Source organism: Mytilus edulis, chromosome 11, assembly GCF_963676685.1.
Source record: "Mytilus edulis chromosome 11, xbMytEdul2.2, whole genome shotgun sequence".
In the NCBI taxonomy this organism is placed as follows: domain Eukaryota; kingdom Metazoa; phylum Mollusca; class Bivalvia; order Mytilida; family Mytilidae; genus Mytilus; species Mytilus edulis.
This window is the reverse complement of record NC_092354.1, coordinates 62,734,884-62,806,972: the sequence shown is the minus strand read 5'-3', so window position 1 is coordinate 62,806,972 and position 72,089 is coordinate 62,734,884. Positions and strand designations below refer to the sequence as shown.

General features: G+C 34.7%; 1 protein-coding gene and 2 long non-coding RNA genes across 4 annotated transcripts; 2 read left to right on the top strand and 1 right to left on the bottom strand.

Moving 5' to 3' along the window:
* Nucleotides 1-13,992: 13,992 nt before the first annotated feature.
* On the bottom strand, nucleotides 13,993-22,126 carry LOC139495981 (uncharacterized). 2 transcript variants are annotated; one of them, XR_011657517.1, is made up of 3 exons: nucleotides 19,045-22,126; nucleotides 18,193-18,262; nucleotides 13,993-14,361 (listed from the first exon to the last, which is right to left on the bottom strand). It is a non-coding gene; the product is annotated as an uncharacterized lncRNA (long non-coding RNA). The 2 variants fall into 2 exon arrangements; XR_011657518.1 differs by lacking the exon at nucleotides 13,993-14,361 and adding an exon at nucleotides 17,722-17,740 and having other exon boundaries at nucleotides 19,045-19,202.
* A 1,756-nt stretch (nucleotides 22,127-23,882) lies between these two features.
* Nucleotides 23,883-30,179, top strand: LOC139495980 (uncharacterized). Its single transcript, XM_071284409.1, has 2 exons — nucleotides 23,883-24,957; nucleotides 27,668-30,179. The coding sequence occupies exons 1-2, from the start codon at nucleotides 24,115-24,117 to the stop codon at nucleotides 27,719-27,721; spliced, it is 897 nt and encodes a 298-aa protein (XP_071140510.1). The 5' UTR covers nucleotides 23,883-24,114; the 3' UTR covers nucleotides 27,722-30,179.
* Nucleotides 30,180-44,610: 14,431 nt separating this feature from the next.
* Nucleotides 44,611-53,319, top strand: LOC139495979 (uncharacterized). The gene is made up of 3 exons (XR_011657516.1): nucleotides 44,611-44,709; nucleotides 51,179-51,368; nucleotides 52,677-53,319. It is a non-coding gene; the product is annotated as an uncharacterized lncRNA (long non-coding RNA).
* The last annotated feature ends 18,770 nt before the right edge of the window (nucleotides 53,320-72,089 follow it).

The window sequence follows — 72,089 nt, the reverse complement described above, 5'->3', positions numbered from 1 at the left end:
TGTTTTAATAAAATATCTTATTTTGAAGATGTTTTAACTTCTGTTTAGATCAAACCAAAGACTTTAATTTTTTTGTTTAAATCTAATTTCCAAGTCCCCAAGTCTCCTTTTAGCATGCAATGCTTATGTAATAAGATGTTCAAGGGAGAAATAAAAAAAAAAGATTCATCATGTAGGTCTTTATAATAGTACTAAGAGGTGTCCATCTCATATACATAAATATTATGATAAAACTTAGTAATTGTTCACAACAATTCTTCATCAATTTATATATACCTGATGTCGAAACACTATATCCACGAAGTAAAATACCGACCAGTAAATCTATGCTTGACTATCAGCGAGTCTTGTCAATTATTTCACGAAAAATAAAGATAAAGATGATAAATTTGGATGTACACGTAGGGTTTAGTCAGGTTAATTTATGTCTGACGTGTTGTAGACAATCAACACTGAAACCATTAAAAGATAAGACTACACCGACGGTGTTTTTTTCAAAACAAAAAACAAATATCTCGGGAACAAAACAACATTATATGAACTTGATATAGCAAAACATTGAAACATTGCTAATACTAGCATATTTGTTTTATTGAATTGCCCACATAAAATCATGGGACGCTTACGTAAAGATAAATTAAGATTAATATTTAGATTAGTATACTGTATTTACCGTACAAAAAGTCTGCGGCATAATTCAGAAAACTGGTTAGCCCATTTGGTGACCAAGTTTATCTTTCAGCAGCTTTGCTGCCTAAATGTTCAAACATATTTTTGTAACCTCAACATGTAATGCTTAAAACTGTTCGAGACTTAAATCGTTCGTTTCTTTCTTTTTTTTTCTAACTTTCCTTTGTTAGCATGTAACCTTTATCTGCAAAACCCTATTCTCCTTTCTGCGAATCCATGTATTTTGAAAACGTCACATTATTCACACGTCATACACAAAACCATCACACTTTAGCGAAAGGACCATCGTACTTACAAGTACTAAATCAATGACACTGTGAGTGGAAGTTTCCTTTTCGGAGATATCGCCAGCTCAGTAGGCTTCACATATTAGTTGACAAAAAAAATCTTGAAAATATCTCATCCAAAAAATAACTGCATTTTTAAACTTTGAAATTTTCGAACGACAACGTTTTGCCTTCTGTAGAATTATTTTATAGCATTTCGATATTTTTTTCATCCATTAATTTCAACTGATAGTTGTTAATGTCTGTGTCATTTTGGTCTATTGTGGACAGTTGTCTCATTGGCAATCATACCACATCTTCTTTTTATATGATGGTGTATGTCGTCGAAAAGAGAGATTTATACATAAAATACGCAGATCATCCTCTAGTGTTATTTGGTATACTGATACATCAATGCATGCATACATTCATATTCATTTATGATTATCTGATGAATAGGTGAGAGGGGTCATGACGTTTTTGCTAAAATTCTCAGAGGGAAACCAGATGTTATCAAAAAATTAGATCGCAAAGCTGGAGATCAAGTCCATGCAATTAAAAATACTTTGAAAAGTCAAAAAGACAACACCACATCCGAATTATTGACCAAATATACGCCCTTGTATGTACGTGATACAGTCACCAGAACAACAACAGACATAAGTTCTATTCAGACACCTGCCTCTGTCACCAAGTATGATCTAAAACAAAAAAGGACAGAAATATCAAACAAATATGCATCGCAGGTAATAGATACGATGCAAACGTTAGATTGCCAGAAGCTGCAACTTCGATCAGAAATTTTGGACGAAGTAAGAAATGGAAAATATAGCATCGAAATAGCACCGTCTGACTTGATTGATTTTGGTGGGCAAAGGTCATATGATATGACACATCAACTTTTTATACAACACAAAGGGTCATTTTTGTTGATGTTTGATGGTAGATTTGGTTTATATAAACAGTTGGACGAACATCCAGAAGGAGTTACAGCTGCGTGTAAGTACAATTGAAATAATAGAATATGACGCGTATATTAAATCTTATTGGTAAAATATATTCATGTTTGAAAAGCTACAGCAAGAAATACAAATTCAATGGTTAAATATAATTTGATTTAGAACTAAACCTAACGTCTTACCTAAATATTTCGCAAACTCGTTTTTTCTATTATTTTCATTTCCAAGTACTATTAGCGCTTAATAAATGTCGTGCATTTAAAGCGCCGTTCAGTATCTACTTAAATACTTTCATCATAAACGCTAACAGACAGAGAGTCAAGCGTGTATATATACCCTTCCACTCTCGAATCTTTAGTACAAAAAGGAACCATTCAGTACAAAAAAATATCGAATATTTTACATTTAATCGTATGTGTATCCAAACATTACAAAATTGCATAAACTAATCTGAACACATTTTTATGTATAGTTTCTAGTTCACAGACAGTTTTTAAAGGTTAAAAGTTATGTTTATTTTCACTAAACTTAAACTAAGAAGAAAAAGAAACATTGTTCACACTTTCCTCATTATATAAAGATTGGATTTTTTTTTAAAACAACACATTTTTTCTGTATTCAATTACTATTGCAAGTGTATTTTTGTAAGCCGAAATATCTTGAGACAAAGGGAATTGCACCAGTGATGATCAAATTAACAAATAAAAAGTTCACACTTTCCTCATTATATAAAGATATGATTTTTGTTTTAAAACAACACATTTTTCTATATTCAATTACTATTTTACAAGTGTATTTTTGTAAGCAGAAACATCTTTAGACAAAGAGAATTGCACCAGTGATCGATGATCAAATTAACAAATAAAAAGTTCATCTTCATCCAACTTTTATAAACAAAAATGATTTCACGTTCAAAGTTATCAGTTAGTTTAAAAATTATAACATTAATTTATTTTATCGTGCGCCCGTCGTGTCGTCTATTATCATTTTTTCTAATATTTGTATAAGTTAATGCTTCGGGTTAGTTTGTCTGTATGACACTTAGTATTCATCAACATTCGAATGCTTGAGTGTAATATTTAGGAATACCTGTTTATAATATGATACAATCTGCCTTCCTTAATCCGTCTCACAAAAAAATTTATATTAGAATATTCCACAGCAAGCAATTTTGAGTAAGGAAAAAGTAAAATTACAAAAAGACTGAACTCCGAGAATAATTCAAAACGGAAATTCCCAAATTAAATGAAAAAATAAAAAGCTCAAACACATCAAACGAATGATTAACAACTGTTATATTCCTGACTTGGTGCATGCATTTTCTTATTTTGAAAATTTCAGATTACGTAATTTATAGTACATGTATGAATGTTATTGATCTGATAGTACTGATAATAACACACGCTCTTATTTTTAGTTCAAGAACTATTCCATACTGGAATGGTTTTGAAAATCGTCTGCACATATGTTCCTTTTAAGCATATTCAAGATAATCTACAGATGGGTGCAGCCCTAACCTGTATAGCAAATTAACTTGATAACCAATCATTTGGACTGGTCAAAGTTAACCTGTGACTGGATTTAGGACTGCTCTGACCCGTCCTAGGACCAAAATCTAGTTAATTTGAAAAGCGGACTTGGTCCTAGGACTGTTTTTATGTCTGCCAAAATGTTAACTTGGAAACAGGTCCGCTATTGATATAAGTTAACTTCGAACCAGTCCTGTCATAAGTTAACAGAAGTTAACTTAGAAACCAGTCCTGCCGTAAAGTTACATAAGTTAACTTCGAAACCAGTCCTGCCACAAAGTTAACATAAGTTAATTTTTGCTTCGACAAATCCGATCAAAACCAGACTTGTTCCCAAGTTAACTTTTGACGGGTCTGCTCAACACTGAGTTAACTTGTAGTCAGGACCGCTCTACATCGACTTTTTAAAAATATTTTTTAATATCTTTGTTTCGTAGTATAAACACCGAAAATAAAGTTAAATTAATACTTCCGCTATATAAACAGGATTAAATACAAATATTGGAAAATACGCATAAAACGTTGCTTGTTTATACACAAATTAAATTATTTATCTGTGATCTGCCAATCTATAATTTTAAAAAAACACGATCTTGTTTACAATGATAACGGGCACTGAATATATATTCCAATACCTATTATATGCAACCATATTTGCACTTAATATTATGTATATCTATGCAACGAAATATATATTAGATGTTTGTTATACGTCCTTGATCTATGTAATAACCACAATCAGCAATATTTTAATTTCAGGAGAGAAATTATTATACAAAATGAAAGCATCATTAAAACACGACTACAAAATTTTGTCTGCACAAATTAAAAGTCCCAGCATGTCCTTCTTTTGTACAATCTATATACCATATATACCCGCATAGTAATTCAGCCATTTTTTTTTTATGTCAGGATTCAATGTATAATAATACAATGGACAGCAATATTGTATACACTAACAACAAATTTTTGTTCGCATAAATTTAGGGTGCCAGCATGTCCTCCTTTTATTCAAAATATTGATACGTAACAAAATTTCAATAGTTTTGATACCTCATGTTGACTTGTACAAAAAAATGCATATGATTTGACCAAATTGACCAAAGCTGACCATATGTGCACTTTAATTTATAAATCAGTATACCATGTATACCCGCATAGTAAGTCAGCCATAATTTTTATGTCAGGATTCAATGTATAATACTATGGACAGCAATATTGCAATACATGTACTACAATAGCAACAAATTTTTGTTTTGCATAAATTAAGGGTGCCAGCATGTCCTCCTTATATTCAAAATATTGATACGTAACAAAATTTCAATAGTTTTGATACCTCATGCTGACTTGTACAATGAAATAATTTGACCGCATTGACCAAAACTGACCATATGTGCAGTTTAATTTGTAAATCTATATACCCGCATAGTAAATCAGCCATATTTTTTATGTCAGGATTCAATGTATAATACAATGCATGGACAGTAATATCACATGAATATTGCAATATAATAACAACAAATGTTTGTTCCCATTAATTTTGGATGCTAGTATGTCCTCCTTTTATTCAAATATTGATAAGTAACAAAATTTCAGTAGTTCTGATACCTTATGCTGACTTACATGACTTATACAACAAAATTATTTGACCGCATCGACCAAAAACCGACCTGCATATGTGCACTTTAATTTAATCAAAGTACTGTAAGCGCTGTAGGCAGTTAACCAAAAACCAAGGCAAACATAATTATGAAAACTGTGGCAATGTTGCTTCAATTATTTTTTTTAAAGATTTAAAAGAACAAACATCAAACAATCATATATTGTACATTTATTTATGTTCATTTAATGAAATTAATCATTAAGACAAATAATTCATATTTTATCAAGGTATATATCAAGTTTATTGATTTCATGGTCATGAGTATGCAGTGGTACAAGTTCGCAATGATTGCAGTTTTTCTAGTTGATAGTTAACGTTAGTATTAGTTGACTGTTAGTAGTTCAAGTTCACTTTAGAACGAGCTTGTAAAAGTATGAATGGACTTGCTTCCCTGGAAAGAAAACTGAAGTTTGTGTTCTACAGGGCAAAAGTTATAAGACACAAATCAGACAAATGTTTACTACTACGGGGATCAAAGGTGAGGTCTGACTGACCTGCCTATAGTAAATGTAAATGACCCCCCACCTTCACCCCAAGTCCATGATGTCTAAGTTTGGACAAAATTGACAGGTAATTATAAAACAGTTGGTCAAGCATTTTTGGGCTTGAAAGACATGTTTTCTTTAAAATGAGCCATATTAAAATGAAAATTTTTATAGGACCAGAAATAATTCAAAATATAATTAAGGTAAATTCTTTAAACCTACTCATTTTTTTCCATCAATAAAATTTTATAATAAACAAGAAATAATTGTAAAATAATGCTGTAACGAAGTCTCCCAAACGAAGCTCCCATAATTATTTATTTCCATGGTTGCCTGACATTGGGCAAAGTCTTGTTCACATTGGTTAGGTCTAGCAAAGTGATATGTATATGTGACGCTTTATGAGATTGACCTTATATTGACCTTGTATGTCATTCAATCTTTTTGAAATGACAAACAGGAATGAATATGGTTCAGGAGTTGGTATCTCAATCTTTTACAAGTTCTCAAAACACACACAAGAGGGGATGGGGTGACCCAAGGGACTACCCCTATATTTCATTTTTTTATATTGTCCGCTATATATATATGGTTTAGGGGTGGGGAACACGACCGTATCAAAGTTTTCAAACAGGATGGGGTGGGGTGACCCTAGTGACTTTCCCTATATTTCATTTGATTTGTTATATTGTCCAATACATGAATATATATGGTTGAGGGGTGGGGATCTAATCTGTTTCCAAGTTATCAAACAGGATGGGGTAGGGTGACCATTAGGACTACCCCTATATTTCATTTGATTAGTTCTTTTGTCCCATACATAAATATGTATGGTGTTGCATTTAAAGGTGGGGATCTCGACTGTATCAAAGTTCTCAAACAGGAGGGGTGGGTGACCACAGGGACTCCCCCTATATTTCCTTTGATTTGTTATATAGTCCCATACATGAGTACATATGGTTACGGGGTGATAATCTCGACTGTTTCCAAGTTCTCAAACAGGAGGGTGTACAGTGACCGTGGGACTCACCCTATAACTCATTTGATTTGTTATATTGTCCCATACATGAATATATATATGGTTTAGGGGTGGGGATCTCGACTGTTTTCAAATTCTCGAACAGGAAGGGGTAGAGTGGCCCCACGAACTCCACCTATATTTCATATGATTTGTTATATTGTCCCATACATGCATATATATGGTTTAGGGGTGGGGATCTTGACCTTTTCCAAGTTCTCAAACAGGAGGGGTGGGTGACCCCCAGGGACTCCCCCTATATTTCATTTAATTTATTATATTGTCCCATACATGAATATATATGGTTTAGGGGTGGGGATCTCGACTGTTTCAAAGTTCCCAAACAGGAGGGGTGGGGTGACCCCGGGGACTCCCCTGTATTTCATTTGAGTAGTTATATTGTCCCATACATGAATAAATATGGTTAAGGGGTGGGGATCTCGACTGTTTCCAAGTTCTAAAACAGGAGGGGGTTGGGTGACCCTAGGGACTTCCACTATATTTCATTTGATTAGTTATATAGTCCCATACATGCATGTATATGGTTGAGGGGTGGGGATCTCATCCGTTTTAAAGTTATCAAACAGGAGGGGGTAGAGTGGCACAAAGGACTTCACCTTTATATCATATGATTTGCTTACATTCAGGTATATCATATAATCTAGTTGCACTATTTGTGAAAATAAAGTAAGAAACTTCCAGCTATTTTAACTGACCCATCAAAATTGAGAAAATAATAACCATTGAAATTGCAGTAATATGTTTACACTTTAAAAGCATCTAACATGCATAACAACATTTATTACTGATAAAGAAAATTTATACTGTCACCAGGAACATACATATTGTTAAATATACAGTTCCCAGCTGTCACATTGTATTGGATTTTGACATTAAAATTTGTCAAAAAGTTGAGTTTCTGTACAAATTATTTTCTGTTTTTTCTTTCTTTTACATATATCTTTTGGTTTTCAATTCTAGTGTTTATATTTATTCACCATGCATATATGTATTTTGTCACCTGTCTAGATTATTTTTTAGTTGATCGCCAAAACCCGGAATTACCCTTATCCGCTTCCGGAATGGGATCCGATATTGTAATTCTCATCCATTTTGTTTTTAATGTTGTTCTTGTCAGTCAGATACGATTTTACTTGAATTTACAAATTATTTGTCGGAGATTTTCTGTATAAAGCTAGCGATTGAACAAAATGAACATAGCTGTCATGAATAATAATGATGAAAATAAGTTTTGAGATCGTTTATTTGGAGACTTTGGTAAACAGGTTTGCAAAGTTATTTTTTATTTTTTTTTCAAGTGGAAATTCTGTCGGGCATGTCAGGCGTATCCAAATCGAAAGTCCGACAACAAAAGTGGAAGCTCGCGGACCTCGAACAACCGGTAATTTAAACCCCTGCCTCTAAATTGAAAAGATAGCAAACATTTTGTCTTCTAATTTAAAATTGCCGCCAATTTTTCAGCATGAACAGTTGAACTTATTTTAATAAACTACTGACGTAGTTGACTACGTATTGACCACAAACAATATTCCTGCGACTTTTGACATTTGGGAAATCTAAACTACTTGTCTTGAGAGATTTTCGGCGATTAAATATTTCAAACATTTGTTCTTTGACATCTTAGCCAAAAGCTCAGGGGATAATAAACTACATCAGGATTACTAATGTGCTCTACTTACTATGGGCAACTTTAAAACTTTTGGGTGATTCGACGATCATTTAAGGTTTTTCTAGTCATATTTTTTGTAATCCAGAATTAAAAGTATGAAAAAACTATCCTATTAGTTATAAATAACATTAATATCCAGCTAGATCATAACAATGGCACGTATTTCAGTATTTATTGGGTAGAACACAAATCTAGGGTGCTTGCATAAGGCAGCTTAACTGCCTAAAAATCTATATATATCTGCATAGTAAATCAGCCATATTTTTTGTGTCTGGATTCTATGTATAAAATAAATGACCGCTGTTGGGATGGCGCCTTTTTGTCTTCTCCTGGCACTCCTGTGAACATGTTAGTAGGACGGCAAATGTAAGCAATAAGGAAAACAATAAATGCAAATTTTTTTTCCGCATACATTGAGAATGTCAGCGTTTCATCTCTGTATTCATAATATTGAACAGTCACTAGCGTGTGTAAAACAAAACTATTAGGTCGCATCATTCAAGTTCATGTACCAACACTAACATGTCTAAATTCATTTTTGCTTTTTAATAAAAAATGTATATGAGGTTCTCTTCTGGGAATAGTATACTGTTAATCTATTATGTCGGTTGATTGATTTTGTTTGTAGTTAAACGTCAAGTGACAACTATTTCATTCAAGTGCACAAATCTCTCGGCAAATCTGATGAATTTGACGAGATTGTTGGTAGTTTTACCACATCGTACATATCCGGATACTGTACAACTGTACAATTTTCGTTAGAATATTCTGCGGAAAAAGAATAGTAAATCCAATCCAAACAAGTAGAATAACAATGAAATATCCATGCATGTATAAATGCATAAAGTAAAATTAGGAAAAGACAGATAAAGAACGGGGAACGAAGTAACGTCGACAAAGATGTTGATATCCCACGTTATAAGAATGTTGTTCCGATGCGTTGGATAACCTTTCTATCCGCCTTCTAATTGAAAAAATTATGATAGCTTTATGTAATTAAATAATGTATATAAGAATATATAAAATTAAAAAAAGAAATAATTGTGTTGTTATGAATAATGTCTAGTAGAGTATAGCGAGTAAATAAATTTGCTATCAGAGGCCTTCTGGGAAGAACAATACGAATGTTGTTTATACATATTTTAATAAAGCTCAAGTCTGATATGAAAAGTCGCAAAAACGATAACATTTCATAAGCAGACATGTCTCCAGGTCTGGTCAATAGCAGACTTGTGCACAGGTCTAGTCAGAAGCAGACCTGTCCACAGATCTGGTCAGGAGCAGACCTGTCCACAGGTCTGGTCTGGGGCAGACCTGTCCTCAGGACAGGTCAAAAGCAGACTTGTCCACAGGTCTGGTCTGGAGCAGACCCGTCGATAGGTCTGCAGCAGTCATAAAAAAGCGGACCGTAGGTCTGGTCCAACGTAGACGAAGTTAATTTGCTGGTCTGCTTAAAAATTCTCTAGTTAACTTAAAAAGCAGTCAACAAGTTAACTCTTAGTTAACTTTTGTCAAGGTTAGGACCGCACCCATCTGTATGTTATGGCTTTTGGTAGTTGACATATAAAAGTTGTTAATTTTTTAAACCAAAAATAAACGAATTTGCATTTTTCAGCTATTCTTATACACTGGGTTGATTCCATTTTGACCTACACAGTAGACACGGATGATATTATGCCAATGATTTTGTTTGCAGCAACACACAGGGACATGTGCGGGGTAAATATACATATACAAGATGCATTTCTCTTACATACCGATAGCGCCAATTTCATTTAACACAAAAAAAAATTCATTTAAACAAACTGAAATACAATGGAAGCTAAAATTGACTTGTTATTGAATGTGATTATACTTTGTATAAACAAACTCTGATTCAAACCAAAAGACCTAAAACTGACATTATCAATATATTTTGTTTTCTTTTTGTACAATATTAAAATACTTGTTACGCTTTGATAATGTTTTTTTTTTCGTTTGTCGTTATGGAATATTTGTTTTACATTAACAACGAATATGTTTAATGTGTTGTAAACAATATCGTGTCCTCATGTTGTCGAATGATGATAGCACCGTATCAGTCATTGGACAAAATGAAAGTTGCATCAGTAAAAAATTTAATACGGATTTACAAGATATTTTTCGCAGGTGTAAAGACAATGAAATGGCTGTAAATGTATTTGAAACGAAAGCTATATGTATTGCTCCAAATAGAAGTTTTCAGTTACATCAACTGAAAACATTATTATTGCGATAAATGCATAACAAATTAGAGAACGTGCACATAAAAAAAGTTCAAGGTTATTTTTGTTAACGCATCTTTATCTTGGTCTTCTCATATTGATTATATAATAAAAAAAAAAGAAAAAAAAAATCTTAAATTACAAAGCTAGACAACTGCTCTATAACGTTAACGTTTTACCTAATTTGAGATTATTGTTGTTAAAAGTGTGGAAACTGCAATAACTTTCAAGTAGATAGTTCAGTAAAACTACAAAAAAGGGCAGCAAGAATAATTTCAAACGAACATGTTACATGTTACACCAAACCTTCAAGCGAACCGATTCACGAATGTAACATTGTGCAAATTACACAAAGAATATATTATCATAAATCATTACTAATGTATAAAGCAGAACATGGCTTAGCTCCAGCATATATGTTAAGTCTTATTTTATCACCTTCTGCAAACCTTATTGAAAATTGGTGTAATCCAAATAATAATGACTTCACCGGATGCGAATTATTACCAAAAAAAATTGTAACATGAATAACATGACTGCTTCAACATATGAAGGATAATCTGTTTACTATTCCATGTCCTAGAGTAAAACAATGCAGTATGATTACCAATAACAACTGGCCACAAGAGACAACATTCGCGCAGAAATTATGTAGTTCTTCGACTTGTGACTTTGAAAATCTATTTAATATGTCTGTCTCTCTTTCTTGTATCTTAAGAACTAATCTGCCTATAATCATACAAAGTCAAAAATATTTCAAGAGTTGTCCATATCGTAATCTTGGATATGTATGATGGCGCGTTTCGAAGCTGAGACATTTTTACATATAACAAGGTATTAAATAAAACTGGAAATCAACATCAAGTTTAGAAAACCTCCATTTCTTCTTACCTCTTAATTTCATGGTGTTAGTTCAATTATTTTTTAATTTGATGTAATTACCTTTTTTTTGTGTTTAGTTGATTTTTTCATATTCAAACTATTAATTATGATTTAAAGACATATTGTGCATTTTAACTTACCTTAAGAAATAAATTGCAAACACTTGACAGTATGACTAAATCTTTTCATGATATGTAAACATGAAAACTAAGGAACTAAGCTTAGTCCATGCATGCATGGACGAAGGTAACTAACGTTACTTAGTCCATGCTTGCATGGACTAACACAACAGACTTAGTCCATGCATGCATGGACGAAGGCAACTAACGTTAACTTAATTCATGCTTGCATGGACTAACACAACATACTTAGCCCATGCATGCATGGACTAACACAACAGACTTAGTCCATGCATGCATGGACGAAGGCAATTAACGCTAACTTAGTCCATGCTTGCATGGACTAACACAACAGACTTAGTCCATGCATGCATGGACGAAGGCAACTAAAGTTAACTTTTTTTAAAGTTAAAAAATTTATAAATGCAAAATATTACAAAAAATCTAATTTTTCAAAAATTAAAAAAAAAAATTAAATGTTTAAAAAAAAAATTCTTTGAAATTTAATAATAAATGGAAAAAAAATGAAAAATTTACAAAATTAACAAAAAAAGTTTTAATTCCATTTTTTTTTTCAAAATCAAATAAAAAGAAGAAAAAAATGGTTAATTATCACCACCAGATATAGGTACCCTTGGATATAGGTATAAATGCCACATGAGAATATTCACGTCTGCCAAAAGATTGGAATGTGTTCACATTTCATTTCAATGGTAAAAACTCTTCACTGAACAGATCAGTTGGAGGTGAAAATTTGTTTAACATAACCTGGACAGTAGCTGCAATTTGTTCCTAAAAGTTCCTAATCCTTTAGTAGTGGTAAGTGTTATTTCAGTTTATTAGTATTATGTCTGTAATCAACATGTTTTGTTGCACTATGATTTTTGCCTTTGTCTCAATAGCAGCTAACTTTTTGTATATATTGTACATGTACATGCAACTCGTCTAAACATCAACATCAACAATGTTAGATCTGTAAATTTGCTTTTGGAAATTTTTTGTTCTTCCCTCGCCAGGATTCAAACCCATACTACTGAGATATCGTGACAAAAAATCTGTACAATTTTTAAACACCAGAGAAGATCAGATGATTTAAAAGAAAAACACTTTTGTGTAATCCAGCATTATATAAGATGTTTTTTGTGTCTAATGTTATGGTGCAGTTTGAGCACTCAAAAATATGTTATTATGTCCACTGGTCGTGTTTGGTTGCTGTCTGCCATATTAAATGGATTTCCTTTTTTTGTTATTTGCTTAAATTTGTCTATTAGCTTTCTCTTTTGAAATTAAAAATAAACAGCTGCGCCATGAGCGCATGATATGCCTGACGTCTAGTGGGGAAGTTTTATGCAATAATCATAAATAGTTTCTGAGAAGTTTTAAGCAATTACCATTTATTGCTTTTGAGACACGGCGGGACATGTGAAACCCCCCCCCCCCCCCCCCCCCACCCTGTTTTTTTTTACAAATATCAATAAAATGAAATTTTGAATCATCACCAAAAAGTATACAGATCTTTAGATTAATATATCAAAGAAGTGTGTAAAGTTTTAAGCAATAATCATAAATTGTTTTTGAGATACGGCACGACATGTAAAAACCACCTCCCCCTTTTTTACAAAATACTCCATTACTCAAAAATGAAATTTTGAATCATCACCAAAAAGTATACAGATCTTTAGATTAATATAACAAAGAAGTGTGTAAAGTTTTAAGCAATAATCATAAATCGTTTTTGAGATACGGCGAGACATGTAAAAAACCCTCCCCCTTTTTTTATAAAATACTCAATAACTCAAAAATGAAATTTTGAATCATCACCAAAAAGTATACAGATATTAAGATTAATATAACTAAAAAGTGTGTAAAGTTTTAAGCAATTATCAAGAATCGTTTTTGAGATACGGTGCGACATGTGAAAAAAAACACACCCCTGTTTTAGTTACAAAGTGCCGTAACTCACAAAGTTTAAATCTTATTTTCACCAAAAAGTATACAGATCATTTGACCATCATAAAAAACAACTATATTAAGTTTCATGAAATTTAGATAAGTCGTTCTCAAGTTACGGTGCGACATGTTTACGCCGGACAGACAGACGGACGGACACCGGACATTTGTATACCATAATACGTCCCGTCAAAATTTTGACGGGCGTATAAAAACAGTTCACAAATTAAGTGTGCTTGGCTTATTTTAATTAACCTTCATCAGAAACATACAAACAAAAATGTGAAAGCAAAGGATGTAGATACCATTATCTTGGGACTTAATAAGCCCATGTATAACGATCTTTAAGTTAAGGATTTTGCTCATTGTTGAAGACTTCGGGTGACCTGTACTTGTTTACATCAGTTCCCTACTATGCAGGGTTAGTAGTTGTCTCAATTGCAATCATTCCATGTATCCTTGCTTTTGTATCATTTAAAGACTTCAATTCTTCAATCATTTAAGTTAACACATTTTAATTTCAAAACATTCAACAGATATTTCCAAATAACAAATTTTGTGAACAACAGATATAATTGGTGAGCTGGTAATTATTTTACAGTCAATATGTTTTAATATTTATCAAGAGACATCATAAGATAGATGAATGTAGATGAATCATGTTCATTAAATTCTTTCCTTGTCATGACTGTTACTAGGCTCAAAACCAGTGAAAATTGCAAGAAGCTTTTAGTTTCTAGTATTTTGATAAGATGTGTAATTTTTCGTCATTTCTTTTGATGTTCTGTCATATCCAGTCTGACTATTTCACCAAGATGTTTTCAAATTCTCCTAGTACTTCAAAGTGCTCTTTTTTTCAATAATAATCTGAAATACACAAAATCAACAGTAACTTCATAATGTAAAAACTTTAACATGTCAGATTAATATGATTAAGAAAATGATGCGCAGAGCGCAGCCTTATTGGACTAACCAGTTGGTGCATGTTTGGACACAATATTCAAGCTTGATAGACTGTCTGTATTTGGATTGTGATCAAAATTATGGATAAAAAAATCCCCCCCCCCATTTTTTTTAACCCCCTTTCAGTAATTACCCCAAAACTTAATCCCAGCCTTTTCCTTTCTGGTATGGTACCTTGCAGTACAATTTTAAAGAAATCCATACACTTAAACACAAGTTCTGGTCTGGAATTAGAACAATGTTTGTTTTTGACCCCTATTTCCTGAACGTTTGAGGCAATTACCCCTTAAAAAATTCCAGCCTTCCCTTTGTGATATGGAACCTTGAAGAACAATTTCAGAGAGATCAGTACACTGACACACAAGTTTATGTCCGGAAACTACAAAAATGCTTGGTTTTTGGCCCCTAATTTCTAAACTGTTGGTACCATTACCCTGAAAATCAATCTTTGGTATTGAACCTTGAAGTAAATTTTCATGAATATCCATTCGCTTAAACTATGTAATTATCCGGAAACCATGTGTCGACATACATCGCTAACGACGACATCATACCATAATACGACTCAATTTTTTGCTTCGAACTTATAAAAATCATGATGCTGTTTTTACTTTTTAATTGTTTAACATTTTACAATGCGGGGCTTTTATTAATAGCTTATTACAATATATATGGTAATCATTTTTGCTAAAGGTTGAAAGCAAACCACTGAACTGTCATTGTTCATACAAATAGTTTTCATGGGCAATCTTAGCACATCTCTTTATTTATTTTTACATGATGATCATTTTGAAAATCAGTCATGGTTATTTGTGGAAACCCTTCTTGGAATTTAGTGAAACTTGAATATAAGCTTAACCATTTTTATGATAAAAAATTTCAAAATATTTTCATTTCCTGTATCTAATTGATAAAGGATTTTAGTTTTTTTGCAGTTAACATTTTCCGGTAGCTACTTTCTAGGGTTAAATATAAAACCAAGAGTGCACATGCTGAAATGTCTTGCCTTCTTTACTAATCATTGATATTATGTTGATACATTTTGTAGTCCTTAATATAAAGCTTTATTACAATTGAAACATAAACTTAACATCAACCCAAAAAACTAAAAATTGACCACTAAACCATGAAAATGAGGTCAAGGTGAGATGAACCATGCAAGGCACACATATACAGCTAATAATTCTTCCATACAACAAATATAGTTGACCTATTGCTTAAAGTTTAAAAAAAAAACCGGACCAAAACTCGAAATCTTAACACTGAGCAATGAACCATGAAAATGAGGTCAAGGTCAAATTCAATCTGAGCAACTGACATATAGATCATAAAATATTTCCATACACCTAATATAGTTATTATAGTAGTAGACTTATTGCATATGGTATTAGATAAAAAGACAAAAACTCAAAAACTTAACTTTGACCACTGAACCATGAAAATGAGGTCAAGGTCAGATGACTCATACCAGCTAGAAATGTACACCTAACAATCATTCCATACACCAAATATAGTTGACCTTTTGCAAACAGTATATGAAAAACAGAAAAAAACCCACAAAAACTCAACTATTACCACTGAACCATGGAAATGAGGTCAAGGTCAGATGACACCTGCCAGTTGGACATGTACACCTTACAGTATTCCATACACTGAATATACTAGACCTATTGCTTATAGTATTTGAGATATGGACTTGACCACCAAAACTTAACCTTGTTCACTGATCCATGAAATGAGGTCGAGGTCAAGTGAAAACTATATGACAGCCAAGAGGACCTTGCAAGGTACGCACATACCAAATATAGTTATCCTATTACTTATAATAAGAGAGAATTTCACATTACAAACCAGAGGCTCCACAGGGCACAGCTTTATACGACCACAGAGGTCGAACCCTGAACAGTTGGGGCAAGTATGGACACAACATTTAAGCTTGATACAGCTCTGAATTTGGATTGTGATTAAATAGTTGACACAAGATAGGTTTCTGACACAGAATGAATGTGGTCTAAGAACTTAAACTTAACACTTAAAAATTTTAAATTGGACATTTACCTATTATGGTCCAATATCCAAAATCTAAATACATGGTTAGATTCAGCATATCATAGAACCCCAAGAATTCAATTTGTGATGAAATCAAATAATGTTCAATTTTAGACCCTTTAGACCTCAATTTGAAAACCGGGCCCAAATATTAAAAATCTAAATACATGGTTAGATTCAACATATTGAAGAACCCCATATATTCAATTTTTGTTGAAATCAAACAAAGTTTAATTTGGACCCCGATTTGGACCAACTTGAAAACTGGGTCCATAATCGAAAATCTAAGTACATGTTTAGATTCAGCATATCAAAGAAGTCCAAGAATTCAACTTTTGTTAAAATCAAACTTAGTTTAATTTTGGACCCTTTGGACCTTAATGTAGACCAATTTGAAAACAGGACCAAAAATTAAGAATCTAAATACCATTTGATTTGGCATATACAAGAACCCTTGAAATTCATTTTTTGATGAAATCAAACAAAGTTTAATTTTGGACCCTTTGACCCCTAATACCTAAACTGTTGGAACAAAAACTCCCAAAATCAATCCCAACCTTCCTTTTGTGGTCATAAACCTTATGTTTAAATTTCATAGATTTCTGTTCACTTATACTAAAGTTTTTGTGTGAAAACCTTGAAAAATGCTTATTTGGGCCCTTTTTGGCCCCTTATTCATTAACTGTTAGGACCAAAACCCCCAAAATCAATCCAAAACTTCCTTTTCTGGTCATAAACCTTGTGTTTAAATTTCATAGATTTCTATTTACTTATACTAAAGTTATAGTGCGAAAATCAAATGTCTCCGGACGACGACGACGCCAACCTCATACCAATATACGACCAAAATTTTCCATTTTTGCAGTCGTATAAAAATCTTAACTTTTTTTTCAAGTAGTCACTGAACCATGGAAATTATGTCAAGGACAATGGACATGTGACTGAGAGAAACTTGGTAACCTGAGGCATCTTGGTCTATATACAAAGTATGAAGCATCCAGGTCTTCATCCTTCTAAAATATAAAGCTTTTAAGAATTCAGCTAACCCTGCTGCTGGCCCCACTGTAGCCGCCACCAGAACACTATACCTATATCGAGCTTTCTGCAACAAAAGTTGCAGGCTTGCCAATAAGATGATGTGGTATAATAGTCTATTTTATCAACTTTTGACTCCGATTCTATATTTTTCCAACAGGTTACCTTCTCTGTGGTAAGACATCCTGGTACTCGGTCACTACGAACAACCGAAAAAAGTAAATTCATAAATATAAACAGTGCAATTTTGGGGGATAGTTTACTGTTTTCTGATGATTTAGTCATGTAAAGAAAGCATAATTAACAGTTAACTTCCCTCAAATTTGTTCCGATTAAAGTGGGTACTTGTAATATGAAATTGGTCTATTGCCAATGACACAATATCCACCTTCAATGTGATGGACATCAAATAACTGATACCATGAATACTGTGTCATACTTTCACAGATTTCTATGAAACTTTTGCAGATGCTTTTATAATTGCATTTTTGGTTGTGCTAATGTTGATGGTATGTTTATACATGTACTGCCCACTTTAAACAAATTTTATTGTTTCACATACAGTAATTACCATCTTACCCAATACATCTTTGATGCATACTCGTGGTACATGTATTACCAATATAACCATTACTTTAAATTTATGTTTACCTTCATTTGATATCCTTTATCTTCAGTCCAACTTTCTGACTCCTCAACAGAGGAAATTCACCTTCTTTATCTACAATAAAATCCTAATTAAAACTAGACCATACAAAAAACTCTGTGGCTAATTTATTAAATAATTAGGAGTTGACTGACAATTTCAACCATGAATGATACTTATTTTTTGATCTCGTCTTGTTGATCATTTTTGTAACTTAAACTAAAATTACTCTCCATCTATTGTGTTATTTGTTTAGATGACATCCAGTGATGGCTATAACCATTTATTTGTAGGTCTAGGTTAGCTTTTAAGAGAAATTCAGACGAATGTGTTAGGGCAAGGATAAAATATTGATTATTTGAACTTGCTTTCAGTAACTGCTATAAATCTCAGATGTGTACTTCGTGTGTTTTTGTTTTAGGATTTTTTATTGTGCTTTGACTTTGTATTGATCTTAGAATTAAGCCCTTTTCAAAAGATTTTTATAGTTTGCTAGTTGTACTGTTACACCACTGTCCTAGGTTAGAAGGAGGGTTTCATGCCAGCAACCATTCTTAATGTTTTACAAACTCCATGTGCCTGTCTCAATTCAGGAGCTTGTAATTCAGTAGTTGTTGCTGTATATCATAACAGTTTATTGTTCAATGTTTTGTTAATAAATCTGGCTTTAAGTTGTTCATTGGTAATAGCAAGGCCTTGACGTTGTATACCTCATTGTTGAAGGGTGTACGGTTACCTATGGTTGTTAATTTTTGTCTCACTGGTCTCTCATGGAGAGTTGTTTCATTTACAATCATACCACATCTTCTTATTTTTACAAAACATTTATATAAGTGTTGTACTGCGCTATACTTCACCTTAGGAGCTGCAAAGAAAATGGTACAGTTCAGGTTTCTTTTCTCTTTGTTTCTTCAACATCATTTGTATTATGAATTTATCTGCAACATCTACAAGGAAAAATTGTTTGGAGAGTGTGAATTTCAGTCCAGGTGCAGTGTTTCCTATGGCAAATAAATATACCTGTTTCTACATAATATCTTAAAGCTTGCAGTAAAAAAAGGAAATTTAAGTAAAATAATGTTGTTTTTTTTTTTATATTTTTCATAAGACATGAGACTTAATACACACACTTATGTCTTGTCTGCTTTATTGACTTAATGTTGAAAGCCTTAAAGATAAAGTTTTTACTAAAAGCTTAAGTATCACATAAACTTAACATTATCATTGATTTACTAGTACATGTAGTATGACAATAAAGTCCAGTAAGCAGTTCAGACCCTGCCACATTCTTTATGTGTCTGTTCTAAGTTAAGAGCATGTAGTTCAGTGGTTGTCATTGGTTCATGTCTGTCAGATTGGTTTTTATTACATGATTGTTTTGTTACAAATTAAGCCCTTAGTTTGCTCGATTAGCTTGGTTTTTATGTCTGGGCCTTTTACGGCAGACTTTAGGATTTGGATTTTGCTCTGTGACGAAGGCCATACGGTTGCCTTAAATTGTTTACATCTTCTTCATTTGAAATTTGGTGGATAGTTGTTTCATTGGCAATTATACCACGATAATGAGGTGGAGGTTTGATGAACCCTGGCAGACAGATAAATACATCTTACAATCATTCCATACACCAAAATAGTTAACGTATTACTTATAGAATCTGAGAAAAGGACCGAACTACAGAAAATTAATACTGGCCAATGCAATAAACCATGGAAATGAGGTCAAAGGCAGAGCACAGAAGATATCTGCCAAACAGACATATATACACTTTATAATCATCCCATAAACCAAATAAAATTGTCCAATTGCTTACTTAATTGTGACTGTACTTTAATTTGTGGGTATCAATTTTCGTGGTTTGAGCAATATTTACATGTTCGTGGGTTTTTAAATTTGTGGATTTTAGTTTTCTAAAAATTTACCTCTGGATTATATACCTGGCATCTTCAGATCATATTAAACAAGCTTTTGTCCAAGTTTGCTAGAAATCCAGAAAAGTTTACGAAAGTTATCAAAAATTTAATTAGCTATCAAAGGTACCAGGATTATAATTTAGTACGACATTTGAATTTAAAAAAATTTCACCATACAGTGAATGTGATTTTAACTGGCAGAAAAACTAAGTCCATTTATAGGTAAAATACAGATAAATAGGATTATCTTTTTACAAAATTTATATCTGGATACTATCTTTTGATCATAATCAAGCTTTAGATGCATGATTTTTAATAGTTGTTAGTGGCTATGAACTAGCTGTCAGATAACTGCGAGTACTCTCAGATCTGTTCATTGTGTTTTTGTGACGGGATGTATAAGTACCCGGCCACGTCCACTTGTATTTTTGTCCATCTACTGAGTTAACCTTTTTCGCCTTTTTCAACTGATTTTTATAGTTCGCTCTTATGATGTACTGTTATACCACTGTCCCAGGTTAAGGGGAGGGTTGGGATCCCTTTAACATGTTTAACCCTGCCACATTATTAATGTATGTGCCTGTCCCAAGTCAGGAGCCTGTAATTCAGTGGTTGTCCTTTGTTTATGTGTTACATATTTATTTTTCGTTCATTTTGTAAAATAAATAAGGCCGTTAGTTTTCTCGTTTGAATTGTTTTACATTGTCTTATCGGGGCCTTTTATAGCTGACTAAGCGGTATGGGCTTTGCTCATTGTTGAAGGCCGTACGGTGACCTATAGTTGTTAATGTCTGTGTCATTTTGGTCTTTTGTGGATAGTTGTCTCATTGGCAATCATACCACATCTTCTTTTTTATATTTTGTCCAAATTTGATAAAAATCCAGGATAGTTTAGTGATTAAAATTTCAAAAACTTAAACTACAGAGTAATTATTTTGGACGCTGCACCGATGGAATGTAGGATCACTATGTCTCGCTTTTTCAACAAAAGTCGAAGGCTCGACAAAAATGTTTACCTTTTCATTTATTGCTTAATTAGGTAAAAATGTAACCTTTTATCATATTGGTTGAATTTTGTGTGGTGTGTTTAATAAGTGGAATATCACATTTTGCTTAGACTCAGATTCCTTATCTTATGTAATGTATACACTGGCAAAACTTTTGGCTGTGAAAATAATAACAGGGTTTTTCATACAAGTTTTTAACAAGTAAAATATAATGGGAAATTGCTGTATGGGTTTAGCCTGAGACTATCATAACACTATACTACTGTTATACAAATGTATTACATTTAAGGGGGCTTACGGGTCTAAAACGATTTTTTTTATTTTATATAGGATATATCACTATATTTTTCTATAAACATGATAAATGTACTTAAATCTTATACTTAATAGAAAAATAAAATAAAACAAATTGGGTCACCGTTCATACGCAGCGCTCACAATCTGCCTTTGAAAGAAGCATACATTTTTGTAAAGGTACCTTTTTTCTGTTGAACTAATAGTAGAAATAGAGGTAATACCGAGAAAAAAAAACTTAATTACAGAAATCGCTTAAATTTTACAATAGTTTAGTTTAAGTACAGCTTAATTGAAAATAATAATAAAAAATATAGGTCACCAATGAGTTCCAAAAATGTCATTTTTGTACCAAAGGTAGATTATTTTAGAGCAATTTCAATGATATCTACATTTTACAATTCATTTGAGGCCATCACGAATTGATTTTTTTTAATCATTTTTGTACCATATGATAAAGTAACAACTACTTAAGGTAACAAATAAAAGGAGTAGGTCCGGTAAGGGTTGATTTTGGCCTCAAATTTCAAGTTCATCTTACGAAAGATTTTGGACACTTTTTAAACACTTAAGTGTCTATTTCAATTGACTCGATTAGTTTATGTGAAAGATTTTGACTGACTTAGTCATTAAAAACGCTCCGATTCAATCTTAAATATGAAAAATCTATCAAATATGCCAAAAAAACGTCACTTTTCCGATGGTTTTTGACAAAAAATGAAAGTGGCCGCATCCATGTTCATCCTCAACCTTTTTATATATTATGTATTATCATCAAATACAACTTACATTTCAATATTATGAATGAACACGAATGCGGCCACTATCATTTAAGACGGAAACCGTCTAAAATTTACCAAAAAATCTAAAATTTTGAAGATTTCAGTAATTTAGCATATATATTTTAATGATGCTACATGTAGTACCTGTCAGATATATGTGCATTGTATTGTCAAAAACATCCCATATTTATTTAGCAGAAGCATTCTACTTTCCAATAAATAGCTTAAAGATTACATTTTCACAATTTTGTAAAACTGCTATATAATGGGGCCAAAAAGGGGTCTTACTGAATCTACTCCTATGTAATGAAAAATAAATGTTTATTTTTCTTTGTTTATTTTTCTCTGAAATGTTTATACATGTACCCTCGAGCCTCCTAAATGTAACTTATAGTTGTTTCTGGCTTTGTCATTGTTGAAGGCCATACAGTGACCTATTATTGTTGTTAATTTCTAATGCAATTTGGTCTCTTGTCTAGAGACAAGAGTTGTCTCATTGGCAATCATACAGTGTACCACATTTTCTTTTTAATTTGTTGACCTAATAATATATTTCTGAATATTTTCAACACCTATTCACATATTTTTAAACTAGAAATCAATGACGGATCTAGAAATTTTCATAAGAGGGGGCCCATTGACTGCCTAAGAGGGGGGTCCCCACTCCAGTCATTCCCTATATAATCAACCAAATTTTTCCAACAAAAGGCCCCCTGATTCTGCCTATCAGAAAATGTGACCTATTCCTGCAGCACGACCTATCTGAAAGCGGGAACATATATACATTTATTAGATATACTGTTCCCAGCTGACACCTTATACAGAACAGAACATATTTTATTTCCAATTGAGGGCCCACAAGGGGCATACAGAGCATACATGAATAAGGCAAAAGAATATTGATTTGCATAGATACATAGATACAAACAATTTTTTACATACAGTTACAATACAATTACTAACTCATATTCACTTTAATAAATTTACCAACAGCATTAAGGACCTGATTGTCTTCACAGTTTAATAAATAAATAAAGGAGCAGGGGCATTAAGGCCTGGTTTTGGCCCAAGAAAATAAAATGTTTGATAACTTTTTCAAATTGGAACATAATCTTTAGAAATGCATAGGGTCAAGAAATATAAATGAAAAACATTAAGATTCTTATGTGATGACGTCACAATTACGTCATAATATATACTGTTTTCACAAAAACGATGAAAATTAAGAATTTATGCAGTTTTCTATCTTTATTTCTGTTGTGGAAACATCGTGCGCAGCCAATAAACAACAAAATAATAATTTAACTGAAGCTTTATCATTACTATTGACAAAATCTCACCAAATATAAAGTTGTTTCTTGGGTGCGCACTATTAGTTACACATTGTGTAATTGTCCTAATACGAGAATTTATCGGGTCAATAAAATTCATATCGGGTGAGGCGAATTTTATTGACCCGATAAATTCCGTATTAAGACAATTGAACACTGTGTAACGAATTTATCCTGATTTTGTTATATTGCATATTATTATATTTAAATTCAATGTAAGGACAATATCAACCAATTATATTTTAGATATTTAATCTAAAACTGTGACTATTTCACCATACAGTGAATGTGATTTTAACTGGCAGAAAAACTAAGTCCATTTATAGGTAAAATACAGATAATTGAGATTATAAAAATTTTATATTTTCAATAATCTGGTTTAATTCAATCAAATATTCGTGTGGGTGCGTGGGCGTTGCATCCTGTAGCTCAATGCCATATTCGGCATGGCCATAGCGTCGATCGCAGCATGAATCAGAGTTTTGGAATTCCCGTATCAGCTAGAATAGAATTTTGGAATTCCCGTATCGGGCACTTGTTAATTTGCTGTCGACAAGAAAGCAAGTGTTACGCAAATAAGTTAAAATATCCAGAAAAAGAAGATGCCTAACAAGAGAAATGCCGTTGGATCGCCATCAAGGGCCATGGGGAAGAAAAGAAGAACGACCAGCAGGACAGGAGGAAAGAAAGTGCAGCCCGAAGAAATTGCCCAAAAGAAAGACGGAGCTGACCGGAGAAGATCTGCCAAGAAAACAAAAGAGGTCGGACATGTGGTGGCAGAAGTACCTGAGGAAAATACTGATATCTCATCAGGTAATGAGTCGGAGGAAGATGCACGGGCATTCCCCTCTTTAAGACACGAAATTGCAAATAATTCCATTGATTTCACTCCGTCACAAGAATCTAGCGTTCATGACACAGTGGGGGAACACGTGTCTTTTAAAATTAAAGAAAAAATTTGGGAGGGAAAATTTATAGAGCTTCATTCTCTTTTGAGAACGCAAAAAGAAATGGAAGAGGTTGACGAGGGCGATTTGAAATTAAAAAGGGGGAAAATTTGCATTGAAAAAAGATCGTCGGGGGTTTATTTGTCAATAAATGAATGGACTTCAGCATTCATGATTTTTATGAGTGTCTACATTGAGAAATACAACACACGGGCACAGGAATTGTTAAAATATATGCGCGATATAAGATTAGCGGCAACTAGGTCAGAAAACTGGGCTACCTATGACGAGCAATTTAGGCTAAAAATAGAAAAGAATCCTAATTTATCTTGGGGAAATATACACGGTGAATATTGGCTATTACACATCACATCTCCCACAGTACACAACAGTGTGTCAGTGCAATCACAGGGTTATAGAACAGATACACAAAATCGTGGTAATTATAACTCAAATGCAGCTACACTTCCAAACAATAGAACACATCAAAAATCACAGGTAACTAGGGGAAGTGTAAATATGTCATGTAAATACTATAATAATGGTACTGACTGTCCCTACTTCCCTCGTTGTAGGTTTAAACACATATGCCAAATATGCAGTGGCAAACACAGAAAAGCCCAATGTAATAACCGGGCGCAAGGAAGAAATAACAAAAAGTATTAATTTTTATTCATTGGGAAATACTCCTATAAAAGTATCAGTCTTGGAAAATTATTTAGAATTCTACCCACTTAACAATGTAGCACATGAAATTATATCTGGTTTCAAATACGGTTTTTCTTTAAAATATTTTGGCTCTAGGGAACCAAGGGAGAGTTCCAATTTAAAAAGTGCATTACAGCTACCCAAAATTTTTAAAGAAAAATTAATGAAGGAAGTTAAACTTGGTCGCATAGCTGGTCCTTTCAGATACCCACCTTTTCCCACACTCCAGGTATCACCAATGGGGCTAGTGCCAAAAAAGGATGGGGATTTCAGACTTATTCAACATTTATCCTATCCTGAGAATAATTCAATAAATGATTTTATTGATAAAGATCATTGTTCAGTGCAGTACAGTTCAGTGGACGAAGCAGCATGTTTGATTAATAGACACAAAACATTTGCCCGTTTAAGTCAGTGTGACGTAAAAGCGGCTTTTCGTTTGTTGCCAATTGCCCCGCACGATTTTGACTTGTTGGGGATAAAATTTCAGGGTGAATATTATCTTAATAAAATGCTCCCTATGGGGGCCTCAATAAGTTGTGCCCTGTGGGAGAAATTTGCAAAAGCTTTGCATTGGATAATACAGCTAAAAAGCGGAAATGATGATATCCTCCATTATTTAGATGATTTTCTTTTTGTCGAGTCGAGCCAAACATCAAAAGTTGGCAATACTTTGAAGTTATTCCAAGAGGTATGCAACAAAATAGGTATTCCTCTTGCTAGTGACAAGACTACTTTGCCGACTACATTACTTATGTTTTTGGGTATAGAATTTGATACACAGAATTTAATCATGCGACTTCCAAATGAAAAACTTGTCAAACTCTCACAAAAAATCAGAGATACCTTGGACAGTTCTAAAATAACTCTTAAAGATATGCAATCCCTTCTTGGGCTCCTGAATTTTGCTTGTAAGGTAGTTGCTCCAGGCCGCACCTTCTGTCGCAGACTCATAAATTCAACAATTGGGGTAAGAAAATCGTATTTCAAAATCCGAGTAAACAAGCAGATGAAAGCAGATTTAGAAGTTTGGTTAGACTTTTTAAAACAATACAATGGTGTAACTGTAATAACAGACAATGTATGGGTTTCAAATGAAAAATTAGAGTTGTTCACTGATAGTGCAGGGGGGTCCAAAGGCGGGTATGGGATCTATTTTGCAGGTCAGTGGGCCCAAGGCACATGGCCAAAACATTGGTTTGAGACTGGAATCACCAGAGATATGACATTGTTAGAGTTGTTTCCAGTTGTAGCTGCTCTTATGTCCTGGGAATCCTATTTTGTTAACAAAAAAGTTATTTTTCATGTTGATAATCAGGCGGTTGTTCAAATCATTAATATGAAAACTAGCAAGTCAAGTAGAGTTATGACTTTAGTAAGACAGATGGTTTTAATGAACTTAAAAAATAATACATTAATTAAGGCAATTTATATCCCTTCAAAACAAAACCAAATTGCTGATTGTCTTTCTCGTTCTCAGTGGGGGAAGTTCAGAAGCCTAGCTCCAGAAGCAGACCAGTGGCCAACCAAAATTCCAACACAGATCTGGAACATTTAAGTCAGGTGGCTGATTATATTGTCAATCAAGGTGTGTCCAAAAATACACAAAAATCATACAATTTGGCTCTGTCAAAACTTTGTACTTTTAGATCATCTTATAAATTGAAACAGGATTGGCCGGTGCCAGTCAATGATTTGTTAAATTTTATAGCTTTTTTGTCAGTACAGGGTCTTTCGGGGGGAACCATATCATCTTATATATCAGGAGTTTCATACCATCATAAAATTCAAGGGATACAGGATACTACAAAATTCTTTATAATTGGAAAGGCATTAGAAGGAATAAAAAGAATTCAAGGGGGAAAACGTAATGACATTAGAGCACCAATTACAGTGCAATTGTTATCAGATATGATTAGTTGTTTAGATAAAGTATGTAAGAATAAATATGAAGCTGCTTTATTTTCAGCAGTTTTTTCTGTTGCCTTCTTTGGTTTGCTAAGAGTAGGGGAAATCACTACTTCAAAATCCAAGTCTGTTATAAATGGCTCCAACTTAACAATTTCTGATATTTTAGTAAGGAGAAAAGTCCTGGAGCTAAGAGTAAGGTGGTCAAAAACTGACCAAAAGGGAAAGTCTGTTACTTTGTTGATAGCTGAGAACGGAAAAAACTACTGTCCGGTACGACTCATTAACGAATATTTAAAGGTACGACCTACCTGTAACAATACAGATTTGTTTATCCATTATACTGGTATGCCTTTAACTAGATACCAATTCAGTAGTATACTGGAAAAAGCTTTACATTTTCTTCGTATTAGTAAAGGCCATTTTAGGTCACATAGTTTTAGAATTGGGGGAGCCACGGAACTAGCCAGGCAGGGGGTCTCAGAGGAGGTAATTATGAGATTAGGCAGATGGAAATCGCATGCTTATTCTCGCTATATTAGGTTACAATTTTTCTAGTTTCAAAAAGCTAACAAGCTAAAGGTTTTCACAGGTCCCAAGATTTTATGGATTGTTGGAAGTTCCCTTGTTCATTGGGCCAACGTAGAGGCGAAGAAATATGGTAGGAACAACCTGGGACTGGGGTCAAAAGGTGTAACAACATACTGGATTGGGCAACCTGGTTTACAGATTAAAGATTTGGACTCCCTACTGGACGCAAAAAGAAAAATTTTACCTTCTCCTCATTTTATAATAATTCACTGTGGAGCTAATGATTTGACAGATTTAGAATTGACAGGGACGGGTTTAATGGAAAATGTAAAATGTTCTATCCTACGTTACAAGGCTTTATTTAAAAATGTTATTATAATATGGTCTTCAATGCTACAGCGCAGATACTGGCATTTTGCCCCCTTGAATGCGGGTGCAATAATCGAACAGAAGAGAAAAAGAGTGAATTCAGTGGTCAAAAACTTTGTAATAGAAAACGGGGGGAAAGCTATATTACATGAGAACATTAGGGCAAGTGAAGTGTCTTTATACAGAACAGATGGAACTCATTTGTCACAAACTGGAAATCAGGTTTTCTTAAATAATATACAAGGGGGGGTTGAGTCTTTCCTACGCACAACAAAATCAACTTTTCCAATGATTCAATAATGAAAATTTTGTGGAGGTGAGAACCCCAGTCAGATTTGGTAGCTGACTGGGGCTCTCATGTGGCGGTCCAGGGAGACTGGTAGTGATTGGGGGATTATTTCACTCGGCCCTTGCTCTGGGCCTGACAAGTTCTACAATTTGCAGGTTTGGAAAATGTGGTTAGTGGTAACGGTGGGGTCTACAGATGGGTAACTCTGGGACCTCCTCCACCTCATATTATAGAGGGGAGGCCTACACCTGCCAACAGGTGGGGCACTAATAACTGGAGCATTGGTAATACGAGTGTTTTTCCCCGGTCACTCCCCATGGTAGGTGGTGGTGTAACCGTGTTTAACTACCAGGGGTTTTATGACACTATGTCAACATAGGTCAGCTGATAGCCATTGTGTATAGGTAATCGGTAGTCACCCTGGCGCCTCAACAAAATATTATAAAATACTCTGTAGCCAAAGTAATGCCACAAAGTAAAAATGTTTATTCTAGTCATGAAAATGTAAATACAAGTTGGTGTAATAAAATGTATGTTTAATTCAAAGGATTGTTTTTGTATTAGTTGTAAAAGTTATAAATGAAAAACAGAGGATGGAACCTCTACACAAATGAGTATAATATACAGAAAGTCTGTATAATGTTAATTTTGGTATTTGTGAATTACGGTAAAACAACAGATAAAGAGAGACAACTCTAGATGAATTTTTAATCACTTTGTGATTAAAGGTAGAACTTCAACATAGTTTCGAAATACGTCAACAACTCTTGATCGTTGTTCTTCATCTCATTGTTATTCGTTCAGTATTGATATAGGGTCTTCTTCTATGAGTATTGCAATTAATTGAGATTATAAAAATTTTATATTTTCAATAATCTGGTTTAATTCAATCAAATATTCGTGTGGGTGCGTGGGCGTTGCATCCTGTAGCTCAATGCCATATTCGGCATGGCCATAGCGTCGATCGCAGCATGAATCAGAGTTTTGGAATTCCCGTATCAGCTAGAATAGAATTTTGGAATTCCCGTATCGGGCACTTGTTAATTTGCTGTCGACAAGAAAGCAAGTGTTACGCAAATAAGTTAAAATATCCAAACCCGCCCGCCCTCCCTATGAGAATAGTTGCTGCTGTTTTTGTTTTATATTTTCAGGCACTGGTTTGCTGTATTTGATTACAATATTATGGTTACCAGTATACAAGCCGGACCTTCATAGTATTGGACCTATACAGGACTATTTGGAATAAACTTGCGTTTCTATGATTTGGACATTTCCGCCATTAAGCACGTTATTAACATATGGACTATTGTGATTTAAGCATCCAGAATTAATTCTAGTTTTAAGTAATTAACAATTTAAACAATTTGAAAGAAAACAAGACATTTTAAAGAAATTAATTATCTTCTACTATCCTTAGGCGCAGAGTCAAATTTGAATGGGGGGAGGTCCAGGGAGACTGGTAGTGATTGGGGGATTATTTCACTCGGCCCTTGCTCTGGGCCTGACAAGTTCTACAATTTGCAGGTTTGGAAAATGTGGTTAGTGGTAACGGTGGGGTCTACAGATGGGTAACTCTGGGACCTCCTCCACCTCATATTATAGAGGGGAGGCCTACACCTGCCAACAGGTGGGGCACTAATAACTGGAGCATTGGTAATACGAGTGTTTTTCCCCGGTCACTCCCCATGGTAGGTGGTGGTGTAACCGTGTTTAACTACCAGGGGTTTTATGACACTATGTCAACATAGGTCAGCTGATAGCCATTGTGTATAGGTAATCGGTAGTCACCCTGGCGCCTCAACAAAATATTATAAAATACTCTGTAGCCAAAGTAATGCCACAAAGTAAAAATGTTTATTCTAGTCATGAAAATGTAAATACAAGTTGGTGTAATAAAATGTATGTTTAATTCAAAGGATTGTTTTTGTATTAGTTGTAAAAGTTATAAATGAAAAACAGAGGATGGAACCTCTACACAAATGAGTATAATATACAGAAAGTCTGTATAATGTTAATTTTGGTATTTGTGAATTACGGTAAAACAACAGATAAAGAGAGACAACTCTAGATGAATTTTTAATCACTTTGTGATTAAAGGTAGAACTTCAACATAGTTTCGAAATACGTCAACAACTCTTGATCGTTGTTCTTCATCTCATTGTTATTCGTTCAGTATTGATATAGGGTCTTCTTCTATGAGTATTGCAATTAAATAGGATTATCTTTTTACAAAATTTATATCTGGATACTATCTTTTGATCATAATCAAGCTTTAGATGCATGATTTTTAATAGTTGTTAGTGGCTATGAACTAGCTGTCAGATAACTGCGAGTACTCTCAGATCTGTTCATTGTGTTTTTTGTGACGGGATGTATAAGTACCCGGCCACGTCCACTTGTATTTTTGTCCATCTACTGAGTTAACCTTTTTCGCCTTTTTCAACTGATTTTTATAGTTCGCTCTTATGATGTACTGTTATACCACTGTCCCAGGTTAAGGGGAGGGTTGGGATCCCTTTAACATGTTTAACCCTGCCACATTATTAATGTATGTGCCTGTCCCAAGTCAGGAGCCTGTAATTCAGTGGTTGTCCTTTGTTTATGTGTTACATATTTGTTTTTCGTTCATTTTGTAAAATAAATAAGGCCGTTAGTTTTCTCGTTTGAATTGTTTTACATTGTCTTATCGGGGCCTTTTATAGCTGACTAAGCGGTATGGGCTTTGCTCATTGTTGAAGGCCGTACGGTGACCTATAGTTGTTAATGTCTGTGTCATTTTGGTCTTTTGTGGATAGTTGTCTCATTGGCAATCATACCACATCTTCTTTTTTATATTTTGTCCAAATTTGATAAAAATCCAGGATAGTTTAGTGATTAAAATTTCAAAAACTTAAACTACAGAGTAATTATTTTGGACGCTGCACCGATGGAATGTAGGATCACTATGTCTCGCTTTTTCAACAAAAGTCGAAGGCTCGACAAAAATGTTTACCTTTTCATTTATTGCTTAATTAGGTAAAAATGTAACCTTTTATCATATTGGTTGAATTTTGTGTGGTGTGTTTAATAAGTGGAATATCACATTTTGCTTAGACTCAGATTCCTTATCTTATGTAATGTATACACTGGCAAAACTTTTGGCTGTGAAAATAATAACAGGGTTTTTCATACAAGTTTTTAACAAGTAAAATATAATGGGAAATTGCTGTATGGGTTTAGCCTGAGACTATCATAACACTATACTACTGTTATACAAATGTATTACATTTAAGGGGGCTTACGGGTCTAAAACGATTTTTTTTATTTTATATAGGATATATCACTATATTTTTCTATAAACATGATAAATGTACTTAAATCTTATACTTAATAGAAAAATAAAATAAAACAAATTGGGTCACCGTTCATACGCAGCGCTCACAATCTGCCTTTGAAAGAAGCATACATTTTTGTAAAGGTACCTTTTTTCTGTTGAACTAATAGTAGAAATAGAGGTAATACCGAGAAAAAAAAACTTAATTACAGAAATCGCTTAAATTTTACAATAGTTTAGTTTAAGTACAGCTTAATTGAAAATAATAATAAAAAATATAGGTCACCAATGAGTTCCAAAAATGTCATTTTTGTACCAAAGGTAGATTATTTTAGAGCAATTTCAATGATATCTACATTTTACAATTCATTTGAGGCCATCACGAATTGATTTTTTTTAATCATTTTTGTACCATATGATAAAGTAACAACTACTTAAGGTAACAAATAAAAGGAGTAGGTCCGGTAAGGGTTGATTTTGGCCTCAAATTTCAAGTTCATCTTACGAAAGATTTTGGACACTTTTTAAACACTTAAGTGTCTATTTCAATTGACTCGATTAGTTTATGTGAAAGATTTTGACTGACTTAGTCATTAAAAACGCTCCGATTCAATCTTAAATATGAAAAATCTATCAAATATGCCAAAAAAACGTCACTTTTCCGATGGTTTTTGACAAAAAATGAAAGTGGCCGCATCCATGTTCATCCTCAACCTTTTTATATATTATGTATTATCATCAAATACAACTTACATTTCAATATTATGAATGAACACGAATGCGGCCACTATCATTTAAGACGGAAACCGTCTAAAATTTACCAAAAAATCTAAAATTTTGAAGATTTCAGTAATTTAGCATATATATTTTAATGATGCTACATGTAGTACCTGTCAGATATATGTGCATTGTATTGTCAAAAACATCCCATATTTATTTAGCAGAAGCATTCTACTTTCCAATAAATAGCTTAAAGATTACATTTTCACAATTTTGTAAAACTGCTATATAATGGGGCCAAAAAGGGGTCTTACTGAATCTACTCCTATGTAATGAAAAATAAATGTTTATTTTTCTTTGTTTATTTTTCTCTGAAATGTTTATACATGTACCCTCGAGCCTCCTAAATGTAACTTATAGTTGTTTCTGGCTTTGTCATTGTTGAAGGCCATACAGTGACCTATTATTGTTGTTAATTTCTAATGCAATTTGGTCTCTTGTCTAGAGACAAGAGTTGTCTCATTGGCAATCATACAGTGTACCACATTTTCTTTTTAATTTGTTGACCTAATAATATATTTCTGAATATTTTCAACACCTATTCACATATTTTTAAACTAGAAATCAATGACGGATCTAGAAATTTTCATAAGAGGGGGCCCATTGACTGCCTAAGAGGGGGGTCCCCACTCCAGTCATTCCCTATATAATCAACCAAATTTTTCCAACAAAAGGCCCCCTGATTCTGCCTATCAGAAAATGTGACCTATTCCTGCAGCACGACCTATCTGAAAGCGGGAACATATATACATTTATTAGATATACTGTTCCCAGCTGACACCTTATACAGAACAGAACATATTTTATTTCCAATTGAGGGCCCACAAGGGGCATACAGAGCATACATGAATAAGGCAAAAGAATATTGATTTGCATAGATACATAGATACAAACAATTTTTTACATACAGTTACAATACAATTACTAACTCATATTCACTTTAATAAATTTACCAACAGCATTAAGGACCTGATTGTCTTCACAGTTTAATAAATAAATAAAGGAGCAGGGGCATTAAGGCCTGGTTTTGGCCCAAGAAAATAAAATGTTTGATAACTTTTTCAAATTGGAACATAATCTTTAGAAATGCATAGGGTCAAGAAATATAAATGAAAAACATTAAGATTCTTATGTGATGACGTCACAATTACGTCATAATATATACTGTTTTCACAAAAACGATGAAAATTAAGAATTTATGCAGTTTTCTATCTTTATTTCTGTTGTGGAAACATCGTGCGCAGCCAATAAACAACAAAATAATAATTTAACTGAAGCTTTATCATTACTATTGACAAAATCTCACCAAATATAAAGTTGTTTCTTGGGTGCGCACTATTAGTTACACATTGTGTAATTGTCCTAATACGAGAATTTATCGGGTCAATAAAATTCATATCGGGTGAGGCGAATTTTATTGACCCGATAAATTCCGTATTAAGACAATTGAACACTGTGTAACGAATTTATCCTGATTTTGTTATATTGCATATTATTATATTTAAATTCAATGTAAGGACAATATCAACCAATTATATTTTAGATATTTAATCTAAAACTGTGAAAAAAATAAAATATAAGGACTATGAAGCAACTCATTTTTTTATTAGGTCAATGGTATAAGGGAGATAATCCCAATTGACGTAATAAATAAGGGAGATAATTCCTATTGACGTAATAAAAAATTGTACTGAAATTTATTAGGACAATATCAGCCAATCAAATTGCGAGAAATTACTCTAAATCAGGATAAATACTTTTCCAATCGAAAATTTACTTAACAATTTGATGAAAAACAAGGAAAATCACAAAATTTTACAAAATATGCAAATTAAAGCATGATTTGGTGCCATGGTAACTTGTTAAATGTCCAAAATTATTTTGTTTTTCTGAATACCTTCTACCTGAGATACTTTTCAGTAATTTTAAAATATGTACATGTATGAAAACTTTTAAATTTGCAGTAATTTTTGGGCCAAATAAGGGCCTTACTGCCCCTACTCCTTTATGCTGATTATCAAGTATAGAAAAATTTGGAATTCTTTGGCAAACAAAGTTAAAGAGAGCATCTCTATCTGATTTAAAATTTTCACAGTTAGTTAAAAAATGGATTTCATTTTCAACACAGCCAGAGGAGCATTTTTTGCAAATTCTTTCATTTCGTGGAATATTTGAAAAACGACCAACTTCAATTTGAAGCTTATGAGCAGAAATACGTAATTTGCATATAGATCTTCTAAAATCAAAGTTCTTAATTAAAGAAAAATAATTTTCACAACCAAAATTCTGCTTAAATTTCACATAATTAAACAGTTTTCCATCAGAAGCTTTATTTTGGCTAGCATACCAATTGCTAATATATTTAGTGTGAATTAATTTACTAGATATTTACTTTTTTAAATTGTTATTTGGATGGAGAGTTGTCTCATTGGCACTCACACCACATCTGCCTTTATCTATGTTCAAAAATTTATATTGTCCGAAATGTTTTACTTTTTGTTTAATTTCAAAAACTTCTAATACTTTTTTAACAAATGAGAACCAAGAAGTTATGTTAGATTTGTGAAGCTCTTGGCTGCATTTATAAGCATCTTTCAATAGACTGAATTCAGTTGTAAGATTTTCAAATCTATACCAGTATTTTACAATTGACTTTACAATATCATAATGTAAGGGGAAACGTCCCAGTTCTGATAATACAGCAAAATTGACACTCCTTTTGTGTACACCAAGTATAAATTCAGAAAATTTAAGATGGAGATTCTCACACTTAAGATTTTTAAAAATATTTTCAAGATTAAAGAAGGAAGACTGTAATTTATTACAAGAGACATTATAACCTCCCCATACCTCTGAATTATATAACAGAATGGGTTTAACAGTCAGAGGACTTACTGAAATAATTGATTTTTAAATCACTTGTTTGAGTAGCAAATTCGAAGTTTTGTCACAAATTAGGAACATAGGTGTTAAATAATATCTTTTAATTATTAAAATTGAAAAAAATGAACTTTTTGCTTCTTTTAAGTAGCAAGGTTTATGCCTTTGATGCTATCATTTAGCTGAAAATTCTATTTTAGTTGAAAAAATGCTATAATAATGGCTTTACATAATGAACTGATACTTTCTTAAAAGATTTTTCCCAGCAGTGGGAGTATTTTTCTTGTGAAGTTCAAGGTTTCATCTTTCAGATTATGTAATAAAATTCTACTGTTCGCGATAAAAATTTCACTGTTCGGGGATGTTGAAATTAGTGGGGGTTATTAAAATAATGATACTTAAAGAAGTGATTTTTGGGAAGGAAATTGAGGTATGGTACTTAAACAAGTGATTTTTATGTCATTATCCTAGATTGATCATTCAGTACAAGGTCATCACCTGAAATGACCTGGTCATCCTAGACAACACAGATGTTGGTTCTGATAAGTTTAGAAACATAATTAGTCCCTGGATCATTAGTATTCTATATTTAAAACTACAATAAAATTAAATCACTTAGTCTAGTGATAAATTTGTACTACTTAAGGTGATTATTAAAGAAAGACAACTCTTACTTTCAACCTTTATGAACAAAATGTTACTTGAATCAGTGATTTAGAAAATCACTCATTTAAATAAGTCCCCTGACTGTGGGTACAATCAAAAATATGAACACAAGATTTTATTCCAGGAGACAAATTGATAAAATCCTTTATAAGTTTATAGTAGGCCTGAAGAGCCTTATTATAAAGTTCAGTTTTAGCTAGATGAAAACTTCCAGATGCAGTAAAATGAACACCTAAATATTTGTAATGAGCGACACAGTCAATCAAATTATTCTGCAGTCGAAAATTCGCCTGAATTTTCCTTCCAGCCTCAATATTAAAAATTATGACTTTAGTCTTTCTAATATTAACTTTCAAGCACCAGTCAGCACAATATTTTTCTAGCTGATCAAGTCTACTTTGAAACTTGTAACAGACACAAAACAGAAATCCGATGCACTCAACAGGCAGTTTCAATCAGTTTTCTCAGAACCAAACAAAATCACTGCTACTGAATTTGAAAACAATCAGTACATGCAACAAAAAACAGCTTATCCTATCATGCCAGACATAAACATAACCATCAACGGTATCACCAAACTACTTTTAAATCTAAACCCATCAAAAGCAAGTGGACCAGACGAACTTAAGCCACGCCTCCTTAAGGAGTTAGCACATGAAATTTCACCTATACTGTGCATCATATATCAGAAATCATTAGACACTGGCGAAGTCCCCACTGACTGGCGTACTGCACATGTTTCTCCCATCTTTAAGAAAGGGTCCAAATATAATCCAGAGAATTATAGGCCTATTTCTTTAACATGCATATGTTGCAAACTTATAGAACATGTTGTAGTTAGCGCAATCATGACACACGCAGACAACCATAACATCCTGTATCCCCTTCAACACGGCTTTCGAAAAAATAGATCTTGTGAAACTCAGCTTTTGGAATTTATAGATGATGTCACCAAAAATATTGAAACTTCAAAACAAACAGATGTACTCATAATGGACTTTTCTAAAGCTTTTGATAAAGTCAGCCATAATTTATTATCACACAAACTAAATTACTATGGGATACAGGGGAAAACAAATGCATGGATACAAGGCTTTTTATCATGTCGTACCCAAGCAGTTATTCTAGAGGGTGAGACTTCAGGCTATGTCCCTGTGAAGTCAGGAGTGCCTCAAGGATCTGTTCTTGGCCCAAGTCTGTTTCTATTTTATATTAATGATATTCCAGTTGGGCTAAATTCCACCATACGCCTTTTCGCAGACGACACTATTGCTTATCTAGTTATAAAATCTAACAGCGACTGCAAAACCCTACAAAAAGATCTAAACACACTAGGCATCTGGGAACATACTTGGAAAATGGCTTTTCATCCTGACAAGTGTAATGTTATGTCCATCAGTCGAAATAAAAATCCAATTACTTACAATTACACTCTACACGGCCATGTTCTTGAACATGTGGACAAAGCAAAATACCTAGGTGTGACAATACAATCGGACCTAAAATGGCACAGTCACATAAACACCATCTGTAATAAGGCTAACAGTACACTAGGTTTTCTAAGAAGGAACCTTAACATCAGTTCCACCTCAGTAAAGGAACAGGCATATAAATCCTTAGTCAGACCATCACTAGAATATGCCTGTTCAGTATGGGATCCTTACTTTACTGAGGACATAAACAAACTAGAAAAGGTACAACGAAGGGCTGCTAGGTTTGTCACTAACCGACATAGAAACACATCAAGTGTTAGTGAAATGATTGACCACCTAAAATGGAGAAACCTAGCATACAGAAGAACTGATGCACGCCTTGTCATGTTCTATAAAATTTCATACCACCTCATAGCCATCACAAAAACAGACAGACTTATACAACCGCTCAGACAGTCCCGGAACATGATAAGATAAGATAACTTTATTAGCACTAACACATTGACAATAAATGGTTATGGCAACAAATTAAAGACTAACTACAATAACATATACATGTATATACAATGAAGGAGTGACAGTGGATAATTATGAGAGAAATATATAAAAAATAAATGAGAAGCATATACATTATTACAAAAATCAAGTACCTTTTAATAATGAGTTTCTCACCAACAAGCATTCATTCAAATAGTTGACAACAATTTTTAATATTGTTTGGGAATTACTATTTAGAATTGATATAAGTAAGTTATATGATAAGGAAGAAAATTTGTTGTTCAATAGAACATTATTTAATTTTTTAATAAGGTTATCTCTCACATATTTATAGGAGGAACATTTTAAAAGAAAGTGAAGTTCATCTTCAATGTCTCCATTGTTACAGCAAAGACATACCCTATTCTGCCTTGGTATTTTTAGATATCGCCCTCTTTCAATAGATAAAGTATGAGCACTTAACCTCAATTGACATAATGTTGATCTATCACTTTTGGATTTGCATTGATCAACATACGAGGGTCTTTTATTTGGTTTATAAAGTATATTAAAAAAGTTCATTTTTTTATTTTGATTGATGTCAGTCTCTTGCTTTTGGAAGGCTATATCATTGATTCTCTCTTGAATGTGTTTTAAATACATCTTAATATCAATAGGATTTAGATTAATAAAATGAAAACCAACATGCACACACTCTCATATCAGATTCCATCCTGCAGAACGCAAATACGCCAACAATCATTCTTCCCACGCACAATAAAAAACTGGAACAGCCTTCCTCTGAGTATTGTTATGAGCGACTCTATAGAGTCATTCAAAACAGCCATATCAACCCACACCTACAGTCAGTAAATTCATCATGTGTAAATAGTTTTATCTTAATATATATAAATAAATAAAAATAAAAAATATGCACTATCACTATGTAAAAATGTTATAATTAATTTTTGCTTTTAATCATAAAATTAAAATTTTTCACTGTATATACGTCTCCACAATTTGTGGACCACAAAGCAATGCGCAGTGCAAGTGACATATTAAAACTTCAACGTGTTGAAGGCGGTCACTAAAAAGTAGAAGAAGTAGAAGAAGCCCTACAGGTGGCTGATGTTGACATAATCACAATATCATCCGCATACATCAAACGATTATATGTATAGGAAGTAAATTTCAGTGGTGGATCCAGAAATTTTCATAAGTGGGGGCACACTGACTGACAGTCACGCTTCAGTGATTGCCTATATTAGCAACACTATAAATGTTGAATTTTTGAAGTATGGATGGCCGTTAAACTATATCAAAGATACACTGCCCGATCCCCCCACACGTCGACAAAACCATCGTAATCAGTTTTCAAGTTTTATTGATTCATATATTTCAAAAGAATCAGACCTTGGGGCTATTTATGGTCCTTTCCGAAAGAACCCTCTTTGTTGTCATTTAACATTATCACCATTATTCACAGTTCCTAAGGGAGATTCCGATAGGAGAGTAATTGTTGACTGTTCGCATGGCAATAATTTGTCCATAAATGAAGGCATACCTTCGGACACCTTTTTGAATGAAACTTTTAAACTTTATTATCCTAGACACGAAGAATTTATTGCTTTGCTCTTGAATCACGGTCGTGGGTGTGCCATTTGGAAGTTGGATTTGTCCCGGGCTTTTCGTCAGCTAGTATTAGATCCGCACGACTTGCATTTACAAGGTTATGAATGGAGGGGACAAATTTTTATTGACAATCGTCTTATTTTTGGTATGCGTTCTTCGCCACAGGCATGTCAACGAACAACGAATGCTGTTTCCTATATGCTATGGAAATCTAACATTCATACAATAAACTATGTTGATGATTTTGGTGGTGTTAGTGACAATCAGAACGCTGAACATGATTATAATTTTGTTTTAGAATTGTTTCAGAGGTTAGGATTAGAAGTCAGCAAAGAAAAGTGTTTGCCGCCGACAAAAGTTTTGACATTTCTCGGCAAGGAGTATAACTCAATTGACATGACAGTCCGAATTCCAGAGATTAAATTACAAGAGACTTATGAGTTGTTACAAAGATTTGAAAAGAAAAAACATTGCACCAAACGTCAGTTACAACAAGTTATTGGCAAGTTGGCTTTTATTTCCGAATGTGTCCGAAGCGGAAGACTTTTTATTTCACGCATGTTACAGACATTACGAAAATACCATTTCAATCATTATCGTGTTCATATTACAGATGAATTTAGACAAGACATTCGGTGGTGGTTATTATTTTTACATGACTATAATGGAATTAGTATAATTCCCGATGTAGATTGGTCTTCACCAGACGCAATTATTTCCTCTGACGCGTGTCTCAAGGGTATTGGTGGTGTCAATTTCACGACATTTGAATATTTTCATTCGGATATACCGGAGTCTTTGCGGGACATGCACATATCTGTGCTTGAAATGTATGCGATTTACATAGCAGTTCAATTCTGGACATCAAGTATCTCAAATAAACGGGTACAGCTGTTTTGTGACAATCAATCATGTGTTGAAATTTTAAATAGGGGAACAGGACGTGATCAGGAAATGTTGAATTTGGCACGTCAAATATGGTACTTGTGTGCGTCAAGTAATGTTCAACTGCGTGTGAGTTATATAGCATCTGTTGAAAATAGGTTATCGGATTTGCTATCCCGTTGGAATCTTTCGGAGAAGAACAGATCACAGTTTTTTATAGAATCTAAACTTTACAATTCAGATTTTATTGATAAAGAAGTGTTTGGTCATATGTTTAATGATATTATAAACATTTAGATTTTCATACATGATACATTGACATTTATTTTTGCGCATATTTAGTGTCAGATAAGACTAACTTTGATAATTAATATGACATTGTTGTTTATCTAATTACTGTTGTTTATGACTTCCAGGTCTTAAGTCCAGAAGAGCAGTTTTGCAGAAAGAGGTCAAGCTTGCTAAGGGTGCAGCCTTTCGGCCTGGTACTTATTCAAATTTGAAGAGTCAACTCAATGCATACCATATTTTTTGTGTTTATTATAAATTTCGACCATTTCCTTGTATTAAGGATATATTGTGTGCTTATGCATGTTTTCTATCCAAGAGTTTAAGCAGTTTTTCATCTGTTAAGAATTATATTTCTGGCATTAAGACCTGGAGTCAACTTTTTGGTTTTACTGTGCAACCTTTTTTATCTACAGAATTCAAATTGACTTTAAGAGGATTGAGTCATAAGAATCAGCATGTGGCTGTGTCAAAATTACCATTGTTACCTACACATTTAATTGATATTGTTAGGTTGTTGAATATTTATGATTATTTAGATGCTTGTTTATGGTGTTTTCTAACGTTTGCTTTTTTTGGTATGCTTAGGGCGTCAAACCTGGTCAGCAGAAGCTCTACATCTTTTAATTCCCGTGAACAATTGATCAGAGATAATGTTGTTGTTAGTGAAAAGGGTATCCTCCTTTTATTGAAATGGTCAAAGACTAGACAAAATCATGATTACACCCATCAGGTTTCCTTGTGTTGCTCAGTTGAGCCATCAATATGTCCTGCTCGAGCTTATAAGCATCTTGTGTCTTTAATACCTGGTGATAAGAATGCTCCCGTTTTTGCTTTACCTGTTCATGGTAAATTATTGCCTTTATCTAGATCCGTTTTGTTGAACCGTTTTAGAGAGTTAATTGTTCTTGTTGGTTTAGACCCTTCAGTTTATTCTTTTCATTCGCTGAGACACGGAGGGGCTACATTAGCCACCAAGGCTGGCATTCCTGAGATTTTATTGAAACATCACGGAGACTGGAGATCTGATTGTTTTCAGACTTACATTAAACAAGCTAGTGTTGATATGTATCGGGTTACGTCAGCTATGAATAATTTGATTGGTAGTTAGTGTTAGGGTATTTTCGCCGGTGTATTTTTATATTCTTGATTTGATGTTGTTGGTTTTTTTTTTTGGTTTTTTTTTGTTGTTGTTTTTTTTTTGGTTTTTTATGTATATATTATTAACCCCTGTGTTTGGCGACTTCGTTTTGGGTTCAGGTGCTTCATATTCACATTTTGTTCATTGTAGCTTATTGATACCATGCTTGGTATAACTATATATGCATTACTATAATAAAGCACCTTTCGCCAAACAGACATTACGAAAATACCATTTCAATCATTATCGTGTTCATATTACAGATGAATTTAGACAAGACATTCGGTGGTGGTTATTATTTTTACATGACTATAATGGAATTAGTATAATTCCCGATGTAGATTGGTCTTCACCAGACGCAATTATTTCCTCTGACGCGTGTCTCAAGGGTATTGGTGGTGTCAATTTCACGACATTTGAATATTTTCATTCGGATATACCGGAGTCTTTGCGGGACATGCACATATCTGTGCTTGAAATGTATGCGATTTACATAGCAGTTCAATTCTGGACATCAAGTATCTCAAATAAACGGGTACAGCTGTTTTGTGACAATCAATCATGTGTTGAAATTTTAAATAGGGGAACAGGACGTGATCAGGAAATGTTGAATTTGGCACGTCAAATATGGTACTTGTGTGCGTCAAGTAATGTTCAACTGCGTGTGAGTTATATAGCATCTGTTGAAAATAGGTTATCGGATTTGCTATCCCGTTGGAATCTTTCGGAGAAGAACAGATCACAGTTTTTTATAGAATCTAAACTTTACAATTCAGATTTTATTGATAAAGAAGTGTTTGGTCATATGTTTAATGATATTATAAACATTTAGATTTTCATACATGATACATTGACATTTATTTTTGCGCATATTTAGTGTCAGATAAGACTAACTTTGATAATTAATATGACATTGTTGTTTATCTAATTACTGTTGTTTATGACTTCCAGGTCTTAAGTCCAGAAGAGCAGTTTTGCAGAAAGAGGTCAAGCTTGCTAAGGGTGCAGCCTTTCGGCCTGGTACTTATTCAAATTTGAAGAGTCAACTCAATGCATACCATATTTTTTGTGTTTATTATAAATTTCGACCATTTCCTTGTATTAAGGATATATTGTGTGCTTATGCATGTTTTCTATCCAAGAGTTTAAGCAGTTTTTCATCTGTTAAGAATTATATTTCTGGCATTAAGACCTGGAGTCAACTTTTTGGTTTTACTGTGCAACCTTTTTTATCTACAGAATTCAAATTGACTTTAAGAGGATTGAGTCATAAGAATCAGCATGTGGCTGTGTCAAAATTACCATTGTTACCTACACATTTAATTGATATTGTTAGGTTGTTGAATATTTATGATTATTTAGATGCTTGTTTATGGTGTTTTCTAACGTTTGCTTTTTTTGGTATGCTTAGGGCGTCAAACCTGGTCAGCAGAAGCTCTACATCTTTTAATTCCCGTGAACAATTGATCAGAGATAATGTTGTTGTTAGTGAAAAGGGTATCCTCCTTTTATTGAAATGGTCAAAGACTAGACAAAATCATGATTACACCCATCAGGTTTCCTTGTGTTGCTCAGTTGAGCCATCAATATGTCCTGTTCGAGCTTATAAGCATCTTGTGTCTTTAATACCTGGTGATAAGAATGCTCCCGTTTTTGCTTTACCTGTTCATGGTAAATTATTGCCTTTATCTAGATCCGTTTTGTTGAACCGTTTTAGAGAGTTAATTGTTCTTGTTGGTTTAGACCCTTCAGTTTATTCTTTTCATTCGCTGAGACACGGAGGGGCTACATTAGCCACCAAGGCTGGCATTCCTGAGATTTTATTGAAACATCACGGAGACTGGAGATCTGATTGTTTTCAGACTTACATTAAACAAGCTAGTGTTGATATGTATCGGGTTACGTCAGCTATGAATAATTTGATTGGTAGTTAGTGTTAGGGTATTTTCGCCGGTGTATTTTTATATTCTTGATTTGATGTTGTTGGTTTTTTTTTTTGGTTTTTTTTTTGTTGTTGTTTTTTTTTTTGGTTTTTTATGTATATATTATTAACCCCTGTGTTTGGCGACTTCGTTTTGGGTTCAGGTGCTTCATATTCACATTTTGTTCATTGTAGCTTATTGATACCATGCTTGGTATAACTATATATGCATTACTATAATAAAGCACCTTTCGCCAAACACTATTAGTTGTCAATTGCGTACAATGGGAGGCAACTCTCATTGTACATAATTGATGACGCCTTGTAAGAATTGCTTCCCTTTGATGTTTCATCCGGGTTCGTATTGCCATGTGGTTTTGGGCGGAAGAGCATGTTCCAGGCCACTTTTATTATGCAATTGATATAAAACATTTTTTTTTTCTTTTTCTTTTTATTGTTATTTTTTTCTAATTACTTTTATTATTACCCACATTGGGGTTCAGGTGCTTCATATTCACATTTTGTTCATTGTAGCTTATTGATACCATGCTTGGTATAACTATATATGCATTACTATAATAAATCACCTTTCGCCAAACACTATTAGTTGTCAATTCTCAAGTTTGCATCCATTACGTCTCTGTTTACGGTCTCCCTTTCGTACAGAAAGGTTAGGGAATATTACTACACGAATATTTATTAAGTCGCAACATCCCTAGAAAGATCAATAAAATACAAACGTGTATTGATATCATGTTTTGTTCTATAAAGAACGATGAAATGTCTTGTCATTCTAAATCAAATTAAAACTCGGCAGCAAACTATTTTGTATGTGCATTTAGAACTTTGTTGAAAGATTGCGATTCGTACTCGCGTCGTCTGTCAAAGATGATTTGCAATTTTTCATAGAAGCCAGAAGAGTCTAGAGATCAGAAGATTGTTTGAAAATTATTCACAGGAAAACAGTTTGTTTTGAGACAAAAACAATCAATTCAATTAAATAAAAAAGAGAGTAAACGAATTTACGTGGTAAGATTTAGAACAAGTGAAAAAAGGATCGCAAATACAGTCTGAAACTGCATAAGGCAGCAACCACTTGATTTTTCTGGGGGAAAAGGGGGGGGGGAGGGGTGCTATGTTTTTTTTTGGAGAAAAAAAGTTTGTTTTTAGTTTTTGGAGAAAAAGATAATTTGTTTTTGATTCTGAGAAAAAAAAATTGTTTGTTTCCCCCTCAGCTGCCACTATATGTAATGCTAAAATTGAAAGAAAAAAAATGTTTTCGACTTGTCGTCATGTCGAGAAAAAAAAGTTTGTCCAGAAAAAAAATCATAGCCCCCCCCCCCCCCCCCCCGAAAATCAAATAGTTGCTGCCTAACTCATGAATAAAAATGGGTATCTGGTCTCAGTTGGGCTTCAGTGCCAGAATTTGACTCTCAAAGTGATACAAAACTCTAGAATTCTTCTGTATACACTTATGTACACAAATACACAGTGGCTGATCCAGAACTTAATATATATAAGGGAAAAAAGGGTCTGTGGTCCGGTATCGGGACCGTTCGCCCTAATAACATGTTCGCCCTGGGTATGTTCGCCCTGAGTTCGTTCGCCCTACTAAAAAAATATTCAGGGCATTGAAGTTGAATAAACTTATTCAGAATATTTCTATGGTATATATATTCTTAAAATTTATGGAAACAGCGAAATATGTAAAAGTTTATGGCTTGTTTTAAGGATCATTATAATTGTTCAATGACTAGATAATTCGGATCACTGATTATTTTGATACTTGTCTTTTAATGGATTATTAATAAAAATCAAATGTTTTGTTTTGATAAAATATTCAGCTTGAAATTAATTAATAAAAACAATGATGTACGAACTGTAAATCATGAAACATGTTTGTTTACAATTAGTTCATTAAGTAGTATTAATAATTAATACTCTGAGAGTAGTCATCAATAAATTTAAGAGAAATACATTGTATTCCAGTATTCTACTAAGTAAATCAAAGGGAAAATGATGTAACAGTAAATTTGGTCCGGTTGTAAAATTTGTCCACCAGACTTCTTTTCCTAGTTAATTAAGTCCATGTCCATGATTTTACTAGGAATTAAACAAATGTTCCTAGGAAAATCAGTCCATAGCAAGTAAATTATGTCTGTAACTTGTTTTCCTAGGAAAAATTGTCACAAGACTTGTTTTTCTAATAGTTTTATTATATCATAAAATATATTCAAAATAGAAGAAATTCTGAAAAAAATGTTAAGAAAAGATTGGAAAATTTCTTTATTTTTTTCCAATAAAAATGAAGGACATTTCCTTTATAACCTAATTAAAACATGAATATTGAGTTTTCTTTGCTTATAATATTTTCCTTTTATAATAAAAGACATGGACATTTTTACCTAGGAATTCACTACTAATGACTTAGACATAATTTCCTAGGAAAATTAGTCTGGGGACATAAATTTTATTTAAAAAATTGATACACAACTCTTTAACAATATTAAAACATACATGTATTACATTTAATCCTGTACGAACTGTGACGCCCGTATATGACATGGAAACCATGTGTAAAAATCATACTTTATCCTGGCAGCATTGCAGTGTTTACAAAATGCATGTCCAGGCGTCAACCAGGCGTAAATTAGGCGCAACTAAGGCGTCAAATTAGGCGTAATATTTAAATGAGTATGCCTGGTTCACAAAAAAATAGGCATAATATGCAAATGAGTACGCCTGGTCAATAAATAAACCAGGCATAATATCCTTACATAATACGTAACACTTATTATACCCCATGCAACGAAGTTGCGGAGGGTATAATGTTTTTGACCCGTCCGTCCGTCAGTCCGTCCGTCAGTCCTGTTTCTTGTCATCGCAACTCCTCTCAAACCACTCAACAGAATTTCACGAAACCTTTTCAGATAATAAGGACATACTATGTAGTTGTGCATATCGACGGGAAATTGCGATTCAATTTTTTTCTAGGAGTTACGCCCCTTTGAACTTATTTACTTTAATGTACTACTGCAACAGTTTGTCATCGCAACTCCTCTCAAACCACACAACAAAAATTCACGAAACCTTTTCAGATAATAAGGACATACTATGTAGTTGTGCATATCGACGGGAAATTGCGATTCAATTTTTTTTCTAGGAGTTACGCCCCTTTGAACTTATTTACTTTAATGTACTACTGCAACAGTTTGTCATCCCAACTCCTCTCAAACCACACAACAGAATTTCACGAAACCTTTTCAGATAATAAGGACATACTATGTAGTTGTGCATATCGACGGGAAATTGCGATTCAATTTTTTTTCTAGGAGTTAGGCCCCTTTGAACTTATTGACTTTAATGTACTACTGCAACAGTTTGTCATCGCAACTCCTCTCAAACCACACAACAGAATTTCACGAAACCTTTTCAGATAATAAGGACATACTATGTAGTTGTGCATATCGACTGGAAATTGCGATTCAATTTTTTTTCTAGGAGTTACGCCCCTTTGAACTTATTTACTTTAATGTTCTACTGCAACAGTTTGTCATCGCAACTCCTCTCAAACCACACAACAGAATTTCACGAAACCTTTTCAGATAATAAGAACATACTATGTAGTTGTGCATATCGACGGGAAATTGCGATTCAATTTTTTTTCTAGGAGTTACGCCCCTTTGAACTTATTTACTTTAATGTACTACTGCAACAGTTTGTCATCCCAACTCCTCTCAAACCACACAACAGAATTTCACGAAACCTTTTCAGATAATAAGGACATACTATGTAGTTGTGCATACCGACGGAAAATTGTGATTCAATTTTTTTTCTAGGAGTTACGCCCCTTTGAACTTATTTACTTTAATGTACTACTGCAACAGTTTGTCATCGCAACTCCTCTCAAACCACACAACAGAATTTCACGAAACCTTTTCAGATAATAAGGACATACTATGTAGATGTGCATATCAACAGGAAATTACGGTTCAATTTTTTTTCTAGGAGTTATGTCCCTTTGAACTTATTTGCTTCAATGTACTTCTGCAACAGTTTGTCATCTCAACTCCTCTGAAAACACACAACAGAATTTCATGAAATTTTGTAGATTATAAGGACATACTATGTATATTGACAGGAAATTATTATTCAATAGTTTTTCTTATACAATTTTTTTTCTTATACTTATTTAATTTCTCCAATGACAATGTGGGGACATGGGGTATGTGAGCGTGCTCACTAAGGTTCTTTAATTTTAGTTCAGTGTATTAACCTAGCTGTGTACTTTTGTGTATTTGATACAAACTTCTGTACTGTTGCTTTTATTTCTTATTGTTTTAACAAAAAACTTAAAAATATTAACCATTGAAGAAGCTAATATAGAAATAAATACATTTCATGCAGACAATGGCTCAAATAAGTTTAAGTTTAAATAAGAATTATGACAATTATTTTTTCTTGAAATAAAAGAAGCATTTTAACTAACATGACTAAGTTGTTTTTGAATATTTGTCTTTGGAACTAAAATATAAATGATAATACCAGCTGAATACTGCAATTTAACTAAAAGTAAAAGATTTTAATGTAATTATCCAAGGTAAAGGTTTGGGATTTCAAAAATTCTGATATAACATAATATTTAATAACTGGTAGTTAATACAGGGGCGGACGTGTAAGACATAATAGTGTCCTGTGAAAAAGTGTCCACATGGACAGTTTTTCATTGAAATTTGGTATTTAATAATGTCCATTGCCATGGAATGGTGTCCCTCAAAAGGACATATTTTTACTGCTAACGATATGAAATAGTGTCCACTCACAGGAAAATTGTTCATAGTAGTTGCTATTAAATTGTGTCCTCCAAGGGAAGTAATACAAAGTCATTACAAAGTTTTATTATTATACTTGAATTTTAATTAAAATATAACATGTAACTATAAAGGATTGATGAGAAATTGATCAATATACAAATGTAAACAAATAAATGATGGATGGAAGTGAATATAGAAAAATTTAAGTTCTAAGAAATCCCCAGCAAATGGTAATGACAATGAAAGAATAACAATAAGAAGGAAGTGTAAAATCAAATATGAAGAACTTTACCATTGTTTACTATATTTGTTATGTCCGAGAAGAAGGCAATAGAAAATAAATAATGTCCATTGCCATGAAATATTGTCGCCTAAATGGACAGTATTTTACAGCAACAGTTATGAAATATGGTCCATCTGCAGAACAAATTTTCGTAGTGAATGTTATTAAATTGTGTTCTCCAAGGAAAATAAAACTGAACAGCATCTGTTACTTATTTGAGTTTGAATTATACATACATGTATATAATTATATTAAAAGATATAGATAAGAAGATAAGGATGGTATGAGTGCCAATGAGACAATTTTTATGTCAATGTAACAATTAATTCAAGTTCGTAATTAAGGTTACGTCCAGTAATAACAAGGCAATGGATATCATTTAATACTTTAATCATATAAAAAAATACCCTGGCGGACACAATGTCCTTTGAGAAAAATGTCCACCTGGACAATATTATGGTAGTGAATAATGTCCATGTTCATGGACACTTATTCATACCTGAGGACATGTTTTCATAGGAAATTGTGTCCAGGACACATTTAAATAAGTAAATATTGTCAAAATGTGTCCGGTGGACATTTTTTCATGGAGGACATTATTAAATCCTACAGACGCAGCCATTTTAAAAAGGGGGGTCCTAACCCAGGACAAAAGGGGGGGGGGGGGGGGGGGTGTTCCAATTACATATCCCCATTCAAATGCATTGATCGTCCAAAAAAAAGGGGGGGGTTCCAACTCCCTGAACCCCCCCCCCCCCCCCTTCTGGATCCGCGCCTGAGTTATACTCACATTATTATTATCTACCATGTATTACTACTTAAAGTACTTTCCTTTTATTTCACAAGTTTCATTAATTTATTTGATTCAGTATTTCCAATTTCAGATTCTTCCAAAAAGCACAAAACAAGCAAATTATCCCTGAATATATGTGCCATGTGTCCAACTCTTGCAAACTAAAGCCAAATTTTGAAAAAAATCCCATGATGGACCTTTAAAGAAAGCATTATGGGTATTTCTATTTACACCATACCAACAGTTTTACGCCCGTAAGAAAATTTACGCCTTGCTTATTTCAATTTACGCCCGTAAGAAAACTTACGCCTTGCTTATTTCAATTTACGCCAGGTTTACTGCTTTTTTCTACGCCCATAAGGACTACAAATTTACGTTTCCTGCTCCCTTACCCTTGGATCTAGACACGTAACTACCACTTACGCCTTATTTCTTAAGTTTAATTGGAAATTTGCCAATAGTTTTTGCATAATTAAATATAAATCTTTGAAGTTTGAAACCACAAAAAGGAAGGTTTGGATTGATTTGGGGGTTGATTTATGGTCCCTTTGGTGTAGGGAAAAGGGGTATAAAAGGGGCCCAAATAATCATTTTCTAGTGTCCAGACTATAATTTGTAGAACAGTGTATAGAATTGCCTGATTAGTTTCCACACCACAAAAGGATGGTTAGGGTTGGAATATTGGAGTTATGACTCAATCTGTTTATGAATTAGGGGCAAACAAGGGTTTCCTGGTTAATGGACAATTACTTTAGCTTTGTTTCTTTATGTTGGTACTCTGTGCTTTTTTTTGCTAGTTCTAGTATGAATTTTTATGCCCCGGCCACTTACAATAGTAGAAGGGCATTATGTTTTCTGGGCTGTGCGTCCTTCCGTCTGTACATTCGTCTGTTCATTCGTCTGTCCGTCCATTCTTCCCACTTCAGGTTAATGTTTTTGGTCAAGGTAGTTTTTGATGAAGCTGAAGTCCAATCAACTTGAAACTTAGTACAAATGTTCCTTATGATATGATCTTTCTTATTTTAAAACAAAATTAGACTTTTCACCCCATTTTCATGGTCCACTGAACATAGAAATTAAAAGTGTTAGTTTCAGGTTAAAGTTTTTGGTCAAGGTAGTTTTTGATGAAGCTGAAGTCCAATCAACTTGAAACTTAGTACAAATGTTCCTTATGATATGATCTTTCTTATTTTAAAACCAAATTAGACTTTTGACCCCATTTTCACGGTCCACTGAACATAGAAATTGAAAGTGTGAGTTTCAGGTTAAAGTTTTTTGGTCAAGGTAGTTTTTGATGAAGTTAAAGTCCAATCAACTTGAAACTTAATTAGTACACATGTTTCCTATTGGTTCAATCTAATTAAAAACCGATCTCTCATCGCTCCCGTTTTCTGATATGTCGCGTGGGAGATCTAAAGAAACCCGCTTTGAGGTCACATGTGAGTGACCTTGTAGGTGTGTCTTTTTCGACCAATGAAATTGAGTTTTCCACGATCTTGAAAGTTTATCGTAAGGTTAAGGGATGTGACTCATTTTATATACGAAAAAAAAAGCTGATTGTGTTGTTTCATATTAATTAAAATTTATTTACCTAATTTATAATTTCAGCATTTCCAGAATATAGAAAATGTAGTGTCTGATAAAAAAAAAACCTGCAAAAGTTTGCTACGATAAAACTGTTGAGTAACTATTTGTAATACAGAATGCATCAAGATGGTGGTATGCTACATATATAATATTGATACTATGATAGATGAGAAAAGAAACTGAAGACATAACCAAGTGCCGAACAGCAAAGGTATGATTATAACTGTTACTGATGTTTGAAGAAGTGTGTCATTATAGCATCTACATATATTTCAATCATACATGGTCCAGTACTTCAGACTAGTTTTAATTTAAAAGAATTAAATGGCTACTTAACTTAATATTTTTACAAAATGAATACTAAACTACAAATCAATAGTTTCCCTCTTAAACATACAGCATGGAGCTGCATTTTTGCATTCTAAACAGTGTCATGTATTTTTACATCCGTTGTTACAGCTTATTAACTTCCTGTTAAAAAAATGAGGGGCGAAAGCTACCAGAGCCTGTGCCAGTGAGTCGGAACAGTCAAACTCATAAATCGAAAATAAACTGACAACGCCATGGCTAAAAATGAAAAAGACAAACAGACAATTAATAGTACACATTAGAAACAATATTAAAAACTAAAAATTGAGCAACACATTAACCCCACCAAAAACTGGGGGTGATCTCAGGTTCTCCAGAAAGGTATGCAGATCCTGCTCCACATGTGGCACCCTTCGTGTTGCACATGTTATTACAAACCTGGTAAATAGGGTAAATAGTCTATTTCGGTAGGTCACATTCATGAAAAGGGAAGAGGATTGTTACTTAGGTACGAAGTAAGAAACAATCTGATATCATCTGTGAAATGGTTTATCCATAACGGTCAACCAACTTGTGATGATTGGGTAAACTATCATATTCAGGGGTGAATCCAGACATTTCTAAAGGGGGGTTCCAACTATATGTCTCCATTCAAGTGCATTGATCGTCCCAAAAAAAAGGGGGGTTCCAACCACCAGAACCCTTCCCTTGGATCCACCACTGATATTTGAGAAATAGCCACAGTACATTTTGTTGATATCAAATTAAAGTTGAGAAGCTACGGTAATCTATATATGTTTATCTACTTTTCATTGTCTACTGTCACCTTGATTTGTAAATAAATAAAAATCATGTTGGAAGAAAAAATCATGTACATGTATATATTTTTTAGGAACTAATTGTGGTATAATTCATAGGCAGATCCAGGGGGGCCCTGAGGGGCCCGTGCCCCCTTTCATGGGAAAAATTTGGTTGCTTATATAGGGAATCACTGAAGCATAACTTGATTGGGCCCCCCCCCCCCTTTTAGGTCAGTCAGAGGGCCCCCCTTATGAAAAGTTCTGGATCCGCCACTGTATATTCTTCAGATGGAAACATGAAACAGAAAGTACAATCATGACCATAAAGCAGGCAAGACATTTCAGTATGTACAATTTTGTAAAAATATATGAAACTATGTCAAAGCATATTTTTTGTTTTGTTTTTTCAGATTAAGATATAAGGAGTAGATATTTTCCTGAAGATCTAATTAATGTCTCGAAGATAATGTGAAGGGAACAGAAACTATCATGATGATTCTTTAAAGAAAAGATACAGAAACACAAGCTCCTGTAGACACTTATGAAAAAGAAGATGTTTTTGCAATGAATATGTGTGAATGTGATACATTATGACAAATCAACATGGTCAATTAACAACAATATGTTCTACAAATTTCCTAGATTTATAAGTTTCATAGCATTTAGTTGAGGCAAACTAAAGTTAGATAACAGAAAAGAAAAAAATCACAATTTTTTCTATTTGTAAAGGGCCATAACTCTAGAATGGTAAAAGTGACGCCACCAAAATTTGATCTTGATTGGTGTTTTGTGGTAATTCGCATTGAGCATCAATTTCATAACATTTGGTTGAGGCAAATTTAAGGTAGAGAACGGAAACCATTCTGAGATGTACAGATGTATGTTAGGTACAGATGGACAAGGGTAAAACTTGATGCCCACTCTGCTAGGGCAGGGGCATGAAAACTATAATAAGAAGGATTGACAAATCAAAAAACTAGGTTGTGCTGAGGTAGCACATGAAATCTGTTTAAATTATTGAGACATGAATTTGTACTTTTTATCACTTCTTTTTTAGCTTTTCTCATCACTTGGCGTCCGGCGTCTGTCGTCCGTAAACTTTTACAAAAATCTTCTCTGAAACTACTGGGCGAAATTTAACCAAACTTGACCACAATCATCCTTGGGGTATTTAGTTTAAAAAATGTGTCCGATGACCTGGCCATCCAACCAAGATGGCCCCCATGGCTAAAAATAGAACACAGGGGTAAAATGTATATTTCGGCTTATATCTTTGAAATAAAAGCATTTAGACAAATCTGATTGGGGTAAAATTGTTGATCAGGTCAAAATCTATCTGCCCTGAAATTTTCAGACAAATCGGACAACCTGTTGTTGGGTTGCTGCTCCTAAATTGGTAATTTTAAATAAATTTTGCTGCTTTTGGTTATTATTTTGAATACTATTATAGATATGATTAACTGTAAACAGCAATAATGTTCAGCAAAGTAAGACCTATAAATAAGTCAACATTACCAAAATTGTCAGTCAACCCCTTAAGGAGTTATTGCCCTTTATAGTAAATTTTTAACAACTTTTCGTCATTTTTTGTAACTTGTACAATAATCTACTCTGAAACTATTGAGCCAAATTTAACTAAACTTGGCTACAATCATCATTGTGGTATATAGTTTGAAAAATGTGTCTGATGACCCTGCCTACCAAACAAAATGGCCGACATGGCCAAAATTAGAACATAGTGGTAAAATGCAGTTTTTGCTTTATATTTTTAAACTAAGACATTGAGGGCAAATCTTTTAAGATTTAAATGTCCATCAGAATAAGATCTATCCCCTCACTGTCACAAATTTTCAGATGAATCGGACAACCTGTTGTTGGGTTGCTGCGCTAAAATTGGTAATTTTAAGGAAATTTTGCTGTTTTTGGTTATTATAGATAGAGATAAACTGTAAACAGGAATAATGTTCAGCAAAGTAAGATCTACAAATAAGTCAACATGACCAAAATTGTCAGAGGACCCCTTAAGGAGTTATTGCCTTTTATAGTCAATATTGAACAACTTTTCGTCATTTTTGTAACTTGTACAAAAATCTTCTTTTCTAAATCTAATAAGGGCCAAATTTAACCAAACTTGGCCACAATCATTACTAGGGTATCTATTAAAAAAAAGTGACTAATGACCCCGCCTACCAACCAATATGGCCGACATTAGTAAATACAGTAACAGGTGAGCGACACAGGCTCTTGAGAGCCTCTAGTTTTGTTTGTTAAAAAGATGTCAAAATAGAAGTGAAGTAATGTGAATTATTTCTTTTTTTGAACTGACTACATCATGCTGGTCTGATAATGAGCTTGTAGGTTGAAGCCTTTATTGGTTTTTTGCTGCAGTTTGTAATAACTGTTGATCAATATTTTTAAGGCAACTAATACATTGTATTTCTATGTATGTGAAGTTAGCAGCCGGTTCGTTATTCGTTATTCGATATTCAATATCCAACCGGCTGCTAGCAGCCAGTTTGATATTCAAAATTTAGTGAAAAAATTACAAGATAATTAAATACTTGATATCATCAAAAGCATGATTTTCATATTTAAAAAGACTGATAAGATACGTGGGAAATCGTTAAATGACCTTTTCAATCTGTCGTAATTTCTCGTTGTCCTCGAATATAAACCCTTTTCCATATGTTGCATATTTGTCTTTATGTAATATAGAGTTTTGTCAATAAACGACTTCAAAGATGTACTTTTGTGTATAAGATTTCTTAAGACAAAAAGAAAAAACCATAACTCTAGAAATATTTATAACTATAAATAGAAATATATATGGAAAGCCAAAAAAACAAAACAAATCATTCGAAAAATGTCAAAATCTTAGGACAAAGGGCACAGGGTAATGGTGAGAGCCCCCTGATCTCTCAATCTTTCTAATATTTGACAGACATTTAGTCAATAGGTAGATACAAACGTGACTAAAAGGAATTTGGGTACACTTCCTGTCTTCTATGTTTACGGAGCGCCCAAAGTGCCAGCTGGATATTCAAAATATATAGCGAAAACCTACCCGAGACCGCTTAAATGAGGTTGAGACCCCCCGGGTCTTTCAATGTCCATAAAATTCAACCAAATCATTGACTCTGTATATATAAAGGTTGTATTAGATGGATTTACCAGAATAACGTCATCTTCTATATCTACGGAGGGCTAAGATTGTCACTTTTCAGTCGAAAAATGTCAAAATCTTAGGACAAAGGGCACAGGGTAATGGTGAGAGCCCCCTGATCTCTCAATCTTTCTAATATTTGACAGACATTTAGTCAATAGGTAGATACAAACGTGACTAAAAGGAATTTGGGTACACTTCCTGTCTTCTATGTTTACGGAGCGCCCAAAGTGCCAGCTGGATATTCAAAATATATAGCGAAAACCTACCCGAGACCGCTTAAATGAGGTTGAGACCCCCCGGGTCTTTCAATGTCCATAAAATTCAACCAAATCATTGACTCTGTATATATAAAGGTTGTATTAGATGGATTTACCAGAATAACGTCATCTTCTATATCTACGGAGGGCTAAGATTGTCACTTTTCAGTCGAAAAATGTCAAAATCTTAGGACAAAGGGCACAGGGTAATGGTGAGAGCCCCCTGATCTCTCAATCTTTCTAATATTTGACAGACATTTAGTCAATAGGTAGATACAAACGTGACTAAAAGGAATTTGGGTACACTTCCTGTCTTCTATGTTTACGGAGCGCCCAAAGTGCCAGCTGGATATTCAAAATATATAGCGAAAACCTACCCGAGACCGCTTAAATGAGGTTGAGACCCCCCGGGTCTTTCAATGTCCATAAAATTCAACCAAATCATTGACTCTGTATATATAAAGGTTGTATTAGATGGATTTACCAGAATAACGTCATCTTCTATATCTACGGAGGGCTAAGATTGTCACTTTTCAGTCGAAAAATGTCAAAATCTTAGGACAAAGGGCACAGGGTAATGGTGAGAGCCCCCTGATCTCTCAATCTTTCTAATATTTGACAGACATTTAGTCAATAGGTAGATACAAACGTGACTAAAAGGAATTTGGGTACACTTCCTGTCTTCTATGTTTACGGAGCGCCCAAAGTGCCAGCTGGATATTCAAAATATATAGCGAAAACCTACCCGAGACCGCTTAAATGAGGTTGAGACCCCCCGGGTCTTTCAATGTCCATAAAATTCAACCAAATCATTGACTCTGTATATATAAAGGTTGTATTAGATGGATTTACCAGAATAACGTCATCTTCTATATCTACGGAGGGCTAAGATTGTCACTTTTCAGTCGAAAAATGTCAAAATCTTAGGACAAAGGGCACAGGGTAATGGTGAGAGCCCCCTGATCTCTCAATCTTTCTAATATTTGACAGACATTTAGTCAATAGGTAGATACAAACGTGACTAAAAGGAATTTGGGTACACTTCCTGTCTTCTATGTTTACGGAGCGCCCAAAGTGCCAGCTGGATATTCAAAATATATAGCGAAAACCTACCCGAGACCGCTTAAATGAGGTTGAGACCCCCCGGGTCTTTCAATGTCCATAAAATTCAACCAAATCATTGACTCTGTATATATAAAGGTTGTATTAGATGGATTTACCAGAATAACGTCATCTTCTATATCTACGGAGGGCTAAGATTGTCACTTTTCAGTCGAAAAATGTCAAAATCTTAGGACAAAGGGCACAGGGTAATGGTGAGAGCCCCCTGATCTCTCAATCTTTCTAATATTTGACAGACATTTAGTCAATAGGTAGATACAAACGTGACTAAAAGGAATTTGGGTACACTTCCTGTCTTCTATGTTTACGGAGCGCCCAAAGTGCCAGCTGGATATTCAAAATATATAGCGAAAACCTACCCGAGACCGCTTAAATGAGGTTGAGACCCCCCGGGTCTTTCAATGTCCATAAAATTCAACCAAATCATTGACTCTGTATATATAAAGGTTGTATTAGATGGATTTACCAGAATAACGTCATCTTCTATATCTACGGAGGGCTAAGATTGTCACTTTTCAGTCGAAAAATGTCAAAATCTTAGGACAAAGGGCACAGGGTAATGGTGAGAGCCCCCTGATCTCTCAATCTTTCTAATATTTGACAGACATTTAGTCAATAGGTAGATACAAACGTGACTAAAAGGAATTTGGGTACACTTCCTGTCTTCTATGTTTACGGAGCGCCCAAAGTGCCAGCTGGATATTCAAAATATATAGCGAAAACCTACCCGAGACCGCTTAAATGAGGTTGAGACCCCCCGGGTCTTTCAATGTCCATAAAATTCAACCAAATCATTGACTCTGTATATATAAAGGTTGTATTAGATGGATTTACCAGAATAACGTCATCTTCTATATCTACGGAGGGCTAAGATTGTCACTTTTCAGTCGAAAAATGTCAAAATCTTAGGACAAAGGGCACAGGGTAATGGTGAGAGCCCCCTGATCTCTCAATCTTTCTAATATTTGACAGACATTTAGTCAATAGGTAGATACAAACGTGACTAAAAGGAATTTGGGTACACTTCCTGTCTTCTATGTTTACGGAGCGCCCAAAGTGCCAGCTGGATATTCAAAATATATAGCGAAAACCTACCCGAGACCGCTTAAATGAGGTTGAGACCCCCCGGGTCTTTCAATGTCCATAAAATTCAACCAAATCATTGACTCTGTATATATAAAGGTTGTATTAGATGGATTTACCAGAATAACGTCATCTTCTATATCTACGGAGGGCTAAGATTGTCACTTTTCAGTCGAAAAATGTCAAAATCTTAGGACAAAGGGCACAGGGTAATGGTGAGAGCCCCCTGATCTCTCAATCTTTCTAATATTTGACAGACATTTAGTCAATAGGTAGATACAAACGTGACTAAAAGGAATTTGGGTACACTTCCTGTCTTCTATGTTTACGGAGCGCCCAAAGTGCCAGCTGGATATTCAAAATATATAGCGAAAACCTACCCGAGACCGCTTAAATGAGGTTGAGACCCCCCGGGTCTTTCAATGTCCATAAAATTCAACCAAATCATTGACTCTGTATATATAAAGGTTGTATTAGATGGATTTACCAGAATAACGTCATCTTCTATATCTACGGAGGGCTAAGATTGTCACTTTTCAGTCGAAAAATGTCAAAATCTTAGGACAAAGGGCACAGGGTAATGGTGAGAGCCCCCTGATCTCTCAATCTTTCTAATATTTGACAGACATTTAGTCAATAGGTAGATACAAACGTGACTAAAAGGAATTTGGGTACACTTCCTGTCTTCTATGTTTACGGAGCGCCCAAAGTGCCAGCTGGATATTCAAAATATATAGCGAAAACCTACCCGAGACCGCTTAAATGAGGTTGAGACCCCCCGGGTCTTTCAATGTCCATAAAATTCAACCAAATCATTGACTCTGTATATATAAAGGTTGTATTAGATGGATTTACCAGAATAACGTCATCTTCTATATCTACGGAGGGCTAAGATTGTCACTTTTCAGTCGAAAAATGTCAAAATCTTAGGACAAAGGGCACAGGGTAATGGTGAGAGCCCCCTGATCTCTCAATCTTTCTAATATTTGACAGACATTTAGTCAATAGGTAGATACAAACGTGACTAAAAGGAATTTGGGTACACTTCCTGTCTTCTATGTTTACGGAGCGCCCAAAGTGCCAGCTGGATATTCAAAATATATAGCGAAAACCTACCCGAGACCGCTTAAATGAGGTTGAGACCCCCCGGGTCTTTCAATGTCCATAAAATTCAACCAAATCATTGACTCTGTATATATAAAGGTTGTATTAGATGGATTTACCAGAATAACGTCATCTTCTATATCTACGGAGGGCTAAGATTGTCACTTTTCAGTCGAAAAATGTCAAAATCTTAGGACAAAGGGCACAGGGTAATGGTGAGAGCCCCCTGATCTCTCAATCTTTCTAATATTTGACAGACATTTAGTCAATAGGTAGATACAAACGTGACTAAAAGGAATTTGGGTACACTTCCTGTCTTCTATGTTTACGGAGCGCCCAAAGTGCCAGCTGGATATTCAAAATATATAGCGAAAACCTACCCGAGACCGCTTAAATGAGGTTGAGACCCCCCGGGTCTTTCAATGTCCATAAAATTCAACCAAATCATTGACTCTGTATATATAAAGGTTGTATTAGATGGATTTACCAGAATAACGTCATCTTCTATATCTACGGAGGGCTAAGATTGTCACTTTTCAGTCGAAAAATGTCAAAATCTTAGGACAAAGGGCACAGGGTAATGGTGAGAGCCCCCTGATCTCTCAATCTTTCTAATATTTGACAGACATTTAGTCAATAGGTAGATACAAACGTGACTAAAAGGAATTTGGGTACACTTCCTGTCTTCTATGTTTACGGAGCGCCCAAAGTGCCAGCTGGATATTCAAAATATATAGCGAAAACCTACCCGAGACCGCTTAAATGAGGTTGAGACCCCCCGGGTCTTTCAATGTCCATAAAATTCAACCAAATCATTGACTCTGTATATATAAAGGTTGTATTAGATGGATTTACCAGAATAACGTCATCTTCTATATCTACGGAGGGCTAAGATTGTCACTTTTCAGTCGAAAAATGTCAAAATCTTAGGACAAAGGGCACAGGGTAATGGTGAGAGCCCCCTGATCTCTCAATCTTTCTAATATTTGACAGACATTTAGTCAATAGGTAGATACAAACGTGACTAAAAGGAATTTGGGTACACTTCCTGTCTTCTATGTTTACGGAGCGCCCAAAGTGCCAGCTGGATATTCAAAATATATAGCGAAAACCTACCCGAGACCGCTTAAATGAGGTTGAGACCCCCCGGGTCTTTCAATGTCCATAAAATTCAACCAAATCATTGACTCTGTATATATAAAGGTTGTATTAGATGGATTTACCAGAATAACGTCATCTTCTATATCTACGGAGGGCTAAGATTGTCACTTTTCAGTCGAAAAATGTCAAAATCTTAGGACAAAGGGCACAGGGTAATGGTGAGAGCCCCCTGATCTCTCAATCTTTCTAATATTTGACAGACATTTAGTCAATAGGTAGATACAAACGTGACTAAAAGGAATTTGGGTACACTTCCTGTCTTCTATGTTTACGGAGCGCCCAAAGTGCCAGTTGGATATTCAAAATATATAGCGAAAACCTACCCGAGACCGCCTAAATGGGGTTGAGACCCGCTGGTCTTTCAATGTCCATTAAATTCAATCAAACCATATAATCTATATATATATATATATATAGATTGTATTAAAAGAGAAATGTTCTTGAACGGACTGTTTGCTCCAGATCAGATTAGACCAGAAGCCTAATAGAATCGAGGACCTTGTTTCAGGTACAAACTGTCACCATAGGTTGAAGTTAGCTTGGCGGGGAAAGATAAACAGACCTTTACCACGCACCTTTACACAGCTCACACAACCACCCCTTTTGATGTAAAATCCATGTCCAGATGCATTGTTGGCGGCTATTTCACATAGGAAACTTAGGGCTCCAACACCTCATTCTGGCAGAATTGTGTTCGCCAACATAGGAAGGGCTCGCATTGCCCTTCCCGCTAACATGGAAAGGAATCCACTTTCTTTTTGAATGTTTTCTTCAATTGGGTAGTGCTCATTATCAGAGACATACCACTAGAACCGTTTTGTAGGAGCTTAGTGATCTTTTCAATCTGTCGCGTGTTTACCTTGCAGGTTTGTGTGGGATAAACGAATGGTGACAGGGCTGCTCTCTGTGATTTATTAGCTTGACCTTTTATCAAGTTCAAACCGTATTTTGATAGACTATTAATTCATACCTCACGAAGATGAAAGCGGATGATGAGATGTTCACTGCGGAGATTGATATGATCGCCGTCTTGATCGGTGAGGTATGTCTGCATGCGAATGATGGCTGTCAAGGTAAGGGGTAAGTACGCCATGTTTTTGTTGTGTTTGAATTATCTTTATCCCGGGATCGATTGCGAGGGAAAAGCTGTAGATAGTGGAATGTTGGGTGCCGTTTACGTAGCTTCCATTGGTGATGCCACTGTTTACTAGGATGCTGTTGATGCTTTGTTGATGCTAACAATGCATTAACCCTCTTTGTAACCGTTTGTTGACCGATCAAATGTGTTGAGCTGTCGCTTTAATCCCAGTATAGTGTTCTATTCCATAAATTGTAGTTGGGGGAGGGGGTGAACCACCGGGTAAGAATGCGACTATCGTTTCCAGAGACAAGGATGAAACCCATCTTTTTGGGTCTGTGTTGTCGATGATTTTCTGCAACAGTATGGTGTCCATTTATTTATTAAAACACGACGTTCCGTCCGATTCGAACTGGAGGACTCCTACGGAGATTGCAAGTGCAAATGCTTCGGTGTTGGAGGGAACATTACGCTTGAATTCCGCTCGAATCTGAATGTCCACTCGGACTGATGACTTACATCGATGACGAACTGCGGCTATAGGTAAATGAAATCAGAGGGATTGACACCTCCGTTACTGAGGAGGGTATCAACATTTTCGAATTTCTTTCTGAAGTCTACAGCCTCCTTGAACACTCTGGCGACCTTGTTTTGTGAAAAAAACGCATTCAAGTGGACGGCTGAGTAGCGTTCAGCTTTGAGGGTGACATGGATATTTTGCAATCGACAGTGATTGAACACGGTAGTATTGTGGGTTTTATCATTATCTCTGTCGGTTTAATTTGGAAGGCAACAATGATATATCTAGGCTTTTCGTGACCACTATTGGCAGCTAGGCGGCAGTTAAACTGTGAGGCTTGGGGAATGGCTATGAAATTGCACTGTCTCATGCGAAATCCACAGTGGATCTTGGGTTTATTCTAGATGGTTTTGTACAGTTGCATCTTGTTTTCGTCTGCAAGAGTGACGTGAGGGAGGAACCAAGAGATCTTAATCAGGATTATGTTTGCCACGTTATTGACGGCGGCTGCCCTAAGAATGGTATTTGCATCTGAATTGCGAACTAGTGGCAGTTCGTGCCTGAACCCGTACACTATTTTGTTGTAATCATCCCAAAATACGTTTCAGGGTGATGGCAAACGAGTACGATCCTTTGTTAGTGGGCTTGGTGATAATGTATCCATGGCAGGCTGCAAATCTAGTGTTCTCAGCCTCGGCATTGGTGGAAAAATTCTTATGCCACAGTTGGTTGAGACCCTACGAGTTAGAGAAGTCGTCGGGGTAGGTTAACATTCCCAGCATAGTAGTGGCGATGCCGGGGTCGTTAATGTGTTCAATCTGCTGGCCGGAAAGTCGATAACAGATAATTTTGAAGAGATACATGATACCATTGTGAATGAGATTAACGTCTGCATATGCAGTACCGTCGTGCGTTTGAAGTCGCCCTTCTACCCAGAGATAACGCTCGGTTGAGTGGAGGAACAGGTCCTGCAAAGTTGAATCGGATCTCCGCTCCAGAGTAAGTAAGTTGGGCGCCGGGTTAAGGTTCGAATTCGTGAACCTGGTATTAATATTTTTGAAGACTTTCATCGAAGGTCAACCCTTCTGTGATTGTAAGGATGTCAGACATTATGTATTTATTTATAGCTTTGGAGGAAGTCGTGAATGGTAGCGATTCCTCGACCAGAGATGAGATTGTTTAACTGGGTTTGGTTGTGGGGCTTACTGCGTTTAACACTGAGCTGTTGATGGGGCTTGCTGCGTTGGACACTGGGTTTTCGAGGGCGGTTCACTTTGTCAACGTCATGGTCGACGACTTTGGCTACCATCTTTTCAAATCCTATCATGGCTGCATAGGTGGCAGCGATCATAGCCTTACTTTCCAAGGTCTTGGCAGTAGAGGTGATGAACATGCGACCAGCGATAACGGCGATAGTGTCAAAGCAAAACCTTTCTTAATTCTTAACATTTATTTACAGAATATTACGATGGGGTTGCTTATATTCTTTGATGCTGATGTGTTCACCTTTCGTCATGGCATCGAGGATCGCCACAGTCTCGTTGCGCACACCATTGTTTCCAGCACAGTAGGCAGCGTTGCAGCGATAGAGGAGCTGGTCAAAGTCGGAGCGTAGAGATACGGTTTGAAGTCCGCTACAATGCTTATCTTGCTTTAGATGTGCGACACAATATTCGTCCACTTGTAACTCTTTATCGCCTTCGGGTTCTCGAGAGGGTGAATTACCTTGATACATGGCACATGGCACCGGAACTGCTCAGGATCTCTGCATAGTCAACAAGTTCTTAAAAACGTCGGGCTCGAACGATTCTGGTTTCTTTTTCACCATGAGTTCCCAGAGGTCAAGGGTTACTTTGTACCTCACACCTTTCACAAAAATATTATCGCCGTCAGAAGTAACTGGTTAGCTTCCGATGAAGATACCATCGTTTTCAGTTCGCGATCCAAAGGTGTGGTATGCGGAAGGATTGTTACTGAGCTGCAAACACTGCTGTGCTCAAGGTCCGAGGATGGTGTCTGTAGGTGCTGCAATGGGAAATGGGTAGTCAAACGGTGGAGGAGGGAGGGCTGTCACTGCTGCAGGAAGGTATTAGATCGTTTTGGTGATCGGTGAAGCTGCCTCTTGCTGAGCCTCAACCACAGGCTTAATCCATTGGAAAGGTCCCGGATGAGTACAATCTTCGGGAGGCGATGCTGCATGTTACTGGCTCGAATCTTCCGCTTGATCTCTTGCAACTCCCTTGCGAGCGCCTCACACTGTTTAGGGTCTGTAATATAATCTTTATAAACGTCATTATTTATAGCGTTGTCGTGAACTCCCCTAAGCGTTTGTTTGAACGCCCCTAGGCGTTGGTTTGAACGGGGTACCTTTCCTGAAACCATAGACATTACCCGCCCGCGTCCACTTGTCCATCTGATGAGTTAAGCCACTTTCAATGATGATGATAGTTCGTTCTTATGTTGTACTGTTATACCACTGTCCCAGGTTAGGGGAGGGTTGGGATCCCGCTAACATGTGTAACCCCGCCACATTATTTATGTATGTGCCTGTCCCAAGTCAGGAGCCTGTAATTCAGTGGTTGTCGTTTGTTTATGCGTTAGTTTTCTCGTTTGAATAGTTTTACATTGTCTTATCGGGGCTTTTTATAGCTGACTATGCGGTATGGACTTTGTTGAATGCCGTACATTGACCTATAGTTGCTAATGTTCGTGTCATTTTGGTCTTTTGTGGATAATTGTCTCATTGGTAATCAAATCCCATCTTCTTGTTTATATACACCCCAAGGGTGAATGGGGTATAGAAATATGGTAACTTGGTCTTCTCCCGACCGACAGTAAAACGCTTGCCGAATTGGGGCGTCCGTTTGGCTGTGCGGGATGTATCAATTTCGAAGTCACGTCCGGTCAGACGGGGGACGTTATATCCGATGCCTCGTTTAAAGAGAGTGCCACACTCTTTGCACGTTAAGAACCCTTGCAACAACTCTTTGAGGAGTCCGTAGGTTGCCTGTTGCAAGGCAAAATTTCTGTCCCTATCCAATACACTCATTTTCCAGTGGCAGTCCAAATTTCCCCGACCATCATCCCAGATGGCCTCTATTGCATCAACCTACCTATTGTATATATTGTGAACTTGTTCTCGTCCTGAATATGCATGAAATATTTGCCACTGGAAGTTAAGCAAACACATGCATTTCTGCTCGTTTTTCCATAAAATTGAATTGGAAAGATCGATCAATAAATCTTTGTTGATAAACAATACAATAATTTATGGACCTATGGGTGTTACGGATAGGGAAATACGGACTGTCAAACAGATAAATGCCATATAAAACATGCTAAAACAATCTAAATGTTCATATAATCCCATTAAGAAGGCTATATTATTCTTTAATTATCTAAAAATCTATTTTATTGCACAAAAACTTTCATATTTAAAAAATTCACCATGACCATAATGCGAAACTAAACTTCTAACTGTGTATTTCTACCTTATATTTTTTGGTGTCAACCTTATCTGTAAATCAAAGCACTCAAATTCCGCTTACACCACCAAAGGGACTCTCATCGAGTGGGTGTTGTTGACAAAGGTCATCTGGTATGTCCCTTTTTTGGGCAGCTCGATCTTGACTGTCTTGTGGATGACGCAACACTCTTTGTTGGTGTCCAGGACTTCCTTGCTATAAAAGTGGGTCAAGCACCTGTAGCCTTCGATCAGCAGTAAGTTGAGTTCTCTTTCCCGTTGTTCACCAACGTTTGAAATGCGCAGCGGGTATAATTCACTATCATCTTTCTAAATACATTAACCGCCAGGATGGAATTGGCTTTCTCAAATTTATTAATATCCTTAAGGCTAACCAGATTGAGCTCTGTGTAACCCTGTCTGTTTGTTTTGGGTCTACCTCGTTATGGTGCAAGTTCAAAAGTATTGAAACACTTCTCGTCGTTATTTTTCACATTGATTACAGCCTTCTTGGCTTTGATACACGCCGGCCCATAGGTCGGTTTTTGTTAAAATTGACTTGAAATTTAACAATTGCCTTCGATGTCCAGCCACTTTTTTCAGATCTTTTCATCCATCTCCTCAAGTGTTTTAAGCAAGTCCGTGCACGTGGTAGAAGTGAAAATCGAGTTTCCCTAGTATAAGAATCCCACGTTCTCATCATCCATCTTACCTGTTTGGTTAATCTTCACAGTGCAGCATCATATTGACTTTCTATCCTTTCAATGCCCAACCGTATATAATTTCCATCCTTGAGATTCAAGAGACCTCAAGGAAGGTCTGCACCTCTATGTCAATAATTGGGGTCATCTTTCAGTTAGTAAATACATCTTTAAAGACTTTCTTCAGTGGATGTACCTCAATTTTATCCCCAATGGCTTTCCTATCTTCTCTGATCTTTTCCGGTAATATCTACAGTAGTCGATCTTTCGACATACTTTTTACCCCTCGCAACCCATGCTGTTTGACCTGGGTGATAATATCCTTCCTCGTATTGGGTTGAGACAACGCTCAAATAATGTTGGTCTTCGTTCCGATCAACTTAATCAACTGATCTTTCCTTATCTGGGAGTACTATCGGAGGTGCTTCATTTTGATAATACCTCTCAGGGCTTTGACGTTTTCAACAACTAATTCGAGCTAATTTTAGCTGTTGGATCCATGTCTTTATCCTAACAATCCAAATTAAAATCAATTTAGGTCACCCAAAACCACTATCCCCAATTCAATGGTTTTTAGACCTGGTTTTTGATCTTTCTATCCTATCGTCCATATAAAAAAAAAACTATAAAATTCGTGGTAATCATACCCGGTGCGCTTGGTTTTTTCATCCAATAGCTCATAATTTGCAGAGCTCAATTTGGTCTCTCTCTTTGCCAAGACTGTGGTCACCTGCTTGCTTAATCTCGATCTCACAACCTCAAGTGGGGAAAGTTGCCCCTTCCAACATAAGGTTATAATGTTTGTCTACCTATTAACTAAATCTTTGCTTATTATTAGGCAGATTGAAAGATCAGGGGGCTATCACCATTGCCCTGTGCCCTTTGTCCTAAAATTTTGATAATTTTTAAGTGAAAAGTGACAATATAAGCCCTCCATAGATATCGAATATGACGATATTCTGGGAAATCCTTCTAAAACAACCTTTACATATACAGAGTCTATGATTTATTTAAATTTTACGGACATTGAAAGACCAGGGGGGTCTCACACTCATTTAAACGGTCTCAGGTAGGTTTTCAATGTATATTTTGAATATCCAACTGGCACTTTGGGCGCTCCGTAAACATGAAAGACATGAAGTGTACCCAAATTCCTTTTAGTCACGTTTGTATCTACCTATTGACTAAATGTCTGCTTAATATTAGACAGATTAAGAGATCAGGGAGCTATGACCATTGCCCTGTGTCTTTTGTCCTAAAATTTTGATAATTTTTAAGTGAAAAGTGACAATATAAGCCCTCCATAGATATCGAATATGACAATATTCTGGGAAATCCTTCTAATACAACCTTTACATATACAGAGTCTATGATTTAATTAAATTTTACGGACATTGAAAGACCAGGGGGTCTCACACTCATTTAAGCGGTCTCAGGTAGGTTTTCACTGTATATTTTGAATATCCAACTGCCACTTTGGGCGCTCCGTAAACATAAAAGACAGGAAGTGTACCCAAATTCCTTTTAGTCACGTTTGTATCTACCTATTGACTAAATGTCTGCTTAATATTAGACAGATTGAAAGATCAGGGAGCTATCACCATTGCCCTGTGCCTTTTGTCCTAAAATTTTGATAATTTTTAAGTGAAAAGTGACAATATAAGCCCTCCATAGATATCGAATATGACAATATTCTGGGAAATCCTTCTAATACAACCTTTACATATACAGAGTCTATGATTTAATTAAATTTAACGGACATTGAAAGACCAGGGGGATCTGACACTCATTTAAGCGGTCTCAGGTAGGTTTTCACTGTATATTTTGAATATCAAACTGGCACTTTTGGCGCTCCGTAAACATGAAAGAAAGGAAGTGTACCCAAATTACTTTTCGTCACGTTTGTATCTACCTATTGACTAAATGTCTGCTTAATATTGGACAGATTGAAAGATCAGGGAGCTATCACCATTGCCCTGTGCCCTTTGTCCTAAAATTTTGATAATTTTTAAGTGAAAAGTGACAATATAAGCCCTCCATAGATATCGAATATGACAATATTCTGGGAAATCCTTCTAATACAACCTTTACATATACAGATTCTATAATTTAATTAAATTTTACGGACATTGAAGGACCAGGGGGGTCTCACACTCATTTAAGCGGTCTCATGTAGGTTTTCACTGTATATTTTGAATATCCAACTGGCACTTTGGGCGCTCCATAAACATGAAAGACAGGAAGTGTACCCAAATTCTTTTTAGTCACGTTTGTATCTACCTATTGACTAAATGTCTGCTTAATATTAGACAGATTGAAAGATCAGGGAGCTATCATCATTGCCCTGTGCCCTTTGTCCTAAAATTTTGATAATTTTTAAGTGAAAAGTGACAATATAAGCCCTCCATAGATATCGAATATGACAATATTCTGGGAAATCCTTCTAATACAACCTTGACATATACAGAGTCTATGATTGAATTAAATTTTACGGACATTGAAAGACCAGGGGGTCTCACTATCATTTAAGCGGTCTCGGGTAGGTTTTCACTATATATTTTGAATATCCAACTGGCACTTATGGCGCTCCGTAAACATAAAAGACAGGAAGTGTACCCAAATTCCTTTTAGTCACGTTTGTATCTACCTATTGACTAAATGTCTGCTTAATATTAGACAGATTGAAAAATCAGGGAGCTACCACCATTGCCCTGTGCCCTTTGTCCTAAAATTTTGATAATTTTTAAGTGAAAAGTGACTATATAAGCCCTCCATAGATATCGAATATGACAATATTCTGGGAAATCCTTCTAATACAACCTTTACATATACAGAGTCTATGATTTAATTAAATTTTACGGACATTGAAAGACCAAGGAGGTCTCACATTCATTTAAGCGGTCTCAGGTAGGTTTTCACTGTATATTTTGAATATCCAACTGGCACTTTGGGCGCTCCATAAACATGAAAGACAGGAAGTGTACCCAAATTCATTTTAGTCACGTTTGTATCTACCTATTGACTAAATGTCTGCTTAATATTAGACAGATTGAAAGATCAGGGAGCTATGACCATTGCCCAGTGCCCTTTGTCCTAAAATTTTGATAATTTTTAAGTGAAAAGTGACAATATAAGCCCTCCATAGATATCGAATATGACAATATTCTTGGAAATCCTTCTAATACAACCTTTACATATACAGAGTCTATGATTTAATTAAATTTTACGGACATCGTAAGACCAAGGGGGTCTCACACTCATTTAAGCGGTCCCAGGTAGGTTTTCACTATATATTTCTTTTTTGGGCATTCCATAAATATTTCTATTTATATTTCATAATGTTTTCTAGAGTTACATATGTAGTGGTTTTTCTTTTTGTTTACAGAAATATCATGTATAAAAGTAAATCTCTGAAGTTGTTTTATTGACAACAATCTATTTATATAAAGACAAATATGCAACATAGAAAAGGGTTTATATTCGAGGACAACGAGAACTTACAACAGCTTGAAGAGGTCATTTTACGATTTCCTACGTTTCTTGTCAGTCATCTTAACTATGAAAATCATGTTTTTAATGTTATCAAGTATTATTTTTTTTTAAGATTTTCAACAAAATTTTGAATATCCAACCGACTGCTAGCAGCCGGTTGGATATTGAATATCGAATATCGAATAACGAACCGGCTGCTAACTTCACATACATTCATTATTTTAAATTTATAAAAGTAAAATTAGTTTGCAATCCTTGTATGAACAAACTAAATATAACAATACATGTTGTTTCATTGATTTCATGCAAGTTATAGTTCTAACGAATGGACTCATATTATAAAAGTAACACACTAAACCAATAAATAAATGGTGCTAATCATGAACTTGAAAATAAATAAGAACAAAATAGACTCAGTCTCAGTAATATTTTTCCTTTTCTATTTGAAAAAAATAATAATAACATTAAAAAAACTATGCATTTTTACATTTATATAAAAGTATTTCAGAGCAGTTTCTGGGGGCTAAGTCAACAATTATGTTTTAGATCACAAGTCAAAATGTAAGTCACACTTCATGTCAGTATGATAATGCAATGAATAAGATTGATTAAAATGATACTCTGAAAGAGATTGTTTGAAGGCAGCAACCATTTGTTTTCAGGGAGGGGGGAACTATGGATTTGTTTTCAGGGAGGGGGGAACTATGGATGTTTTCCAGACAAGTTGAAACCAATTCTTCTCTTTCAATTTTAGCATTTCATTTAATGGCAGCTGAGGGTAAAACAAACATTTTTTTTTCTCAGGGTCAATAACAAATTATTTTTTATCCAAAAATTGGAAACAAACTTTTTTTTTCAAAACAATCAATAGCCACCATCCCCTACCCCCACCAGAAAATCAAATGGTTGTTGACTGCCTAAGTTCAAATTTAGGACAATACTTTCTCATTTACTTTTGCAGGATTCCTTTATCACAAAAAAAGATATATTATTATAAACAACGAATGTGTTTTATGTCAGTCATCTAAAGCAGTTAAGGTTGTGCAAAGACAGTATAAGATTTCCTTACCTTGTTTTAGTTAAGGATGTTTGCTGTTCAGTTTCAAAATAAATAACTTTCCATAAAACTAGTATATATTGATAGGGGATTAATTGAGGAATCAAAAAAGCAAACAAAATATAGGGGTCAATGTGCTTGTTTTCGAGATAATAGCTATTGAAATTTTGGCTGGAAAATGTTCTCTCTTGTTTTTTCATAGCTTTATCATTGACCATTTAAAGTTGTCAAAAACTTTTAAAAAATAAATAAGATTTTATAAGACTTTTACAAATGGCTTATTATCATACATGTAAAAGATTTATATAAAGAAAAATGGGGGTTCATGCGCAAAATTTTTTAAGGCATGCAAATGGATAAAACCAGAGGATTTCGAAAATCTGACAAAAATTCCAAAACATGACAAGCAAACATCCTTAAGTCATACATTTCACTGACTTGAAGAGAATAATTAATCCAGTCAAATATTCACAGCTGATCTTGCCATTACTTTTTTAAACAAACATACTAAATGTGTGTACATTGACTGTGTTCAGATGCCAGCTAGGTGACACCGAAAAACTACAATGTCAAAAAATGTCTTTCTTTTGGAATTTAGTTCAAACGGGGTTTCCCAAGGGGTAATAGAACGTTATACTTTATGATTTTTTTAATTTTGAGATACGTATTATTAATTGTTTGTATAGTACATATAGTCTTTGTTAATCTGTGAAAAATAGAAGAAAATAATTTTAAACGACGATCAACGGCATTACGGGATCGTTAAAACACGGCCAATTTGACATGTTTGTGATATTTTTACCTTTTGATAATAAACTCCATGCTTAACAAATCGAAATAAATTTATTTCAGACCCTAATGGCAAGTAGGAAACTGCAAAAAAGATAAACTTCCAAATTGGCGCCAAAAACAAAATCCGCGAAATTAACGCAATTTCAGAATGGCGGGTTTTAATATCAGTCCCATTGTTGTCTTAAGAAAGTAGCAACAACGGTCGTTTCTAAGGGCTTACTTTCCGACTGTAAATGACTAATAAAAACAGTTCAAACGAGAAAACTAACGTCCCAATTTATAAACAAAATAATGAACGAAAATCAAATATGATATACAACAACACATGAAAACTACTAAATTACAGGCACATACAAAATTTGCCGGTTTCAAAGTAGTTTGAAGGCGCGCCAACTGTCCCCTAATCAGGGACAGTAGGATAACAGTACAACACAAGAACGAACTAAAAAAATCAATTGAAAAGAGTTTAACTCATTAGATCGATATAAAACAGAAATACATCTTACAAAAACACATAGTGGATATGGCAGGGTAATATGTATCCCGACAACAAATCATAGCTAAGTACTGTAACATATCTGAGAGTACACTCAGCTACTGACAGTAAGTTCAAAGCCAGAAACAAATACAAAAAATAATCATGCATTTAAGACTTAGATGAGGTTATTTATCAAAATCATTTGTAAAAGAGTGTTAAAAAATAAAATAAAAAGCTCATAAACGTATAGGTTGATTGGTTATTGATTGATTAACATCCATTTATGAACAGAAGAGTACATTTTGTACTACTTTGTATATAAAAGCAAGCAGATGTGGTAATATTGCCA

Excerpts from the sequence above, each read along its gene's own strand:
- LOC139495980 (XM_071284409.1), top strand. The coding sequence starts at position 24,115 with ATGCCTAACAAGAGAAATGCCGTTGGATCGCCATCAAGGGCCATGGGG. Across the intron at positions 24,958-27,667 it reads GAACACATCAAAAATCACAG|GTCCCAAGATTTTATGGATT; the intron begins GTAACTAGGGGA and ends AGGTTTTCACAG.